Source organism: Nicotiana tabacum, chromosome 21, assembly GCF_000715075.1.
Source record: "Nicotiana tabacum cultivar K326 chromosome 21, ASM71507v2, whole genome shotgun sequence".
Lineage (NCBI taxonomy): Eukaryota > Viridiplantae > Streptophyta > Magnoliopsida > Solanales > Solanaceae > Nicotiana > Nicotiana tabacum.
In genome coordinates, this window is record NC_134100.1 from 1,991,767 (window position 1) to 2,063,855 (window position 72,089).

Consider the following 72,089-nt stretch of genomic DNA (forward strand, 5'->3'; position numbering starts at 1 on the left):
GTATATGACTTCGTCGATCGGTAACCATCCTAGCGCCCACTGTATTTGACTGGCGTTGAGGGTATGGAAATATGAGGTCCATGCTGTGACTCCTTCCGGTAGGTAGGTCTCATTAACTCTGGTATAGAACTCCTCTATGCAGGTCTTTTCAGCGGATCCATGGCTCAGAAACTGGGCTCGGTGACATAGGTGTTCGGTCATCCATATTTGCAACAACAAATTGCATCCCTCGAAAAAGCTTCCTCCGGGTTTGCAAGACGTGAGAGCCCGGAACATATCAGATACTATCATGGGCGCCAACGTACTATCTCTCTGTGTGAGCAACGTACCGACGACCCCTGCTATCTTTATGTCAATATTCCCGTCTTTTCTTGGGAATACTAGTAGTCCTAAGAAAGTTATCATGAAAGCAATCCGTCTATGTTCTTCCCACTTTTGACGATTACTTTTGCTGCACAACTGGTTTTCTGGCTTGTCGAATCCTCCTATGTGACCATATCTTTGATATATGAAACTCATGCTGCAAAAACCTTTTGCCAAGTAAGGGTTATGAATTGTTCTGACTATCTTTACGGAGTCCAGAAACCGGTGTATTGCTACAGCTCTTGGAGCAATCAGATATTTGTGCCTCAAAGGAGTCTCAGCGCTGCCGATATACCCTGCTATTTCATCTAAAGTTGGGGTAAGTTCAAAATCCGAGAAATGGAAGACATTGTGCGCAGGATCCCAGTGGGGGACTAGTGCCCTTATGATATCTCCTCGTGGCCTGATATCCAACAAACTCGTGAGGCCTTTCAGATACTTCTTGATTTCGTCATGCCCTTCTTTGCCTAAATCATTCCACCAGAGCCGCAATTGGAGGGGGATTTTACTCATGATTGAAAAGGGTTCATTTGGAGTCGTGCTCATTCTGCACATTTATTAATAAGATTTTAACAAACGACACTTATTCTGATAAAAAACAAAATATATGCGATTTTTCTCAAAAGGATTTCTGAACACGACCTCTCAGCACTTCATGAACGAAGATTTTTAAGGTTGTGTGAGGAAAAAAAAAACGAGGTGGCCGTCTGTACCAAGGCACCCTTCCGGAGTTCCTTTCGGGAACATTTGGCCATTTTTGACATAAACGGCATCACCCGGACTTGTTCATGACTCTTTTATCATTTTTCAAAAATAGAAAATTCAACATTGCAAACACGGCCTTTCAATGCCTCGGGGACGAAGATTTTTAAGGCTATGTGGGTCGACTGGACCAAGTCTTAAAAATGACCCAAAGGTGGCTGTTTATGCAAAGTCAGCCTTCCGGCGTCCCATTCGGGAACATTCGGCTATTTATGACAAAACAACATCACCAAAATTAAAATTTGACATATACTTTTTTGTTATTTATTTATTTTTGGCTTTTTTAGCAAAAAGGGGGGGTTGGACCCGATGAGGGTTGCCTGCGTATCTCACATCCGGTGAGAATCAAACCCGCGTAGTTCGGGCAATCAGGAATAAATAGATGAACTAACTTCTTTTTTTTTGAATGTGCGAAGGAACTACTTTAAAAGAAGAAAGGAAGTATTATTTTTTTTTGATTGATTTTCTTTTTTAAAGAAAAGACTTCTAAGATATATATTTTTTGAATTTTCGTTTTTTTTTATTCTAAAGAAAATATTTTTCGTAATTTTACCTTTAATATAAGAAATGCTTCTAAAATGTTTTTTTTTTTGAATTTTCTTTTCAATATTTAAAGAAGAGGGAAAATATTTTCGGATTTTTTCTTTTTTTTTAATAATTAAAAAAAAACATTCTAAAGAAGTCAATAACGGAAAATATTTTTGGATTTTTGTTTCGAAAACTGGGAGTCTAAAAGAACTTTTCTAGACTTTGCAAGACAAACATTTTCGCAACAAATAAAGATATATATACATTTTAGGAAATAATGAAAAACCTTTGGATTTATATATATATATTTGCAACTAATAACAAACTAATTTTTTTTTAAAAAACAAACTATTTTATTATTTTTTATTTTTATTTTGGCATTTTCATAAACAAATAAATAAATAAAAACTCATTTCAAAACAAGACTCTTTTTTTTATTTTCAATTTTATGGCAAGACAAACTATTTTTTTCTAATTTGTTTTTTTTTTTTGAAAAACAAGACAAAGCCACTACTCTTTTTTTTCTATTTTTCCCTTGCTTTTAATAAAACAAATTGATAAGACACTTTTTCATTTTCTCAAAATTTCGGCAGAGTTTTGACAGTATTTGTGTATTAGGTTTTTTTCAAAAATAAACAACCAATTCCCTAACCGCTATTTCTTCTTTTTTTTTCAATTTCACAATATTCATAATATTCAAACACCGGTCAGCGAGACAAAATAAATGCACGAAAAACAAATAGGATGCCTCAGGATGGTCTATTATTTTCAGGTTGCTTGTCCTAGACGGACCCAACCCCTGTGTTGAGTCCCCTAAGTCAAATGCACATGATGCAAACAAACGTTCCTACTAGGGATCCGGCATGAAGTCACGTTATTCTATGTTCAAAACCTGGGTCGGTGTTCTAGACAGTGTACCCGAGCGGACAACTCGAGCTGAGGAAGGAGCTCCTTTCCAGGAACCAAAAGGCCAGCCGGCTTAGAAACTTTCCGAGCCTCTTTTATTTAGGGTGTGACACTAACAGAATAGGGAGTCTCAGCCAGTAAGCACATCCCCGGAGGTAAGAAGAGAAAGGTTTCGGCACAGTTTATATACAGTTCAAATAATATTAAAGCGGTAAAAGCATCACTTAGCACATTGAGCCCAAACATATAATAAAATCAGATAATAAATAAAGCCAAATAATAACAATTATTCTAAGCTCGAATTCTTAACCCTGAACCAGTGGTTCTGGGTACGATATCCCCAGCAGAGTCGCCAGAGCTGTCACACCTCCTTTTTCCGCACCCGAGGGACGCAGGGAAGTTTTTTCCAATTAAAGGACAATCGAAACGGGATTTATTTATTTATTTCAGAGTCGCCACTTGGGAGATTTAGGGTGTCCCAAGTCACCAATTTTAATCCCGAATCGAGGAAAATAATGACTTTATATTATAGTCTGCGTACCAGAAATCCGGATAAGGAATTCTGTTAACCCGGGAGAAGGTGTTAGGCATTCCCGAGTTCCGTGGTTCTAGCACGGTCGCTCAATTGTTATATTCGGCTTGATTATTTGATTTTATACAAGTATGAACTTATGTGCAAATTTTAACTTTTAACCGCTTTTATTATTATTTTTACGAGAATTGCAACGTCGTGAAAATATATCTCGAACCACGTTACATCAATGCACTCGTGGTTATTGACATATCTCGACTCGGTTGAGATTTGGATTTGGGTCACATAAATGTGCACCCTAATTAAGAAAAATAAATTATTAAGACGCGCCTAAAGCAACTAACGTATTGTTATTTTGGGGAAGGCCGTAAAATTTGCTAAACGGCATGTCCCGGATTCTAAGTATTTTTAATATATATATACATTTAGAGGGCCCCGCAGCTTCTACATTTTGTTTGTCGAGGCTCGTCTCATTTATTATTAAAAGGAATTTACAACGTCATGGAAATGCACCTCAGACCACGTCACAGTCAATGTACCCGTGATTAGAGTCACATTTCGATTTCATTGAGATTTGGATTTGGGTCACATAAATGTGCACCCGAGTTTAGGGAGATAACATTATTAAAGGCGCTCCTAAAGCAACTAGCGCATTATTATTTTGGGCTAGGGCCGTGAAATTTGTTAAACGGCCCGTCCCGGAATCTAAGTATTTAATACATATATTTTTGTGAGGGCCCCTCAATTTGTCCCTTTTATTTGGCGAGGCTCGTCTCATTTTTATTGTTTTTATTTTTATTTTTATTTTTTATTTTTATTTTTCAAAAGGATGCCATTTTTACGTCTTTAACAATACTAAAACTTACAGCCTCTTTACAACTAAAATCCCATGACTTGTTAGAAGTTTAATAAAAGGAGTTTAGCGAATGAGTGTTTTGGGAGTAGTAACAACACGCACTAATACTATTTTTTCCGAATGACCTAACCAAAGGAAAGGACGAACAGATTAACGTCAAACTTGTGTCATAGAACGACTAGCCCAACTTAATTAAATGACATCAAATAAACAAGAATAACTTAACATGAAAATGAACCAAAATGCAGACAATGAAACATAGGCAGAAAATTTTCATACCAATTTTTATATTGCATCTCGAACATTCAACGTAAAGTTTATTTATCTAATATATCGAGGTTTACTGACCTTTGCACCTCGACAAACTCAGAACGACAAACAGTGCTTCCTACGGAACTCGAACCGGACCTCACTCGACGAGGAATAATGATGAAACCTCTGCCAAGCACCTCGACGTACCGGACCTCGACGACCCAAAGTCGACCTCGACGGAAAACAGAAAACTCGGCAAGGCAGGATCGCGGCAACCCACAACTGCTCGCGAAAGACGGAACGACGTCGACAGCAGTAAGGTCGACGCGGGGGGGGGGGGGCAACTGACTGACCTGTTTGGTGGTATACGCCGGTGGTTTTGGACGATGCTGGGTAGCAGGTGGTCGTGGGCTGCTGTTTGACGGACGTGCTGAAAACGAACAGCAACGACAATGGCTGCTGCTCGACCAACGTAGCAATGGGGTCTACGATGAAACTAGGAGGATGAGGGATGGTCGTGAGCTGGTGTTTGGACGGTGTCAAGGAGCTGGTTGTTGCTGTATTTTTTCGGCGCGACACCTGTGTACGTGAAGCTGCAGTTGGAGGGGTCGTTTGGGCAGTTGACGAAGGGGGGTGGTTGGACGACGCAGCAGCGATGGCTGCTGCTTGACGGGTGGTCGATGGGTGTTGCTGGGGGTGCGAGGGTGATGGTGTTTGGGCGACGGTTATGGGATCGTTAATGGTGGTTTTGGGGTGTTGATGGTGGTGGAACGTGGAGATGGGTAGGTTTCAGTTGACGACGGGAGAAAGGAGGTGGTTTTCGACAGTGGGGGTGCCGGCGTCGTTGGGTCGTGACTGGTGGTGGTCGCGAGGTGGGTTTGGACGTGGTGGTTCCGGCGTCGTTGGGTCGTGACTGGTGGTGGTCGCTGGGTTTTTCTCTTTCACTAGTCTTTCTTTCTTTCTTCTTTATGAAGAAGAAAGATGAACAGTAGTTTTTTTTCCAAATTTTTTCAAAAGTCCCCCCCTTCCCAAATGTTTCATCCGTGTATTTAGCATGGGTTTGCCCAGAAAAATGAGCCCACGCATGGTGGGGTTCAAGGCATATGTCCCCCACGCGTGGTGGGGTTCCCCACGTGTCCTGGACACGGTTTATTATGGGCTAGGTCCGAAAATTAGGCCTAAAACCGGGTAGTTTGAACCCGAATATTATTCTTTTGCCCAGACCCGAGAAATAGGAACACGTTGCTTAACTAGTCCTATGTAAGCAAAATAACTACCAAAAATAAGACTAGTATTTAACAAAACTATATCTTTTTAAATATTTTTAAGGATTTAAAATAGCTACAAAATATTAATAAAACTATTTTTGTAATTTTCGTAAATATTAAGATAAAATATGAAGTAATATTTTTGTATTTTTTCAAAGTTAAAATGACTACAAAATATTAATAAAACTATTTTTGTAATTTTCGTAAATATTAAGATAAAATATGAAGTAATATTTTTTGTATTTTTACAAAGTTAAAATGACTATAAAATATTAATAAAACTATTTTTGTAATTTTCGTAAATATTAAGGTAAAATATGAAGTAATATTTTTTGTATTTTTTCAAAGTAAAAATGACTATAAAATATTAATAAAATTATTTTTTGTAATTTTCGTTTTTAATAAAGACAAAATATAAAATAATATTTTTTGTATTAAAACGACTACAAAACATTAATAGAATTATATATATTTTTTTGTAATTTTCGAATTTATATAAAGTACCAAAATAAAGTACAATTTTTGTATTTTTCAAAATTATAATGACTGCAAACATTAATAGAACTATATATTTTAGTAATTTTTGAATTTATATAAAGTACCAAAATAAAGTACAAATTTTTTGTATTTTTTCCACGTTTATGAGAAATGCATAAACTAAAATTTATATATGTATTTTTTGTGATTTTTTTTCTTTTTGCAACGAAATAAAGTAAAAATAGTTAAAATGGCTATATTAGACCCAATTTCACATATTCACGCTAAAAATGTGAAAAATCTCGGGGAGGGTCAAAAATCACGTGCTTACAGGACGGAAGAAGCATAAATTCTAAAATTCCACTAACAAATTAGTACTTACTACACTTACGTGCTTCACTGCAAAAGCTCCGGAGCTTCTGACGTCATCACGGCCATTATCTAAGCTTAACCCCAACGGCTGCGGCGGCTGCTGGAGCTGAGCGGCACCAGATACTGAATCGGACGACGTCGTTTTCGATGACGCACAGGCACCAATATGTTGTGATTCTCGGATCAATATGAAGATTATTTGGGAGGAAAAACAACTCTATTTCACAAGAATAGAATTATAGAGAATTTACACCAAGAATTTCTCTCTACAAAAACCTCACCAAACTCTCTTTTTGTTCTCACAATCTCTTCCTGGATTGTATTTCAATCTCTTTGGATTGATCTTTCTGTGTAAAACATAAGGCTCTATTAATAGCCTTAAAGAAGGTGGTTGATGGTTGAATTCTTCATTCAACAATGGAGGCTTCAATAATGGTGGCTTCTAGAATGGGTTGGTGGCTTCAACAATGGTGGGCTTCTAGAATTGGTAGTTGGCAGCAGCTGAACTTATTAATTCTCCCCCTTCAGCTGCATTCCAACGCAGCTACTATTTGAAAGTTATTCCAACTATGTCTCTGCACAGCTCTAACTTTTCTTGAGTGACCACCTTTGTTAACATGTCTGCTGGATTCTCCTTCGTATGGATCTTCACTAGTTTCAACAGTTGTTGATTCATCACCTCGCGTATCCAGTGATAGCGAATGTCGATGTGCTTTGTCCGAGAATGATACATTGAGTTTTTGCTTAAATCAATTGCACTTTGACTATCACAATGTATCTTATACTCTGCTTGATTTATCCCTAGTTCTTGGAGAAACCGCTTTAGCCACAACATTTCTTTTCCAGCTTCCGCTACAGCAATATACTCTGCTTCAGTTGTGGATAGTGCAACACACTTCTGCAATCTTGACTGCCATGACACAGCTCCCCCTGCAAAAGTATAAACATATCCTGAGGTTGATTTTCTTCCATCAGGATCTCCGGCCATATCTGAATCTGTATAGCCTTCCAAGACTGGATCAGCTCCCCCAAAGCACAAACTTGATTTTGAAGTACCTTTAAGATACCTGAAAATCCACTTAACTGCCTCCCAATGTTTCTTTCTAGGGTTAGAAAGAAAACGACTTACCACACCTACCGCATATGCGATATCTGGCCTCGTGCAAACCATGGCATACATCAGGCTTCCAACTGCTGAAGAATATGGAATTGTAGACATCTCCTCTATCTCTTTCTTGGATGAGGGGCACAAACTCTTGCTCAACTTGAAGTGATTTGCCAAAGGGACACCTACCGGTTTGGCATTACTCATATTGAACCGTTTGATCACCCGTTCAATGTAATTTTCTTGAGATAGCCATAACTTTTTGTTTCTCCTATCTCGAGTTATCTGTAATCCAAAAATATGTTGAGCTGGACCTAAGTCTTTCATTTCAAAGGACTTAGAGAGTTCTTTCTTCAACTGTCTAATTTTTGTTGCATCTTGTCCGACGATCAACATGTCATCTACATAAAGTAGAAGTACAAAAAAATTGCCATCCGAAAATCTCTGAATGTAAACACACTGATCTGCAGCAGTCCTTTTATATCCTTGACTTACCATAAATGAGTCAAACCTTTTGTACCACTGCCTCGGTGCTTGCTTTAGGCCATATAAACTTTTCGTAAGCTTATAGACGAGGTTTTCTTTTCCTGAAACCTCAAAACCTTCCGGCTGCTCCATACAGATTTCTTCATTTAGATCACCATGAAGAAATGCTGTCTTGACATCCATTTGTTCAAGCTCCAAATTCAAACTGGCTACCAATCCAAGGATGATGCGGATTGAAGTCAATTTTACAACTGGTGAAAATATTTCATCAAAGTCAATTCCCTTTTTCTGTAGGAATCCTTTGACTACTAACCGGGCTTTGTGCTTCACCGCCTTTCCGCTGCCATCTTTCTTCAGCTTGAATACCTATTTACTCTTCAGTACCTTCTTTCCTTGTGGAAGTTTCACAATCTCATAAGTGTTGTTTTTCTGTAAAGAGTTCATCTCTTCGGTCATTGCTTGCAGCCATTTTTCTTTATCCGTATGAGATATAGCTTCATGGAAACTCTCTGGTTCTCCATCTTCAGAAAGTAGAATATACTCGGTTTCTGGGTATCGAGTTGATGGAATCTGACCTCGTTCAGATCGACGAGGTTGTTGATTATTAGCTTCAGGATGTGTACCATCATCGTTCCCCTGTGATGGTTCTGTAGTTTCCTGAGGGGTTTGTGCCTCCAACTGCCAAACATCCTCCTGTTCTGCTTCTGGTACTGCTTCATGCTCCCCCATGCTATTTCTGTCAAACTGCAATGGTAGTGGATCTGGACCAACTTTTTGGGCACTGGAACCTCTTTCATAAGACATTGTGGGCTTTTCAATGTCTTCAATTGTCTGGTTTTCGTGGAATACAACATCCCTACTTCTGATCACCGTCTTCTGTATTGGATCCCATAATCTATACCCAAATTCTTTATCTCCATAGCCTATGAAGATACATGGTATAGTTCTACCATCAAGCTTCTTCCTGAGCTCCTTGGATACATGTGCATGTGCTAAACAACCGAATACCCTTAAGTGAGAATATGAGGGATTCTTACCCGACCATATTTTCTCTGGAACCTCAAAATTCAACGGGGCTGATGGTGACCGGTTGATTAGGTAGCAAGCGGCGCCAACAGCTTCTCCCCAGAATGGCTTAGGCAGCTTTGCCATACTGATCATACTTCTGACTCTTTCCATAATTGTCTGGTTCATTCTCTCGGCTACTCCATTGTGTTGTGGGGTGCGTGGGACCGTCTTTTCATGTCGAATCCCTTGTCTCTTGCAATAGGAATCGAACTCCTTGGAAGTATACTCGCCTCCATTATCTGAGCGAAAGCATTTTAATTTCTTTCCCATTTCACGCTCTACCATGGCATGAAATATCTTGAAATAATCAAAAGTCTGGTCCTTTGTCTTTAAGAAGTACACCCACACCTTTCGAGAAGCATCATCAATGAAAGTCAGAAAATACCTATTGCCGCCAAGTGACTTCTCCTCCATGGGACCACAAATATCAGAGTGTACCAGACTGAGTAACTCTGATTTTCTGGTTGAAGAAAATGTAAAAGAGACTCTATGTTGCTTTCCGAATAAGCAATGATTACAAGGGTCTAAAGCAGCATTCTTGTCCATTCTGATAAGCTGCTTTTTCGTTAGAATTGATATCCCCTTTTCACTCATGTGACCGAGTCTCTGGTGCCACAGTTTTTGAGACGCCTCTTTTTCCATAACATTGAGGCTGTCTGAACATACCTTCACATGAGTTTTATATAAGTTCCCACAAATATGTCCTCGAGCGAGAATCATAACCCCTTTCAGCAATTTCCATGTGCCTTTTCCGAAATAACTTTCATAGCCCTGTTTGTCAAGAGCTATTCCTGATATTAGGTTTAGACGAAGATCTGGCACGTGACGGACATCCTTCAATATCATTGTACTCCCAATATTTGTTTGTATTTTGATATCACCAATTCCAACTATCTCACAGGAAGAAGTGTTCCCCATCTTCACTACTCCAAAGTCTCCTGCTTTGTATGTTGTGAAGAAATCTTTTCGGGATGTGGCATGGTATGATGCTGCAGTATCTACCACCCATTCATTTTCTTCTTGACTTGAGACGTGAAGGCATGTCTCTTCTTGGATGGAACAAATGGCTACCTCTCCGTGGGTAGTGACTAATGCATCTCCATCCTTTTGCTTCAACTGCTCCTTCTCCTTATGCAATTTTCTGCAGTTCTTCTTTAAATGGCCCTTTATTCCACAGTGGTAGCACGCATATGATGACTTCCTACCATCCGTGGATTTTCCCCTACTCTTGCTTCTGCCTCTCCTCTTATCTTGACTTTTTTCTTGTTGTCTCCCTCTTTCTGTAATAAGGGCATGCGACTCACCATGATCGATGTTCTTTCTTCTGGCTTCTTCATTAAATAAGGCATCTTTAACCATAGACATGGTCAGATTTCCACTAGGAGCTGAATTACTGAGAGAGACTACCAGCGTCTCCCAACTATCAGGAAGAGAACTAAGAATTAGTAGGGCTTGCATCTCATCCCCGAGCGGCATGTCAACAGACGATAATTGATTTATCAAGCTCTGAAACTCACTGGTATGCTCGGCAACTGAAGTTCCGTGCTTTAACTTCAAATTTACCAAACGCCTCATCAACAAGGCTTTGTTCCTAGCGGTCTTGGCTTGATACATCCCTTCTAACTTCACCCAGAGGGCATACGCATCTGTCTCTTGTGCAACATGATGAAAAACGCTATTGTCAATCCATTATCGAATTTGACCGATAGTTTTTCTGTTTAATTTCTTCCACTCTACTTCTTTGGTGGAATCGGGGTTCCTACCCTTTGCTTCTATGGGATCAAACAAATCTTTACAACTGAGGAGATCTTCCATCCGAGGTCTCCACAATGTGTAATTTGTGGCAGTAAGCTTTATCATAGCTCCAGATGATGATGACTCTTCCATTATGTCTTTAAAATGGCTTGGTCAAAATTGTGGAGCAGAATCTCACCAAACGGAACTCATCAACACGTCCGGAATGGTGAAAAATGGTAGGATTGACTCTTCTTGGGTCAAAATAGGGCCTCCAGAAAATTTTCAAAATTTACACCAAACTTTTGGGGTTAAATCGAAAATATACTGAACTTGTGGGGCAGATTTATAATTTCAGTAACTTCAGGGGTTATTTCATAAATTTCTAAAAATTTTATGATGACTGGATGCTGACGTGGCGCTGATAGGATGCTGACGTGGCACTGACTGGATGCTGACGTGGCGCTGACTAGATGATGATGTGGCGCTGATTGGGCAGAAAAAAAATTGCCATAACTTCTTCGTTTTAGCTTTGTTTGGCCTCCGAAAAATTGCGTTGAATTCGTATCGACGCAAGGAATCTAATGAAATGATCAAAACACACCGAAGATCACGTTTTCGAAAAAACGTAAATCCGGGTTGAAATTTTCAGTGTTCCGATATTTCTCGATGAACACAGAATCGAAGGCTCTGATACCACTTGTTGTGATTCTCGGATCAATATGAAGATTATTTGGGAGGAAAAACAACTCTATTTCACAAGAATAGAATTATAGAGAATTTACACCAAGAATTTCTCTCTACAAAAACCTCACCAAACTCTCTTTTTGTTCTCACAATCTCTTCCTGGATTGTATTTCAATCTCTCTGGATTGATCTTTCTGTGTAAAACATAAGGCTCTATTTATAGCCTTAAAGAAGGTGGTTGGTGGTTGAATTCTTCATTCAACAATGGAGGCTTCAACAATGGTGGCTTCTAGAATGGGTTGGTGGCTTCAACAATGGTGGGCTTCTAGAATTGGTAGTTGGCAGCAGCTGAACTTATCACAATATCAGTTACCGGGAGGCTAGAGTAAGAAGGAATAGCCAGAATTTGCTCGAGAAAATCGTTGCTGGCGGCGTAGCCCTCCGGTGGATTGCCAGCCATGCCGGAGATTTTCCGAGGAAACTACAAAATTGAATTTATGTCTGTTATTGCCTTTCTTGCTTTTTGGCTCTTTGCTTTTTAAAAAAAAAAGTAAATGCTTTTTAGATAAATTTGTTTTTCTTCTTTTGCCCCACTAAAGTTTATTTTAATGTTGTATTGTACTCCATAATTGTGTAATTGGTATATTTGCCCCCGTCCCAAACTTGTATTTCTTGCAAAATCTCGTTTCCTCGTTTTACAACAACAACAAACCCGACACTTTTCTCATTTTACAAAGGATACAATTTTAAATCACCGTCCTCTAGTAAAGACAAGTTATATTGAGATTAGTTGTTGTGACATTATTAGCATTATTTTTTATTGATTGTTTGATATGTTATATTAATTCTGAGATTGTCAATTTTATTGTTTTATCATGCGATTATTATTTCACCCTCTGGTACGTAAGTATCCTAGTACTATTCCACCCAAGTATAACTTATCTCAGGATTAATAACCAAACAAATGATAAAGTGGTACTAAATTTTTATCCCAATTTTTTTTATCCATCATAGAAAATAACCCTTAGGAGTATCTTCGACACATAAATGTATGTTCATAGTAGAGGTGTCAAACGGGTCGGGTTGACCTGAGACCGGCCCGACCCAGGCCGATTGAAACCCGGCCCGGCCCGGCACTTAGGGGGCGGGGTGGGGTGGGTTACCGGGGTTAGGGGGTTGGTCCATTCACTTTAATTTATTCGGTTATCGGTCACCAAAAATCCCTGTAGAACCGGTTAACCGGCCCGGCCCGGTTCAAAGGCTAGATTTCAATTTTTTTTAAGGTTTTAGAGTCTAAGGCATTGCAAAACCTTTGAATTTACTCTTTTTTCGTTAATTTACTTGTTAAATGTAAACATTTCAATTTGTAAGTTTGAATTTTATAATAAATGTAGCACTTGCAATTTATAAGTGCAAATTTTTTCCATCTTCATTGTATCCTTTATATTTTTACTTTATATTAATATAAATTACAATAGTTGTACAAAATATAAAAAAAAACTAACCCGGCCTCTTGGACCCGTAACCCTTACGGTTTATTTTTTACCCGGATGAACCCGAACCCGTTAAGCCCGGTAACCCCTATCCCATAACCGGCCCGGTTCGAAACCCGAACGGTTTTAACTTTTCCCTACCCAGCCCGGCCCGGCCCACCAATTAGACACCCTTAGTTCATACATACTTTCATTTCATATTTTTACTTAGAAAAACCTACTAATTGTGGTAGATTTGTTGGCAAACTACAGTTAGGAATATAAAGTCAAAAGTCAAAAGTCAAAGAGCGTTCTACACGTCACAACTGTCAGGAAAATATATCTGATTGGTCAACTTTAGGCTTATTATAGGTGTTCAATCCGAACAAGAGCTACTTAAGGTGTCTAAATGAAAATAGTGATGACTTTAGGTGTTTAATTATCTATTCAGCCAACATATATGTATCTTGAGTCTCATTAAAAGGGACCAATCTGAAAAAATTTAACTTAAAAAAAGGGAGCCAATCTCGAATTCGCCAATTATGAGTTGGACGCTTTAACCATTCAGCCATGGATGCAAAAAGACTCGGCGAAATAGGTTTTGGTATTCCTTCTCGAGATTGAATAGTAAAAATCATATTCTATGGCGAATAATATATTTCGTCCCTTAGCTGCAAAACTCACCTACTTTATCGGCTCAGTGCTACTACGCCCTTTCTCCCGTGTAAAACTCGCTTTTCCAAGCAGCCCAAGTCTCTTTCCTACAGACCCAATTGGCTAAACTCGTAAAATTCTCTTTCATTATCTGTCCTAATTTTGCAAATTTATGCTTATAACTAAATGGTAGTTGTTATATATTGATGTTGGTCTTTCGAAATCAAATACAACTATTCATTGACCTTAGCATATTGTAGGTGTTTGTTTTTAAGAATTTTTTCTTTTCAATATGCATGGGCAAGTATACTGAGTTTGTTATCATCGTCGTTGTTGTTGTTGTTGTTGTAATATGCATGGAGAGTATTTGCTAAATGTCCCATCCAAGAAAGAAATTACAGCAATGAAATTACAGCAATGTAAAAGTCGGCTCCCTGAAAGAATTTCCTCTTGGGTTAGATGCAAGTACTGAGGAAGAATACTCTTCTCAATCTAGTTTGCTCCAAGATTTCACTAGCATCCCCACCATTGATAAGGCAAGGACTTTCACATTTGATGGTGGTATGATTTCTTTAATTCTTCATTCGCTTTGTTTGGTAGATAAAAAATTGATGTAGTTCTAGTTAAATTATTGCATTCCCACTTAATATATTTCTTTATTCTTTAACTGCTGCTAGATCATAATTATTTTTTTGTTATTTTTTACTGCACAAGAAGGTTCCTAGGGTATGTTCTCGATAAGCCAACCGAATCTCCCAGCCAACAAGAAGAGAAGATACATATTATCTTGTCATATTTCAAAAGAAAGTACAAATGATGTGGACTTTCAATGGGCTGCATTTCCTATTGAGATGTCCAATGTTTCTGTGATGATCCCATCGCCTTCAGGTTCAAAGCTTCTTGTAGTTCGAAATCCTGAAAATGATTCTCCTACTAAGTTTGAAATTTGGGGTCAATCTATGGTGGAAAAGGAGTTTTTGGTTCCTGCCTTTGTCCATGGCTCCGTATATTCAGATGGGTGGTAAGTTATTAAATGAACACTTAACTTTACTTACTTCACTTCCAGATTCACATACTCAATGTGCATTAATATTTGATAATGCAGGTTTGAGGGAATATCGTGGAACAACGATGAAACTCTTATTGCTTATGTCGCTGAGGAACCGGCTCCCTCGAAGCCTACATTTACTACTTTTGGTTATAAGAAAGAGAATTCTATAGAAAAAAAATGTGGTAAGTGGAAAGGTCAAGGGGACTGGGAAGAGGAGTGGGGGGAAACCTATGCTGGAAAAAGACAACCTCCTCTTTTCATCATCAATGTCAATAGGTCTGTTTATTTATTATATTGCTCATATATAAGGGCAGCCGATGCACTAGCTCCCGCTATGTGATAAGTTCAGCTGGTGCCAACTACCAATTCTAGAAGCCCACCATTGTTGAAGACACCAACCCATTTTAGAAACCACCATTGTTGAAACCTCCATTGTTGAATGAAGAATTCAACCACCAACCACGTTCTTTAAGGCTATAAATAGAGCCTTATGTTTTACATAGAAACATAAATCCAGAGAGATTGAAATACAATCCAGGAAGAGATTGTGAGAACAAAAAGAGAGTTTGGTGAGGTTTTTTGTAGAGAGAAATTCTTGGTGTAAATTCTCTGTAATTCTATTCTTGTGAAATAGAGTTGTTTTTCCTCCCAAATAATCTTCATATTGATCTGAGAATCACAACAAGTGGTATCAGAGCCTTCAATTCTGTATTCATCGAGAAATATCGGAACACTGAAAATTTCAACCTGGATTTAACGTGATCTTCAGTGTGTTTTGCTCATTTCATTAGATTCCTTGCGTCGATACGAATTCAACGCAATTTTCCGGAGGCAAAACAAAGCTAAAATGAAGAAGTTATGGCAATTTAAATTTTACTATTTTTTTTCTTCTGTCCAAGGAAGAAGATGATGAATAGTAATTGCTCAGTCAGCGCCATATCATCATCCAGTCAGAAATAACCCCTGAAGTTACTAAAATTATAAATTTGCCCCACAAGTTTAGTATATTTTTTATTTAACCCCCAAAAGTTTGGTGTAAATTTTGAAAATTTTCTGGAGGCCCTATTTTGACCCAAGAAGAGTCAATCCTACCAATTTTCACCATTCCGGATGCGTTGGTGAGGTCCGTTTGGTGAGATTCTGCTCTAAAATTTTGACCAAGCCATTTTAAAGATATAATGGAAGAGTCATCATCATCTGGAGTTATGATAAAGCTTACTGCCACAAATTGCACATTGTGGAGACCTCGGATGGAAGATCTCCTCAGTTGTAAAGATTTGTTTGATCCCATAGAAGCAAATGGTACATAGAAGCAAAGGGTAAGAACCCCGATTCCACCAAAGAAGCAGAGTGGAAGAAATTAAACAGAAAAACTATCGGTCAAATTCGACAATGGATTGGCGATAGTGTTTTTCATCATGTTGCACAAGAGACAGACGCGTATGCCCTCTGGATGAATTTAGAAGGGATGTATCAAGCCAAGACCGCTAAGAACAAAGCCTTGTTGATGAGGCATTTGGTAAATTTGAAGTTAAAGCACGGAACTTCAGTTGTCGAGCATACCAGTGAGTTTTAGAGCTTGATAAATCAATTATCGTTTGTTGACATGCCGCTCGGGGATGAGATGCAAGCCCTACTACTTCTTAGTTCTCTTCTTGATAGTTGGGAGACGCTGGTAGTCTCTCTCAGTAATTCAACTCATAGTGAAAATCTGACCATGTCTATGGTTAAAGTTGCCTTATTTAATGAAGAAGCAAGAAGAAAGGACATCGATCATGGTGAGTCGCATGCCCTTATTACAGAAAGAGGGAGACAACAAGAAAGAAGTCAAGATAAGAGGAGAGGCAGAAGCAAGAGTAGGGGAAAATCCACAGATGGTAGGAAGTCATCATATGCGTGCTACTACTGTGGAATAAAGGGCCATTTAAAGAAGAACTGCAGAAAATTGCATAAGGAGAAGGAGCAGTTGAAGCAGAAGGATGGAGATGCATTAGTCACTACCCACGGAGAGGTAGCCATTTATTCCATCCAAGAAGAGACATGCCTTCACGTCTAAAGTCAAGAAGAAAACGAATAAGTGGTAGATACTGCAACATCATACCACACCACATCCCGAAAAGATTTCTTCACAACATACAAAGCATGAGACTTTGGAGTAGTGAAGATGGGGAACACTTCTTCATGTGAGATAGTTGGAATTGGTGATATCAAAATACAAACAAATATCGGGAGTACAATGATATTGAAGGATGTCCGTCATGTGCCAGATCTTTATCTAAACCTAATATCAGGCATAGCTCTTGACAAACAGGGCTATAAAAGTTATTTCGGAAAAAGGTGCATGGAAATTGCTGAAAGGGGTTATGATTCTCGCTCGAGGACATATTTATGGCAACTTATATAAAACTCAAGTGAAGGTATGTTCAGACAGCCTCAATGTTATGGAAAAAGAGGCGTCTCAAAACCTATGGCACCAGAGACTCGATCATATGAGTGAAAATAGGATATCAATTCTAACGAAAAAGCAGCTTATCAGAATGGACAAGAATGCTGCTTTAGACCCTTGTAATCATTGCTTATTTGGAAAGCAACATAAAGTCTCTTTTACATTTTCTTCAACCAGAAAATCAGAGTTACTCAGTCTGGTACACTCTGATATTTGTGGTCCCATGGAGGAGAAATCACTTGGCGGCAATAGGTATTTTCTGACTTTCATTAATAATGCTTCACGAAAGGTGTGGGTGTACTTCTTAAAGACAAAGGACTAGGCTTTTGATTATTTCAAGATATTTCATGCCATGGTAGAGTGTGAAACGGGAAAGAAATTAAAATGCCTTCGCTCAGATAATGGAGACGAGTATACTTCCAAGGATTTCGATTCCTATTGCAAGAGACAAGGGATTCGACATGAAAATACGGTCCCACGCACCCCACAACACAATGGAGTAGCCGAGAGAATGAACCGGACAATTATGGAAAGAGTCAGAAGTATGATCAGTATGGCAAAGCTACCTAAGCCATTATGGGGAGAAGTTGTTCGCGCCGCCTGCTACCTAATCAACCGGTCACCATCAGCCCCGTTGAATTTTGAGGTTCCAGAGAAAATATGGTCTGGTAAGAATCCCTCATATTCTCACTCAAGGGTATTCGGTTGTTTAGCACATGCACATGTATCCAAGGAGCTCAGGAAGAAGCTTGATGGTAGAACTATACCATGTATCTTCATAGGCTATGGAGATGAAGAATTTGGGTATAGATTATGGGATCCAATAAAGAAGACGATGATCAGAAGTAGGGATGTTGTATTCCACAAAAAACCAGACAATTGAAGACATTGAAAAGCCCACAATGTCTTATGAAAGAGGTTCCAGTGCCCAAAAAGTTGGTCCAGATCCACTACCATTGCAGTTTGACACAAATAGCATGGAGGAGCATGAAGCAGTACCAGAAGCAGAACAGGAGGATGTTTGGCAGGGGGAGGCACAAACCCCTCAAGAAACTACAGAACCATCACAGGGGAACGATGACGGTACACCTCCTGAAGCTAATAATCAACAACCTCATCGACCTGAACGAGGTGAGATTCCATCAACTCGATACCTAGAAACCGAGTATATTCTACTTTCTGAAGATGGAGAACCAGAGAGTTTCCATGAAGCTATATCTCATAAGGATAAAGAAAAATGGCTGCAAGCAATGACCGAAGTGATGAACTCTTTACAGAAAAACAACACTTATGAGATTGTGAAACTTCCACAAGGAAAGAAGGTACTGAAGAGTAAATAGGTATTCAAGCTCAAGAAAGATGGCAGCGGAAAGGTAGTGAAGCATAAAGCCCGATTAGTAGTCAAAGGATTCCTACAAAAAAGGGAATTAACTTTGATGAAATATTTTCACCAGTTGTAAAATTGACTTCAATCCACATCATCCTTGGATTGGTAGCCAGTTTGAATTTGGAGCTTGAACAAATGGATGTCAAGACAACATTTCTTCATGGTGATCTAAATGAAGAAATCTATATGGAGCAGCCGAAAGGTTTTGAGGTTTCAGGAAAAGAAAACCTCGTCTATAAGCTTACGAAATGTTTATATGGCCTAAAGCAAGCACCGAGGCAGTGGTATAAAAAGTTTGACTCATTTATGGTAAGTTAAGGATATAAAAGGACTATTGCAGATCAGTGTGTTTACATTCAGAGATTTTCGGATGGCAATTTTGTTGTACTTCTACTTTATGTAGACGACATGTTGATTGTCGGACAAGATGCAACAAAAATTAGACAGTTGAAGAAAGAACTCTCTAAGTCCTTTGAAATGAAAGACTTAGGTCCAGCTCAACATATTTTGGGATTGCGGATGACTCGAGATAGGAGAAATAAGAAGTTATGGCTATCTCAAGAAAATTATATTGAACGGGTGATCAAACGGTTCAATATGAGTAATGCCAAACTGGTAGGTGCCCCTTTGGCAAATCACTTCAAGTTGAGCAAGAGTTTGTGCCCCTCATCCAATAAAGAGATTGAGGAGATGTCTATAATTCCATATTCTTCAGCAGTTGGAAGTCTGATGTATGCCATGGTGTGCACGAGGCCAGATATCGCACATGCGGTAGGTGTGGTAAGTCGTTTTCTTTCTAACCCTAGAAAGAAACATTGGGAGGCAGTTAAGTGGATTCTCAGGTATCTTAAAGGTACTTCAAAATCAAGTCTGTGCTTTGGGGGAGCTGATCCAGTCTTGGAAGGCTATACAGATTCAGATATGGCCGGAGATCCTGATGGAAGAAAATCAACTTCAGGATATGTTTATACTTTTGCAGGGGGAGCTGTGTCATGACAGTCAAGATTGCAGAAGTGTGTTGCACTATCCACAACTGAAGCAGAGTATATTGCTGTAGCGGAAGCTGGAAAAGAAATGTTGTGGCTAAAGCGGTTTCTCCAAGAACTAGGGATAAATCAAACAGAGTATAAGATACATTGTGATAGTCAAAGTGCAATTGATTTAAGTAAAAACTCAATGTATCATTCTCGTACAAAGCACATCGACATTCGCTATCACTGGATACGCGAGGTGATGGATCAACAATTGTTGAAACTAGTGAAGATCCATACGAAGGAGAATCTAGAAGACATGTTAACAGAGGTGGTCACTCAAGAAAAATTAGAACTATGCAGAGACATAGTTGGAATAACTTTCAAATAGTAGCTGTGTTGGAATGCAGCTGAAGGGGGAGAATTGATAAGTTCAGCTGCTGCCAACTACCAATTCTAGAAGCCCACCATTGTTGAAGCCACCAACCCATTCTAGAAGCCACCATTGTTGAAGCCTCCATTGTTGAATGAAGAATTCAACCACCAACCACCTTCTTTAAGGCTATAAATAGAGCCTTATGTTTTACACAGAAACATAAATCCAGAGAGATTGAAATACAATCCAGGAAGAGATTGTGAGAACAAAAAAAGAGTTTGGTGAGGTTTTTTTGTAGAGAGAAATTCTTGGTGTAAATTCTCTGTAATTCTATTCTTGTGAAATAGAGTTGTTTTTCCTCCCAAATAATCTTCATATTGATCTGAGAATCACAACACTATGCGCAGGTTCAGGTGAAAGGTCGGACCACATTGGGTCTTATCGTACAGTCTTACCGTGTATTTCTGTAAGAGGCTATTTCCGTGTCACCAAGAGGTCACACGGCGACAACCTTTTCTGTTGCCCCAAAGCTCCCTTTCAATTTTGATGTTTTTAGATATCAATTCTAATTACGAATTTGTGCAGTGGAGAAGTACGTCCTGTTGAAGGAATCGGGTAGTCACTGAGTGTCAGACAAGTTCTATGGGCTCCATCCACTAAAGGATTGCAACAATGCCCGGTTGGCCTTTAGATACTAGAAAGTTGGCATAAAATTTTGCTATAACAGGCCTTGTGCCTTATATGCTGTTAGAGCTCCATTTTCAAAGTCAGACATCCATCAATCTGGGTAATTACTTGTTAGTTGCTAGAAAAGAAAATGTTGTGGATTAACATCTTCTTCTATATGAATGTATATAGGGGACTTAGCTAGTAGAGAATTCCTTTATATTTGATATATGCTATTTTACTAATTTCGATTGACATTTTCTCACTTTCAAAACTCATGCAGCTGACAATGTATCTTCAATTAAGCTGACACAAAGCATAAGTAGTGCTTACTTTCCTCGTTTTAGGTTTGCCCCCATCCTCCCTCCCCACACTCCCCAAAATAAAAAGGAGAAAAATAAGCACCCAAGGGCGTGGCCTAATGGTCAATGACGTGAGATGGGAACCATGAGGCCTTATGTTCAACTCCCAGCCGAGGCAAAAATACTAGGTAATTTCTTCCATTATGTCCAAGCATTGGTAGACAGAGTTACCCGATACCTATGCTGGTGGGAGGTAACACATGCCCTGTGGAATTAGTCGAAGTGTCCGCAAGTTGGTCCAAACACCATGGGTAAAAAAAAGATAATGTAGAAAAACAAGATGAGCAAATGTGTGGACGAATTTCTGAAATTGGTGGAGACATGTCCTTATTCCCTTGATTTTCTCTTTTAGATAACAATCGTTAAAACATCAGTAGGTTCCATGTAAGGAGTCTTGCAGCTTCCTCATGTTATTTAACAGTTGCAGGTATTTTGCTTGATAAAATGGAACTAATTAATCTTTTCAATAAATTTCCAGTCCAGATGGAAAATTGCTTCTGTTTTTGTCCGCTAGAAGTTTAGTAGATTCTTGGGCACATTCTGCAACTGGTTCACTTCATAGGATTGATTGGTCATTCAATGGAAACCCAACTCCAGATGCTAAAATTATTGATGTGGTACACTCACCTTTTGTGATTCTGATTACTTGCATCAGCACTTTGAAGCCGGTCATTGTTAGCCATTTTAAGTAGTATTATTATATTTGATTCCGAGCTTTATCCTACTGCAGGTTCCTATTGTGATGTGTCTTGAAGATGGCTGCTTCCCTGGCCTTTACTGCTATAGTGTTCCTAGTAGACCTTGGATTTCTGATGGATATACTATGATCTTATCTTCTATCTGGGGAAGCACACAAGCAATAATTTCAGTAAATGTGATAAGGTAACCGAATATTTTGTTATTCAATGTGAATGGCATCACGACATTCTTTGAATTCTTTTTCCGTATCTACAAGTTTATAGTAGTGAAATGCGTCTTTGTCAAAAATGATAGCGGAAAGGTATCACACATTAGCCTTGGAGACTCTAGCTTCTCTTGGAATGTGCTCGCACTAGATGGTGACAACATCATAGCTGGTAAGAGTCGGTGTATATTTCAATTTATACTGGTTCCTGTAATAGCAATCCCATTAATCAAAGAGTCTATCATATTTTTTTTTTGGTTAAAGTCTGTAGTAGTCCCGTTGATGTTCCTGCAATCAAGTATGGGTCCCTTGTCCGTAAGGCATCCGCAGAGGCCTCATGGAGTTGGTTAGGTGTTTCAAGCCCCATGTCTAGATGCTCTGAAAAGGTCAGTCTTTTCTTCGTTGTTTCTTTTTTCTTTTATTTATTGTTTCATCTAGTCTGTTATGTTTGGCATGTACTTGGTAGGAAGGCTTTTCTGAAATTGAATGTCCCAATAATTCTCACAAGTTACGTCTTTGCTGTTTTCACGCCAATTTAGTATTACGAGGATTCCTGTCAGGGATATCTCTGAGAACCTTACTAAAGGTAATATAACTCGTCGTAGTGTTCACTATAGACTTGCTTACACGTGGACATGTGATATTTTAAGTACTTAGGATAGGTTTGTGTATGATATAGAGACCAACTTCTTGCCATAACCTTATGCTGCGCTGTTTCTTTGAAATAGATTGAGTACTTTAAGTTTTATGCTCCTGGTGATGATTTGATATTCAGAAATTCAAAGTCCGATAGTGGAGAGTGTCTCACAAAATCAAGAATATATTAGTTTCCTGGCATAGTGTCTCAAAAAATAAAGATTTAGTATACCTTCTAGCTCACCTTTTGAGGAACTTGTTAGCGTAAAGCTTTGATTAATTTTTATTTATTCCTGCAACCGTTTTAGTTAATATTCCAGCGTCCATGTAACTGATAATTTGTTTTCTTTGATAACGATCTGAAAATAGGACATAGTTTTGACACTTTCTTAATGTGCTTTTCAAATTTGGTAATTTGATTGCATAATGTGCTATAGATCAGAAGCAGTTCTATTGTTCAAATACTTGTTTCCTGAATTAATAATGTTAAATATGACAGTATATGGACTACAACTCCCTTTTTGCTTTTCTTTAACACAATTACTTTTATTAATCAAAAAGAAGAAAAAAAATCTTGGACCTGATAACCATTTGAATCTATGTAATACCAGACTATTTGCAGATCAATAGTTGCTTGGGTCCTTCCAGATTACTAATCTCTGCTATATTTCTACTTTAATCTTTAATGTGTTTTATTAATGTTAGGTGCCAGCAAACCGTATGAGGCTATCTTTGTATCATCCAAGTCTTAGAGCCATAATGTGTGCGATCCGCTGATTGTAGTCCTTCACGGGGGTCCTCATTCTGCTTTATTGTCAATCTTCTCAAAGTCCTTAGCTTTCCTTTCCTCACTTGGTTATAGCTTGTTGATTGTAAATTACAGGTAAGAAACAGAACTGATTTCTTTCTTCATGCCTCTGTTACTTTAAATGGTTGCTGAAATTCATGGTAACTCCGACTAGGGGTGGACATAAAATCCGAAAAACCGAATTCCGAACCGGACGGAATTAATTCGGTATTTCGGTTTCGGTTTTTTCCGGTATTTCGGTCCAATTCGGTATTGCAATTTTGGTATTTCGGTATTTCGGTACGGTCTTCGGTATTAAAATTCTGAAATTTCGGTATACCGAAATACCGAAAATCCGATTTTTAAAAGACATTTTCTTAATTATTACTGCCCAGCCCATCGCCCATCGCCCCAGCCCCAAACACCCAGCCCATCGCCCCAGCCCCAAACAAGCAAACACCCAGCCCATTGCCCCAACCCCAAACGCCCAAGCCCATCTTAATTCTTATGCCCAAGCCCAAGCCTAAACTCTAAAGGTCATTTGTCCAATTTAGATACAAAAGAGAAACCCTCATCTGCTTCTTCTTTCAGATCAGATCTAATTCAAATGGACGCTCTCGATTCTGTGTTCGATCCTCTTAGAGATTTCGCCAAAGACAGCGTTAGGCTCGTCAAAAAATGTCACAAGCCTGATCGTAAATAATTTACCAAGGTTGCTACTCGTACAACAGTCGGTTTTGTTGTGATGGGATTTGTTGGATTTTTACCAAGGTTGCTAATCGTAAAGAATTTACCAAGGTTGCTAATCGTAAAGAATTTACCAAGGTTCCGAGCTCCGACTCCTCACTCCTCACAAATTTCGGGCAAACGAAGATGCTGCTGTTGCGAACTTGCGATAGTTTCAATTTTCAAAGGTATGTTTCTACTTTCTAGCGATTTCTACTTTCTAGCGATGGAAATGAATTTGATGAAGATTTCTAGCGATGTTCTTTAGCGAAGATTAATTTTATATTCGAAACTCATATCAAAGTCTGAGTCCAAATGCTCCACTGTTGGTATTCAAGGCATTGCTTGGGCTTTTGGGGGCATGATCTTTGCCCTTGTCTACTGTACTGCTGGCATTTCTGGAGGACACATAAATCCAGCAGTGACCTTTGGGTTGTTCTTGGCAAGGAAACTATCGTTGACAAGGGCAGTGTTCTACATGGTGATGCAGTGTCTTGGTGCTATCTGTGGTGCTGGTGTGGTCAAAGGGTTCGGCAAAACTCTTTATCAAACAAAGGTTGGTGGTGCCAATGTTGTAAATCTTGGTTACACAAAGGTATCAGGTCTTGGTGCTGAGATCGTTGGCACTTTCGTTCTTGTTTACACTGTTGTCTCTGCTACTGATGTTAAGCGTAGTGCTAGGGATTCACATGTCCCTCTTTTGGCACCACTGCCTATTGGATTTGCTCTGTTCCCGGTACACTTGGCCACAAATCCAATCACTGGTTTCTCTGCTGCTGCATCTTAGTTCATGCTTGCAGATGCTGTTCAGATGGTTTGGCTGTGTACTGTGTTAAGTGTTAAGTTGTGTAATGTATTGTGTAGTTGTGTACAGATTCAATTGTGTACTGTGTTAAGTGTTAAGTTGTGTAATGTGCAGTTGATTGCAGTATTGAACTGTCAACTGTGTTTAAGTTGTTTGATATAGTTGTGTAATATGCATTGTGCAGTTGGCCAGCTTTTGCTTTTCACTTGTATACTAATACTGGCTTGCAGAATGCAGATTGTAATATTGTATAATATGATATACAGTATACTGGCGTGCAACTGCAGATTGTAAAGAAGTTGTTGTCTTGTTCAGCTTTTGCTTTTCACTTATTCAATTGTGCATGTGCCATCAGATTCAGATCAGCCATGTGCAGTTGTGCACTGTTACATATCGGAAAACAGATTCTTTTAGAGTGAAAATTTCAATTGTGCATGTGCACTGTTAGCATTGATTATTCATTGATTGTTAAACCGAAACTGTACCAAAACCGTACCGAACCAAAATAAGAAATACCGAACCGTACCGAAATATTTTGGTATGGTATTTGGTATACACAATTGATAAACCGAATACAGAAATACCGAACCGAAATTCTTAAATACCGAACCGAAATACCGAACGCCCACCCCTAACTCCGACTGTGAAATACTAGTAACGTATATGATATGCTAGACGGATATTATAGGTCGTGAGATCCCTTTCTTTTGTAATTTTTTATTTGGACATCCATGTATTTATTATTTTAGATGTAAGGTGACGTGCAAAATGACTACAAAATGTAACGTATATGAGATGCTTGTTGAGTGTCAAAATTGTCCCATCGGTTGGGGAGTGAATTGGGTGAGAATTTCACCCTATAAAAGAAGGCCTAATGTTTAGGATTTAAACACACCTCTCATTTGCCTTCTTATCTTCTTAAGGCATTTGTATCTTCTCTTTAGTATTATTTCACTTGTATTTTGGTGTGCAATAAAATATTGGTTGTGTCTGAGGAAGTAGGCTAAATTGACCGAACCTCATAAATTTTGGTGTTCCTTTTATTGTTGCTTTATTGTCTTATTTATTATTTGGTGGCTATCATAATTTTAGGTATAGTAGTTCTGAGTCATTCACACTATATATATTTGGCTTCCGCAGTAATTGGTATCAGAGCCAAGGTACTATCTAAGTATGCTCTGTGGTTGCAGCATAGTCTGTTCTTCCACATCATAAAAGATTTATCTTGGTAACTGAGTCAAGGTTATGTCTGAGTATGCTCTGTGGTTGCAGCTTAATCTGATCTTCCACACCAGAGGAAATAATCTTGATTTGTGTCATCAGCTATTAAATAATATTTGTGTCAAAGATGGGAGATAATAAACAAGAAGAATCTACATCAAGTGTCAATAATACGTCATCATTGGCATCTTCGCTTATGACAAGAATTATGTCAAATGCGAAATTTGCAGTAGAATTTTTTGACGGGTCAGGACATTTTGGGATGTGGCAAGGCGAGGTTCTAGATGTCATTTTTCAACAAGGGCTAGATCTTGCTATTGAAAAAAAAAGACCAGATGTTATTGGAGAAGAAGATTAGAGAATTATCAACCATGTTGCTTGTCACACCTCCTTTTTGCGCGCCCGCCCTGAAGGATAAAAGCGCGAGGGGAGTTTTTCCAATTTAAGTGACAATATTCGAAATGGGATTATTTATTTTAATTCAGAGTCGCCACTTGGGAAAGGTTTGGCTTTTGGTGTCCCAAGTCACCGGTTTATCTTGAATCCCAAATCGAGGAAATTTTCGACTTTTCCAAATGAAGTCTGCGAACCAGAAATTCTAAGTAAGGAATTCTGTTGACCCGAGGGGAGGTGTTAGGCACCCTCGAATCCCGTGGTTCTAGCACGGTCGCTTAAATTGTTATAATGGCTAAATATCTGATTTAAATACATGTTATTACTTACATGCTTTTATTAAGTTTAAACCGCTTTTATTATTATCATTTATTTTTGTAGAATTGCAACGTCGTGAAAATGCATCTCAAACCACGTCACAATCGATGCACCCGTAGTCGTCGACACATTTTGACTCCGTTGAGACTTGAATTTGGGTCACATCAATGTGCACCCATGTTTAAGAAGGCTAAATTATTAAAGGTGCTCCTAAAGCAACTAGTGTATTGTTACTTTTGGGAAAGGCCATGAAGTTTACTAAAGGGGCCTGCCCTGAATTCTAAATATTTATTATGTTTAGTTACTGAGGGCCCCGCAATTTGCATTTTTATTTGGCGAGACTCGTCTCATTATTTTTTTAAAAAAAAGATATCCTGAAGCGTCTACATTTCTATTACATTTGTCTCTAATAAAAAAAGAGGATTACGTGCTAATTACATGCTTGACTCACTTCGGATCCTTACTTGATTATTTGATCTTATGAGGCGTGAATTATTTTGTGCCTTATTTCATGGAGGAGCATGTTGTTAAATTGTCAAGGGAAATTAATATACAAGATTAATAGAACTGTTAAAAGCTTATAATAAATGTTCCTCAGATCTAAGTTTGAAACTCGTTTATTTAAACCAAATCAGTGGAATTAACTTATCGGAAACTATTACTAATAGAGTTTGAATAAGATCGTGTGAACTATCTACAAAGATTCAATAAAACTAAACATCATATCTGGCAAGCTTGAGGTAATCTTTTCTATACATGCAGAATATTAGTTGAAAAGTTACCTAATTATTTGTGTGTTAAAACACTCATGCATTCCTTATTAGACAACCCATTAAGCAAACGAAATCACAATTTAGGACGGACTAAGCTGCGAATAAGTACAAGGCTACCTAACGTGTTTCTTTATTGAATTACAAACTAAACAAATTACACAGATCTTAATAACATTTGTAAAGTTGTACTGCAGCAGACGAATGATTAAACTCCTGCATATCTTTGATTTCATGCTTTCATTGTTACATCAAATGCAAAGTCTTAGTATGTACCTGGATGTTGGATACAACAGAAGAAGCAAGGGGTCAGTAGGACAATAGAAGTAGCACCAAACAGCAGCAGTAACAGCAGGTACAAATAGGACAGCTCCCAGTGCAAGATACAGTTAGAACCGATAAGAAATGGCAGAAAGGTGGCAGCAGACAATGCAGTAGGAACAATACTCCAAGACAGACCAAATCCGGGAGAAACAAACAATGTGAATCAACCAATGAACTCAGCTGATACTTGAAAGAAAACAGAGTTGATTGAAAAGTTTGAACAAACTGAGATTCACACAAACAAGGCAGAAATAGATGTTGATTTTCTGTTTATCCCTCTCCCTCTCTCCTTTCTTTTCAAAATACAGTATCAGTCTTCAGTTTTGAACTTATGCTTGAGTTATCAAAAGAAACCTTTTCCAGTTTTCTGTTTTTTCAGAACTCAAAACTCTCAACATTCAATCTCAGTGTTTCATGTGTATCTCCTTTCTGTATGTGTGTATCTTTTTGAATTTCCACCCTCCTCTTCTCTCCAGGTTCTTTTTTATCTCTATATGTCCTCCCCTTTATAAGCCTTAACATTACCCCTTTTACAGCCTGATAGATTAAAAGAAACCCCTCTCATGTGCCATCTTCTTTTCAGTTCCACTTTAGCTATTTAAGTATTAACCCCCATCAACATTCCCTGGCAGACTTATTCTTTTAAAAAGGTTTAATACTTCTTTAAACTAAAGCAAAGTATGGGCAGCATAATATATCTGACAACATATGCTGTCAAACCATTTTTAAATCCAAAGCCCTTTATGCAGGAACCAGGCTGTGCACAAGTGCACCTGTGGTGCATAAATGCACATGTTGTGCCAAGTGCACATGCCCTCCAATTCAGAACTTTAAACAAAACATTCCTCTTACATTACTGATTCAAATTAACAACTATAAGTAAACAACTCAGTTCTTAATTGATTCAAACAAATGCTTAGCAGAAGTAAGTCGATTTGTTATTGCTCGGATAACTGAAACTCATTGACGACATATGTCGACTCGACTATACTAGTTATAACACATACAATCATAACCAAAAATCAGACATTTAACAGTATCGACACATGATTTGAATTATACTGACTAAGCAAAGTGGTACTCGAGGAATCAATTAGTCAGTCCAATTTTGAAAATCAGCTAATTGCACAACACTTACATACACATTATCAGAACAAATAGAAAGACTCAATCAAACAACAGAGGTTCAGGCAAAGTGGTCAAGGCACAGTTGATAAAAGTCAAGGACACAAACAAAACATGAACAGACCCTTACAATAATCAGATGAACCAAAACAAATAAGAAAAGAAAGAACTCACCTTAAACCTCTAAAGATCAAAACCTTAACTCGGACTCGGACAGACCTTTCTTAAGGCTGAACGGACTTTAATCGAAGTGTTTCTCAGATGAGAAACACTTCGATTAAGGTCCATTAGACCTTAATTTCTTTGGCTCGAACAAGACACGGACCAGTGACGAGGAACCCTAAGGTTCGAAAACTAGATCCAGGATTCATGCTTCCCTGGTCAGATTCGGACCAAACCAAGTATGGTTTGGTCACGAGGGGGGTCTGGGGAGTGTCTGGTATGAATTTAGGGCAGATCGGTGTAGATCGAGTTTGACTCGAATCTTCAAATGAAGATTCGAGAAGATGGGAAGGGATTCGAACTAAGTAGTTAACAGATCCATGTTTAGGATGGCAAGGGGATTCTATGGTGTTAAGGGCGGGGTCACCGGCGTCCGTGCCGCCAGTTTTCATGGTGAAGGTACAGGGGCGGCTCTAGGGTTTGGGGTTCTGGTGAAGACGACGAAGGCTGGGGTTTGGATGGGGGGGGGGGCAGGGTAAGGTAAGAAGGGTTTATATACGGGGTGGATGGCTTGATCTCAACCGTTAGATCAATCCAGATCTACGGTCTGGATCTGAGGACTTAAGTGGAACGGCGTCGTTTGGCTTAGTAGGGGTCAAGGTTGGTTCGGGTCGGGTTCATTAGTGGGTTATGGGGGAGGTGATCTTGGCCGTTGATCATTCGGAGATCAACGGCTCAGATCAGACACAACCATTACGACGTCGTTTGGACGTCCTTGGTGTCAGCTTGGACTGGACCGGGCAGGCCTGGTTTTGGGTATTGTTTGTTTGGGCCAATTTGTTAACAAATTGGCCCAAGTCCGGAAAGGGAAGGGCTTCTCTTTTTTTTATTATTATTTCCTTTTCTTCTTTTTTTTTTGAGTAAAATCAATTAAGATAAACACTTAATACAATTATTTGCACACGCATAAAAATAATTCAAAACAGGTAAAAATCAAACAAAACAAAATCACGGACAAAGATGCCTGTTTATGCTTTTCTATTTAACAACCGTGTTACGGTTCAGATTATGCCTGACACGTACATTTTTTGTATTTTGTTTTAATAAAGTAAAAATGGGCCAAAGTCATAAATAATTAACAAAGTGCCATGTAAAAATCCAAAAGTTGTACAACAGGATCAATTGTTATTATTTTTTATTTCTTTTGGAGCGATTGTCTCGTGAAGCAAAAATCACGTGCTCACAGCTGCCCCTCTTTGTTCGGAAACACGAAGAGTTTTCGTGCAAAGATAAAGTGAGCGTGTATGAGCGATTTTTTTGCCTATGGACTACTCCGTATGAAGCATGTTTTTGAAAGGTCTGACCGAATCTTGCTTCAAAGATTTCCTACATATCCTGGGCTAAACAGGAATCAGGTCAATGTAGTTCGGGAAAACATTGGCAGCTGGGACTACCATGGGATTGCAATGTTTGCTGTTACTGCTATTGCTGTTGTCACTGATGCGTCACTGACCGCCTTATTACAACCAAACGAAAATTGGAAACTGAACTAACTACTTATATGCGTTCAAACTGCTAGTTACAAGATTCCTATCTATGATTCTTTTATGACTTGATCTTGGGTCTTAGCAGATTCTGCTTGTAGACTCCGATCTGAATCTTGATGCTTGCGAGTTGCGGCGACTTGTTTAATCTCTGGGATACTGAGTGAGACGCGATTGGCAGGGTTCAGGACCTTAAACAGATGTTGGAGTCAATCTGCCTTCCATTTATTCTGATATCTCGAGACATCTTCTTTTTTTCTTTTTCTTTTTTGATTCCGGGCTGGGACTCATCTCGTGGGTCATTTCGATCCATGTGGCTCGAGGTTAGACCTGCGGGAGAAAACAAACAAACGAAATTTTCTGCCCCAGTTTCACTAGGAAAATTTCGTTAATTATTCGCCAGGAAATTCACAAAATTGATGAAGGAAGATAAAAATGCTTAGTTCAGGACTGGAGCCCTAATACCGACTAGCTGGGGAAAGGTTCAGTTTAGGGTTTAAAACCCTAATGCTGACTGAAAAATGGAAAAAGTTCAGTTTAGGGTTTAAAACCCTAATGCTGACTAAAGGAAAAATTCAGTTTAGGGTTTAAAACCCTAATGCTGATTGCATGGAAAAGCTCAGTTTAGGGTTTAAAACCCTAATGCTGGCTGAATGGAAAAAGTTCAGTTTAGGGTTTAAAACCCTAATGCTGACTAAATGAAAAATTCAGTTTAGGGTTTAAAACCCTAATGCTGATTGCATGAAAAAGCTCAGTTTAGGGTTTAAAACCCTAATGCTGGCTGAATGGGAAAAAGTTCAGTTTAGGGTTTAAAACCCTAATGCTGACTGAAAAATGGAAAAAGTTCAGTTTAGGGTTTAAAACCCTAATGCTGACTAAAGGAAAAATTCAGTTTAGGGTTTAAAACCCTAATGCTGATTGCATGGAAAAGCTCAGTTTAGGGTTTAAAACCCTAATGCTGGCTGAATGGAAAAAAGTTCAGTTTAGGGTTTAAAACCCTAATGCTGACTAAAGGAAAAATTCAGTTTAGGGTTTAAAACCCTAATGCTGATTTTATGGAAAAATTCAGTTTAGGGTTTAAAACCCTAATGCTAATTGAAGGAAAAAAGTTCTCGGGTTATGCCGAAAAGATTCATCGAGTTATGTCGGGAGGATTCATCGGGTTATGCCGGGAAGATTCATCGGGTTATGCCGGGAGGATTCATCGGGTTATGCCGGGAAGGTTTATCGGGTTATACCGAAAAAATTCATCGGGTTATGCCGAAAAGATTCATCGGGTTATGCCTGGAAGATTTATCGGAAAAGATTCGTCGGGTTATGCCGAGAGGATTCATTGGGTTATGCCGGGAAGATTCAACGGGTTATGCCGAGGGGATTCATCGGGTTATGCCGGGAGGCTTCATCGGGTTATACCGGGAAGGTTTATCGGGTTATACCGAAAAATTCATCGGGTTATGCCGAAAAGATTCATCGGGTTATGCCGGGAAGATTCATCGGGTTATGCCGGAAAATTCATCGGATCATGTCGGGAAGGTTTATCGGGTTATGCCGAGAGATTCATCGGGTTATGCCGGGATGTTCATCGGGTTATGCCGAAAAGATTCATCGGGTTATGCCGGGAAGATTTATCGGATTATGCCGAAAAGATTCATCGGGCTATGCCGAGGGGATTCATCGGGTTATGCCGGGAGGATTCGGGTTATGCCGAAAAGATTCGTCGGGTTATGCCGGGAAGATTTATCGGGTTATGCCGGCAAAGGTAAGAGTCATTGAGTTATGTCGGGGAAGTCATCGGGTTATGCCGAAAAGGAAACGAGTTCTCGGGTTATGCCGGAAAAGGGTAAGAGTCCTTGAGTTATGTCGGGGAAGTCATCGGGTTATGCCGAAAAGGAAAAGAGTCCTCGGGTTATGCCGGGAATTTGGATAGAAAAAGTTCCTTGGGTTATGCCAGGGAGATCCGGGGTTTATACCGGGATAGTTGAGGAACGAGGTCCTATGCTACCATGATTTGTTTTTCTTTTGAGATGTTCATTTTTTATTCCTTGTCTTCTTTCCTTCCTTTGGTTCTCCCTTTCTCTCTTTTTTTTTTCTTTTTTTTTTATCAGAAATGCACGAAAGAATTATGGGGAAACTTACCATTGGTCGTTTTCCCACTGCAAGGCCATTTCAATGCTTGTGTGCTCCATTTCTTTTGGGCTACACCAGCTTCATGCATGGCTGCTTCGGGTCGCACCTGTCTCAATTTCCTGGACAAAGAAAACATTGTCAGTTTGAAAGTGGCGGTTGGTTTCGGGGGCCTTGACCATTCCAATTGCTTTGTCTTAGCCTAATTCTTGTTGACAAACTCTGCCATTGATTAGATTTACATGCGAAACCCTTTGGACTAATCAGACTTGCGTTTCCAGATTTTGTGGTGATTTGCCTTATAAGGCTTTGGTTTTTCCGTCCCGTTCTGCTTGGGGATTTTATCAGGGAGACTCTGTGGGGATTTGTACAAGAGAAACTCCGTGTGGAATTGTCCAATGCGAACTCTGTGAGGATTTTTTTTTTTTTGTAACAAACTTGATGGGGATGTGCTGGGGTGGACTTCTTTGGGGAATTGTACAAGGGGAAACTACATGGGGATTTGTAACAAGGGATACCCTGTGGGGATTTGTCGGTTTTGGAAGCAAATCAACTACCATGGCCAGTCGGGATGGGACTGACGCGCTACTGAGGTCGTACATTTTATTTAACTCTTGCCAAACGGAGCCCTGTAAAACCGGTCCTGCCACCTTTCTTTGCGATTATTACGGAATTAAGAGTTAGATCAAAAAAGAACTCAAAGAAAACTATGTAAAGGAGAACATATGAGTTTAAAGAGAAACGCCCCTTTCGGGGAGAAAAGAAGGACTTATCTGGAGTGTATGCCAGTTTCAAACTGACATGACATGCCTTTTGGACTGGATGCCCGACCTCCGAGAACTTGCATTTCTTCATGAATCAAAACAGATCTATATTTTTTCAAAACCCGGGAACCTTGCCAGGACTTTCTGAGGTGGAATCATCTTTTTGGCCGACAGCGCCCTTTGCGGGTTTTCGCTAGTCAACCTCTCTCATTTCTCTTCTTACGGTCGCCCGCTAGTACTCTTTGCGAGTTTTTACTAAACAAGCTCTCTCATTTTCAATTTCTCTTCTCGCATCGCCTCACGGTGCCCAAAGGTTTTCACCGACAAGACTCTCTTATCTTTATTCTCCTCATTTGTTGTATCGGACCCAAATAATTCCGTCTTCCTATTTTGGAATGCTTTGTTGATTGATCAGAAGGACTTGAAAAAGGTTTGGGGTGAAAAGAATTTGGATTGAACTACAACTTTGGAACCTTTTGGGTGGGATTATTGCTGAATCGTTATAACTTCTGCCCCAGTTTTACTTTCGGGGGGAATTCTTGGATTTTATTTTGATGTGACTGAACCCCAAGGAGAGGTTGCCTACGTATCCTTTTGGAATCAAGTCAGACGTAGTTCATAATGTTCTTTTTTTTATATATATATATATATATATTTCCTCATTCTTCCAATTCTTTCTTCTTCTTTTTTTTTCATTTATTTTTTTTCAATAATATTTTCAGGTTCCAAAGAGGGTAATCAAAGAAGAGTAACCAGCTCAAATGGGTTTGCAAAGGGTTGATAGTGTTTGGGTAGCGAGAATGAAAGCCTTCGTCATCTCAAACTATGCAAAGATATCGCCAGAATGATTTAGACATATCACTGCACCTGCTTTCCAAGCAAGGCTGACGCCGTTTCTTTCAACGTCGCCCAAATACAAATGCTCCATTTGGTAACGTTTTTCGATGACGTATGGACCCTTCTTTCTTGGTACAATTGCTCGTGACAAACCGCAGTTATTAAGGTTATCACTCTGTATGGGTCTAAACCCATTTACTGCTCTCAGACTCTGGTTTAGTGACGGACATTTTCCAGACCATGAACCAATTTTCTTTAGTTGTTCCTACTTTTCAAATTCTTTATATCTCAAATTTTGACTCATTATTTGAAATCTGATCGGAGTTCTCGTGATCCGGGCATGAAGTCCGCAAACATGTCATGTTATTTAAAGCTGCATTTATCAGAATTGAAGAGAACACAAAAGAAAACATAGAAGAAGAAAGTGAGTAATGAAACATGATTTCATTTCTTGGCATTTTGGGGAAGATAAGGAAAAAGGTTGACATTCAGGAAGAAAAACATTTGAGTCACCCTCTGGGGTTACTCGTGATGTAGAGAAAGTGGCAAGACAGGTTCATTAGGACTTCCGTTTGATCAAGAATGGCGTAGCCTTCTAGTTTTGAACTAGGTGCTTGGTCCCATGTACGATACTTCAACGGTGCTAGTGCCCTCTCCTGGCTGGTCCATGTTTATTTCGCATAGCTTTTCCCTTGTCGCCTCACATATTTCCTTGCTCTCGTCGAGCGGGGACACCTTATCATCTCCCTCTTTGTTGTATTTTGGTTCCTGTGGTATGCGTCCGACAAACACTGGCTCGTTCGGCCGAGGTTGTTTGATCGTCCCCCATACCATGGAGGCCTGCTTGAATACATCACTTATTCCTTTTTCTTGCTCCGGAGTTACCCTGGGTCCTTTTTCTGTATCAGCAATAGCAATTATGGCTTTAATTGCCGGATCAACTTCCTCGTCTTCACAAATCATCCCAACTATCGGCCCGTTGTTGTGGGCGGGCAACAGATTATTGGTCACATTTGGGATATCCTCGTCTCTCAACAAAATCTTCCCTTGGTCTAACAGATTCTCCACAGCTTGTTTTAATGTCCAACAGTCGTTGGTGTCGTGCCCTTCTACCCCTGAATGGTATGCACATCTAACAACCTGCTGATATGATGGTGATCCCGGGTTCTGCCCGTTCGGTGGTATGGGCTGCAACAAATTCATTTGGACAAGCTTAGGGAATAGGGTGGAATAGGGTTCACCGATTGGTGTGTAGTTGGGTCTCCTGGGTGGTTCCCGAGGACGGAAATTATTTTGAGGAGGTCGAGGATTGTAGTGGTTTCGGTGAGGAGGCTGATTCCTCGGATGTGGGGCCTGCCCCCGATTGACTGGTTGTGTCCGCTGGATATAAGGCTGGGTGCTCATGACCATGTAGGGCTGAGGAGCGTAGGTCGCATTTTGGTGGGGGAAATAATGTTGCGAGGTTCTTTCCGAAGAACAAAGCCCGGGATTATGATATTCTCCCACCTCTGATACTGCCATGGATGTTTCCTCTTTTTTCTTCCCTCTTGCCATTCCTCCAGACCCGCTTTGGACGGCTTGGGAGGTTGCCCTTATGGCTGCCTGACTCAAAATTCTTCCCGTTTTCAAACCGTTCTCCACCATCTCTCCAATCTTAATCGCTTCTGCGAAAGGCTTTCCCATGGCCGACATCATGTTTTGGAAATAGTCGGACTCTTGAGCCTGGAGAAAAGTAGTGACCATCTCTATCTCGTCCATGGAAGGTTTTACCCTTGACGCTTGCTCACGCCATTTGATGGCGTTTTCTCTGAAACTTTCCGAGGGTTTCTTCTTTAAGTTTGACAAGGCATTTCTGTCTGGTGCGATGTCAATATTATATTGAAACTGCCCTACGAAGTCTCTGGCAAGATCATCCCATATATGCCAGCGAGATATGTCCTGGTCCATATACCATTCCGAAGCGACTCCCACCAAACTTTCTCCAAAATATGTCATTAGCAGTTCTTCTTTTCCGCCGGCTCCCCGCAATTGATTGCAGTATTTTTTAAGATGTGCAATGGGGTCACCGTGCCCATCGTATTTCTCAAACTTTGGGGTCTTGAAACCTGCTGGCAGGTGCACGTGAGGGAACATGCATAGGTCGGCGTAAGAGACGCTCTTCTGTCCGCTCAATCCTTGCATATTTTTCAAACTTTGTTCAAGGCTTCTCATTCTCTTGGCAATCTCATTTTGTTCTGCAATTCTGGGGCTCTGATCCTGCCCGGGTGCAAGCTCGCACTGAGGCGGTAGAGGATTAGTGCTGGTAGCGAATCTAGTTGGTTCCATCGAGAACGATGGTGCTTGGAATGTAAAAGAGGGTGAGTCAAAGCTTGGCTTGTATGTGGCAGGCTGTGCCGTAATCGGGCAAGGCGATGCAATAAAGATGTTCATGCTTGCATCGGTGGCTGACATTCGGGGATGAGGCTCAGAAGGCGATCCAGCAGAGAAGGCTGAGGTGGCTGGGTACCCGAATGGGGTAGCAGGATAATTTATGGGGACATTAGACGTCCCACTTGACCTGGAGAATAATTCAGGGAATCCGGGGACGACACTTGGCGGTTCTTTCCCATTATTCCAATCGTCCAGCATTTCCAACATGCGGAGCCGTAGGATTCTATTTTCCTCCACAGTTGCGGATTCAGGTGTGAGGACGGCTGAGATCGAGCTCTCCTCGGCAACAGGGGATTGTTTGCAATGGAGTTTCTGAAGACATTTCCACACTTCCTTTTGACCTGGTGAAGTAAGTGTGAGTACTGCTTCTGGTCCTAACAACAGGTAGTTGAACACTTCTCCTTGACCTCGTGAAGTATGAGTGCGAGGCCAGACTTTCACCAAACCAACCATCTTTTCAAAAACCCTGGAATACTCATCGACAAACGCACGGTTAATTTGCAGCAAATAACAGGTAGTTAATCTCACGTTGGGCCTGATGCACCTATACAGTTAAGTGGATTACTATATGTTTGCTACGAGGGCATGCGTCATTCCGGCATTTTTCCTCTTATTAGTTTTTCCCCTTTTTTATTATATTTTTTTTATTTTGCAGTAAAAGAAATGCGACCGGATCCGATGAGGATTGCCTACGTATCACGATGCCTACGTGAATCAGATCATTACGTAGTTCGAGACTAACAAAAATAAAGAAGCAAGTGTTCATTTAGCATAGGGCTCAAAATATTTGACTATTCTTTGTTTATTTACTTATTCAATTTTTTTTTATTTTTTTTTGGAATTTTTGAAAGAAATACTTTAAAAGAAGAAAGAAAATTTTGTTTATTTTGATTTTTGTTTTATTTTTTAAAGAAAGACTTCTAAAAATTTATTTGCTTTCGCCTTGAACTTTGGAAATGTTTTTTTTTTCTTTATTATTTTTTTTTTTAAAACAAAAAGAAAATGTGTTTGGTTGATTTTTTTTTGTTTGTTTTACCTTTTCTACGGAAGAAAGAATGTATATGATGTTGCCTCTTATATTTTGAAAGAGGGACTTTTAAGAAAATGATGTGGAATTCTGAGTTTTATTTATTTACAAAAGCATTTCTAAAGAAAAATCCTAATACTTTGAAATTCAATTTCTCAATTTTTTTTTTTTGGACATTTTACAAAAAGGAGACTAAAAGCAAAGAGTATATTTTTTTTGGATTTTTGTTGTTACTTTTTAATTCTTATTTCATTATTTCACATGAAAGACTTCAGAAAGAAAGAGACCATTTTATTTGAGTTTAAGAAAACTTCTATATTATTTTTTGTTTCTTTTTTTTCTATATTTTCTAAGGAAAATTTTATAAAGAAACAACTAAATAGAATTTGAAAATTGGGGCCGGAACCGATGAGGTTTGCCTACGTATCTCACATCCGGTGAGAATCAGACCCGCGTAATTCGGTCAAATTAACCGAATTAATTTAGAACAAAATTCCTTCCTTTTATTTTTCAACAAACAACTTCCCAAAAATAAAAGACTATTTTTCTATCTTTTTGTTTTTCTTTTTCTTAGTAAATAAAACATTTTCCCCTTTTATTATCGCAAAATTTCGGCAGAGTTTTGACAGTAATTGGGCATTGCTATTTTTCAAAGTAGAAAATTAGCCTTATACACTGTTATTTTATTTTTTTGTTTATATTTTCAAATACTCCAAAGTCAGGCAGCATGCATGTCCGAGACAAATAAATGTACGGAAACAAATAGGATGCAACAGGATGGTCTTTTCATTTCAGGTTGCTAGTCCTAGACGGACCCAACCCCTGTGTTGAGTCCCCTAAGTCAAATGCAACATGATGCAAATAAGCGTTCCTACTAGGGATCCGGCATGAAGTCAAGTTATTCTAGGTTCGTAACCTGGGTATTTGTTCTAGACTGTGTACCCGAGCGGACAACTCGAGTCGAGGAGGGGGCTACGTATCGGGGACCCGCGAGATCGTCTGGCTTTGTAACTTGTCCGACCTCTTTCTTATTTCAGGTATTGACACTAACAGAATAGGGAGTCTCGACCAGCGAGCTTCTCCCCGGAGGTAAGAAAAGAAGGGTTTCGGCATGGTTTATATACAGTTCAGATAATATCAAAGCGGTAAAAGACAACATTTAGCACGTTATGCAAAAACATGTAATAAAGATCAGATAATAAAGCCAAATATAACAATTATTCTAAGCTCGAATTCTTGAACCCTGAACCAGTGGTTCTGGGTTATATTCCCCAGCAGAGTCGCCAGAGCTGTCACACCTCCTTTTTGCTCGCCCGCCCCGAAGGATAAAAGCGCAAGGGGAGTTTTTCCAATTTAAGTGACAATATTCGAAATGGGATTATTTATTTTAATTCAGAGTCGCCACTTGGGAAAGGTTTGGCTTTTGGTGTCCCAAGTCACCGGTTTATCTTGAATCCCAAATCGAGGAAATTTTCGACTTTTCCAAATGAAGTCTGCAAACCAGAAATTCTAAGTAAGGAATTCTGTTGACCCGAGGGAAGGTGTTAGGCACCCTCGAATCCCGTGGTTCTAGCACGGTCGCTTAAATTGTTATAATGGCTAAATATCTGATTTAAATACATGTTATGACTTACATGCTTTTATTAAGTTTAAACCGCTTTTATTATTATCATTTATTTTTGTAGAATTGCAACGTCGTGAAAATGCATCTCAAACCACGTCACAATCGATGCACCCGTAGTCGTCGACACATTTTGACTCCGTTGAGACTTGAATTTAGGTCACATCAATGTGCACCCATGTTTAAGAAGGCTAAATTATTAAAGGTGCTCCTAAAGCAACTAGTGTATTGTTACTTTTGGGAAAGGCCATGAAGTTTACTAAAGGGGCCTGCCCTGAATTCTAAATATTTATTATGTTTAGTTACTGAGGGCCCCGCAATTTGCATTTTTGTTTGGCGAGGCTCGTCTCATTATTTTAAAAAAAAAAGATATCCTGAAGCGTCTACATTTCTATTACATTTGTCTCTAATAAAAAAAGAGGATTACGTGCTAATTACATGCTTGACTCGCTTCGGATCCTTACTTGATTATTTGATCTTATGAGGCGTGAATTATTTTGTGCCTTATTTCATGGAGGAGCATGTTGTTAAATTGTCAAGGGAAATTAATATACAAGATTAATAGAACTGTTAAAAGCTTATAATAAATGTTCCTCAGATCTAAGTTTGAAACTCGTTTATTTAAACCAAATCAGTGGAATTAACTTATCGGAAACTATTACTAATAGAGTTTGAATAAGATCGTGTGAACTATCTACAAAGATTCAATAAAACTAAACATCATATCTGGCAAGCTTGAGGCAATCTTTTCTATACATGCAGAATATTAGTTGAAAAGTTACCTAATTATTTGTGTGTTAAAACACTCATGCATTCCTTATTAGACAACCCATTAAGCAAACGAAATCACAATTTAGGACGGACTAAGCTGCGATTAAGTACAAGGCTACCTAACGTGTTTCTTTATTGAATTACAAACTAAACAAATTACACAGATCTTAATAACATTTGTAAAGTTGTACTGCAGCAGACGAATGATTAAACTCCTGCATATCTTTGATTTCATGCTTTCATTGTTACATCAAATGCAAAGTCTTAGTATGTACCTGGATGTTGGATACAACAGAAGAAGCAAGGGGTAAGTAGGACAATAGAAGTAGCACCAAACAGCAGCAGTAACAGCAGGTACAAATAGGACAGCTCCCAGTGCAAGATACAGTTAGAACCGATAAGAAATGGCAGAAAGGTGGCAGCAGACAATGCAGTAGGAACAAAACTCCAAGACAGACCAAATCCGGGAGAAACAAACAATGTGAATCAACCAATGAACTCAGCTGATACTTGAAAGAAAACAGAGTTGATTGAAAAGTTTGAACAAACTGAGATTCACACAAACAAGGCAGAAATAGATGTTGATTTTCTGTTTATCCCTCTCCCTCTCTCCTTTCTTTTCAAAATACAGTATCAGTCTTCAGTTTTGAACTTATGCTTGAGTTATCAAAAGAAACCTTTTCCAGTTTTCTGTTTTTTCAGAACTCAAAACTCTCAACATTCAATCTCAGTGTTTCATGTGTATCTCCTTTCTGTATGTGTGTATCTTTTTGTATTTCCACCCTCCTCTTCTCTCCAGGTCCTTTTTTATCTCTGTATGTCCTCCCCTTTATAAGCCTTAACATTACCCCTTTTACAACTTGATAGATTAAAAGAAACCCCTCTCATGTGCCATCTTCTTTTCAGTTCCACTTTAGCTATTTAAGTATTAACCCCCATCAACATTCCCTGGCAGACTTATTCTTTTAAAAAGGTTTAATACTTCTTTAAACTAAAGCAAAGTATGGGCAGCAGAATATATCTGACAGCATATGTTGTCAAACCATTTTTAAATCCAAAGCCCTTTATGCAGGAACCAGGCTGTGCACAAGTGCACCTGTGGTGCATAAATGCACATGCTGTGCCAAGTGCACATGCCCTCCAATTCAGAACTTTAAACAAAACATTCCTCTTACATTACTGATTCAAATTAACAACTATAAGTAAACAACTCAGTTCTTAATTGATTCAAACAAATGCTTAGCAGAAGTAAGTCGATTTGTTATTGCTCGGATAACTGAAACTCATTGACGACATATGTCGACTCGACTATACTAGTTATAACACATACAATCATAACCAAAAATCAGACATTTAACAGTATCAACACATGATTTGAATTATACTGACTAAGCAAAGTGGTACTCGAGGAATCAATTAGTCAGTCCAATTTTGAAAATCAGCTAATTGCACAACACTTACATACACATTATCAGAACAAATAGAAAGACTCAATCAAACAACAGAGGTTCAGGCAAAGTGGTCAAGGCACAGTTGATAAAAGTCAAGGACACAAACAAAACATGAACAGACCCTTACAACAATCAGATGAACCAAAACAAATAAGAAAAGAAAGAACTCACCTTAAACCTCTAAAGATCAAAACCTTAACTCGGACTCGGACAGACCTTTCTTAAGGCTGAACGGACTTTAATCGAAGTGTTTCTCAGATGAGAAACACTTCGATTAAGGTCCATTAGACCTTAATTTCTTTGGCTCGAACAAGACACGGACCAGTGACGAGGAACCCTAAGGTTCGAAAACTAGATCCAGGATTCATGCTTCCCTGGTCAGATTCGGACCAAACCAAGTATGGTTTGGTCACGAGGGGGGTCTGGGGAGTGTCTGGTATGAATTTAGGGCAGATCGGTGTAGATCGAGTTTGACTCGAATCTTCAAATGAAGATTCGAGAATATGGGAAGGGATTCGAACTAAGTAGTTAACAGATCCATGTTTAGGATGGCAAGGGGATTCTATGGTGTTAAGGGCGGGGTCACCGGCGTCCGTGCCGCCGGTTTTCATGGTGAAGGGTACAGGGGCGGCTCTAGGGTTTGGGGTTCTGGTGAAGACGACGAAGGCTGGGGTTTGGATGGGGGGGGGGCAGGGTAAGGTAAGAAGGGTTTATATACGGGGTGGATGGCTTGATCTCAACCGTTAGATCAATCCAGATCTACGGTCTGGATCTGAGGACTTAAGTGGAACGGCATCGTTTGGCTTAGTAGGGGTCAAGGTTGGTTCGGGTCGGGTTCATTAGTGGGTTATGAGGCAGGTGATCTTGGCCGTTGATCATTCGGAGATCAACGGCTCAGATCAGACACAACCATTATGACGTCGTTTGGACGTCCTTGGTGTCAGCTTGGACTGGACCGGGCAGGCCTGGTTTTGGGTATTGTTTGTTTGGGCCAATTTGTTAACAAATTGGCCCAAGTCCAGAAAGGGAGGGCTTCTTTTTTTTTTATTATTATTTCCTTTTCTTCTTTATTTTTTTTTTTGATTAAAATCAATTAAGATAAACACTTAATACAATTATTTGCACATGCATAAAAATAATTCAAAACAGGTAAAAATCAAACAAAACAAAATCACAGACAAAGATGCCTGTTTATGCTTTTCTATTTAACAACCGTGTTACGGTTCAGATTATGCCTGACACGTACATTTTTTGTATTTTATTTTAATAAAGTAAAAATGGGCCAAAGTCATAAATAATTAACAAAGTGCCATGTAAAAATCCAAAAGTTGTACAACAGGATCAATTGTTATTATTTTTTATTTCTTTTGGAGCGATTGTCTCGTGAAACAAAAATCACGTGCTCACATTGCTTGCGGTACCATTCGATCCTACCTTGCTAGAGAGCAGAAATATCCATACATAAAGGAAATTCTGCAAGTAAATTATGGAAAGCAATGGAGGATAAATATTTGAAGAAAAACTGTCAAAATAAATTGTACATGAAGAAGAGACTGTTTCACTTCACCTATATTCCTGGTACCACGATGAATGAACATATCACCAGTTTCAATAAGTTGGTCACAGATTTGCAAAATATGGATGCAACCTTTGATGATGGTGACTTGGCCTTGATGTTATTGGGGTCACTTCCTGATGAGTACGAGCACCTTGAAACTACTCTACTCCATGAAAATGACGAAATTTCTCTCAGAGAAGTTTGTTCGGCTTTGTACAGCTATGAACAAAGAAAGTGAGAAAAACAAAAGGGCGGAAAAGGAGAAACACTGGTTGTGAAGGGTCCTCCTCAAAATCAAATGAGGACAAAGAAAGGAAGATCCAAGTCAAGAGCTAGACCCAACAAAGATGAATGTGCCTTTTGTCGAGAAAATGGGCACTAGAAGAAAGACTGTTCGAAGTTGAAGACACTAGAAGAAAGACTGTCTGAAGTTGAAGAATAATGCCAAACATAATAATGGAAAGGCCATTATGGATTCAAATGTAGCTGATGGTGATGATTCAGACTTCTCATTAGTTACAACAGAGCCATCAACATCATCAGACATATGGTTGATGGACTCGGCTTGTAGCTATCATATGTGTCCCAACAGGGACTGGTTTGTGGATTTTCAAGAAGGAGAATATGGAGTCGTCCACACAGTGGATAACAACCCTTTTACCTCATATGGCATTGGTCCATTATGATTAAGGAACCATGATAGAATGATCAGAACATTAATAGATGTTCGATATGTACCGGGTTTGAAGAAAAATTTCATCTCTATAGGAGCCCTAGAATCAAAAGGGTTCAAAATCATTGCAGAAAATGGAGTGATGAGAGTATGCTCCAGTGCACAAGTGGTAATGAAGGCCAATCGGAAGAACAATAACATGTACTGTTATCGCGATAGTACAGTTATTAGGATAGCGACAGTAACATCCAGTGACGAAAAAGAGGCAGAAGCAGCCAGGCTATGACACATGCGCTTGGGACATGCTGGAGGAAAATCCTTGAAAACTCTATTAGATCAAGGATTGTTAAAAGGAGTAAAGGCTTGCAACTTGGAGTTTTGCGAGCATTGTGTCAAAGGGAAACAGACAAGGGTTAAATTTGGTACAACGATCCATAATACTAAAGGCATATTGAATTATGTACACTCTGATGTTTGGGGCCTTTCCAAAACATCTTCATTGGGTGGGAAGCACTATTTTGTAACCTTTGTTGATGATTTTTCTCGAAGAGTGTGGGTGTATACAATGAAGAGCAAAGATGAAGTGTTGGGAATTTTTATCAAATGGAAAATGACGGTGGAGAATCAAACAGGCAGGAGGATCAAGTGTATTCGCACAAACAATGGAGGTGAATACAAAATGATCATTTTAATAAGGTCTGTGAAAATGATGGCATCGTCCAACACTTCACTGTCAGACATACATCACAACAGAATGGAGTGGCAGAACGTATGAACCGGACCTTGCTGGAGAAGGTACGGTGTATGTTGTCCAATGCTAGCTTGGGCAAATTTTTTTGGGCAGAGGCAGTTACATATGCATGCCACCTCATTAATCGCTTACCATCTACTACTATTGATGGCAAGACACCATTTGAAAAATGGTATGGAAAGCCTGCTGTAGATTATGACTCTTTGCACGTGTTTGGCTCAACTGCATATTATCATGTAACATAGTCAAATTTGGATCCAAGGGAAAAGAAGGTTATTTTTATGGGAATTACTTCTAGAGTCAAAGGATATTGCTTATGGTGTCCTATGACAAAGAAAGTAATATTCAGCAGGGATGTTACCTTTGATAAATCTGCTATGGTAAATAAGGTAACAGAAGATACCAAACAAAATGAAGATGCTTCTAAACAGGTGGAGTTTGAGGGAAAATTTATTTTTCCTACACAAGAAGCAGAAGAGGAAACAAATGAAGATTATCTTCTGGAAGGAGAGCCAGTAGAGAGGGAGATTCCAACTCAGGAACCTCAACAACAACTTGAATCAATTGCAACTAGCAAGCCAAAAAGGACAATAACAAAACCTGTTCGTCTTATAGAGACAGTTGCTTGTGTCGCTTCAATTGTAGCTGATGATGTTCCTACCACTTATAAAGACGCAGTCCAAAGTTTAGAAGAAGATAATTGGAGGATTGCCATGAATGATGAATTATAGTCCCTTCATCAGAATCATACATGGAGATTGGTCAATCTCCCGAAGGGAAAGAAAGCAATTGGGTGCAAATGGGTATTTGCAAAGAAAGAAGGATTTCCTAACCAAGAAGATGTTCGCTACAAAGCAAGATTGGTGGCCAAAGGATATGCTCAAAAGGAGGTAATTGACTACAATGAAGTATTTTCTCAAGTTGTAAAACATTCCTCCATTAGAATTATGTTGGTTTTGCTAGCACAGTTGGATTTGGAATAGTTCAGGTGGATGTAAAAACTGCGTTTTTACATGAAAACTTGGAGGAGGAAATCTACATGACTCAGCCAGAAGGATTCAAAGTGTTGGAAAGGAAAATATGATGTGCAAACTTGAAAAATCGTTGTACGGATTGAAACAATCTTCTAGACAATGGTACAAACGATTTGACAAGTTTTTGTTGCGGCAAGGGTACAAGAGAAGCAAGTACGATCATTGTGTGTATTTTCGCAAGCTTAAAGATGATTCCTTTATATATCCTCTCCTATATGTTGATGATATGTTGATATCTTCCAAGAACTCGGAAGAAATTGATAAGTTAAAGATTCAACTGAAGAAGGAGTTCGAGATGAAAGATCTGGGTGAGGCAAAGAAAATTCTTGGCATGTAGATAATAAGAGATAAACGTTCAAAGAAACTCTGTTTATCTCAGAAAGAATATCTGAAAAGAGTACTACAACATTTTGGCATATGTGAAAAGACTAAGCCAGTTAGTACTCTACTTGCTCCCCATTTTAAGCTAAGTACTACTATGTCGCCAAAAGATGAAGCTAAACAAGAGTATATGTCAAAGGTATTATATGCAAATGATGTTGGTAGCTTGATGTATGCAATGGTCTATACGAGACCTGGCATTTCACAAGCTGTTGGAGTTATTAGCAAATATATGCATAATCCAGGAAAGGAACATTGGCAAGCTGTGAAGTGGATTCTACGGTATATTCATAATACTGTAGATGTTGGGTTAGTTTTTGAGCAGGAAGGCAATCAGTTTGTAGTTGGATATTATGACTCAGATTTTACAGGTGATCTGGACAAACGAAGATCAACTACTGGTTATGTGTTTACTTTTGCAAAAGGCACCAGTTAGTTGGAATTCTACTTTGCAGTCAACAGTTGCTTTGTCTACAACAGAGGTAGAGTATATGGCTATTACAGAGGCGGTGAATAAGGCAATTTGGCTTCAGGGGTTGCTAAAGGAGCTTGGTATTGGACAAAAAAGTATCACAATTTTTTGTGATACTCAAGATGTTATTCAATTAGCGAAGAACCAAGTTTATCATGCAAGGACAAAACACATTGATGTTCGATATCATTTCGTACGAGAAATCATAGAAGAAGGTGGAGTCACGGTGAAGAAAATTCATACTATAGAGAATCCTGCTGATATGCTGACAAAAGTGGTGACTGCGGTCAAGTTTCAACATTGTTTGGATTTGATCAACATTGTTGAACACTTAAGATTGAAGATGAAGACACAACCAAAATTTGTTACTAAGAGAAAATTGAAGATGTGAAATTTTGCCAAAGTGGAGATTTGTTGAGTGTCAAAATTGGCCCACATCGGTTGGGGAGTGAATTGGGTGGGAATTTCACCCTATAAAAGGAGGCCTAATGTTTAGGATTTAAACACACCTCTCATTTGCCTTCTTATCTTCTTAAGACATTTGTATCTTTTCTCTTTAGCAGTATTTCACTTGTATTTTGAAGTGGAATAAAATATTGGTTGTGTCCGAGGAAGTAGGCTAAATTGGCCGAACCTCGTAAATTCTGGTGTTACTTTTATTGTTCCTTTATTATATTATTTATCATTTGGTGACTGTCATAATTTTTGGTATAGTAGTAGTGACTCATTCACACTATATACATTTGACTTCCACAACAATGTTAGACTAACAGTATAGGTCGTGAAACTTTTCATCATATCCCTTTGCAACTTTTTATTTTGACATCTACGTATTTTATTTCTTTTAGATTTAAGCTTTAAGGTGACATGCAAATAAAATACATAACCAAACATCTTACTCACACCCCTTTCCGCATAGAAAAGTTGTGCAAATGTCAAAATTTCCTGCAGATGAGAGAAAATAGCTGATCAAAGGAAAATTTGGCTGGTAGAATGAAATTATAAAATTATTAAATAATCAAGTGGAATGATGAAAATGGCAATCTCCAAATTTGTTTGGTTAAGATTAACGCGATATAATATAAAAGAGATCTAAACTTGAGGCCACATTTTATATTGGTGATTTTGGTCTAAACAAATTTTAGTCTTAAAAATATTGTAAAATGAAGAAGAAAGTTTAATGGATGATTTTTTAATTGTAAATAAGGGATGTATAATCTATGGAGATACGAAGTGATTAGGAAATGTTATCCCAAAAAACTATTTCTCTTTTACATAATTGTTTGAAAAGCTCACAGATTAGCCAGAAAATGATGAACTTACAACGACCTTACAGAATCCTCTCATTTGCTTCTGTTTCTGCTTTCTGGGGACAAAACACTACTAGAAGAATATATTTACAATTGTAAATAGAACTCATGGAATTCTTTTAAATGGAGATTGTTTTTCAATACACTAGGTATCGGCAAATTATCTTTGTTCGTAGTAGACTGATGCTAAGCCAGATTCTTAGATTAATCAGAATCGAGATGAATAAAGTGAACCCAACATCTAGGTTGAGTTGGCTCCTAAATCATCACTTGACATTAGGGACAGTTGCTCTCCTTTTGCAGTTTTGGGGGGCATGTAAACATTTAAAGAAAATTTTGAGGGGGCATTGTTAAGGCAAAATAACACTTCAATTGCTTTGTAGAGTGGCCTTTCCGTCGTTAATTTCTGGTTTAAGCATAGTATATTTCAATTGCTCATCATAGTCAAACTATCTAGAATTATTAGTAAAGCTCATTTTTCTTGTGGATTGCTTCTCTCTCTCTATTCCCCTCTTCTCACTTCTTTTCACCCTCATCATTTAACTTCCGAGGGTAGCAATGGAGCAGTAAATGCTGGTCTCTTGCTTAAGGCATTTCAAGCAGAGAAGTTCATATTTTTTGTTCTCTCGATATCTCATTTGCCTTTTTTAAATATGGGTAAGCGGAAATAAATGCCTTAATTAAGCATATTTTTCGTTGGATTCCGAGATGTGGACCCCACGAGCAATTTCGAGTTAAATTTCGGATTTTTAATTTGGAAAATGTGTAAATTCAATGGAATTAATTCGTACGATTTATATTGAGTATATTGAATTATTATGACTAGATTTGAAACTTCGAATGAATTCGCGAGGCAAAGGCTTGTTGGAATTTTGAATTGGTTGCAAAGCGAGGTAAGTGTTTGGTCTAACCTTAGCTTGAGGGATTAAGAGTTGTGTCCTATTTGCTATGTGTTGTTTGTTGAGTACGACGTATAGGCATGGTGACGAGTATCTATACGGTGGTGTCAAACATGCCCGTGAGTCTTATACTTTGATTAATGTGACTCTGTTTTGTATTGTTCATGCTCTATATGATAATTTCTATTGAGGAATATGACTTGTGGAAGTATTATTGAATGGTTGAACATTGCAGAGCATTGGTTTTAGTTAAGAATAGAATCGTTGAACATTATAGAGCATTGACTCAAGTTGAGAATTGAATTGTTGAACATTCTAGAGCATTGGCTCAAGTTGAAAATTGAATTGTTGAACATTGTAGAGCATTGAATCTAGTTAAGAATAGAATTGTTGAACATTATAGAGCATTGACTCGAGTTGAAAATTGAATTGTTGAACATTGTAGAGCATTGGCTCGAGTTGAGAATTGAATTGTTGAACATTGTAGAGCATTGGCTCAAGTTGAGAATTGAATTGTTGAACATTGTAGAGCACTGACTCTAGTTAAGAATAAAATTGTTGAATATTATAGAGCATTGGCTCAAGTTGAAAATTGAATTGTTGAACATTATAGAGCATTGACTCAAATTGTAAATCGAGTTGTGAAGTAAATGTGAAAAAGAGAAGAAGTTGATGATATTATCTCCTTTGCGGGATGTTGTTGCTTTGATATTCTCTCCCTTGCCGGGACGTTATTATTTATGATATTGTTTCCCTTGCCGGGGTTTTATTGTGATATTTTTGATTTTTCCTTTCCCATATTGCTTTGTAATTGTTGCTTGGGTGAGGAAGAGTGATAAAACACGAAAAGTGATGTCGTGCACATTTACATTATTCATATGGTGATGAAAGAGTGATAAAGCACGAAGGGTGATGTCGTGCCGCACGATGTACAATTCCGTGCCGATTATATTTATTTTATGGTGAGGATGAGGGTAAAAGCACGAAGGGTGATGCCCTGCAATTTATATTGATTCTTATGGTAAGGACAAGAGTAAAAACACGAAGGGTGATGCCGTGCATTTGTCCTTGATTTTCCTGATTCTTGTTGATAATTGAATTATGATTTTCCTTATATTCCTTTATTGGTTTCCTGTTAATACCTGATACTATTGACTTCCTTGCCTGGATTGCTTTGTGAATGTTGTTTGGGTGAGGAAGAGTGTAAAACACGAAGGGTGATGCCGTGCATGGTAAGAAGAGTATAAAGTACGAAGGGTGATGTCATGCATGGTGAGAACGAGAGTAAAAGCATGAAGGGTGATGCCGTGCACTTTCTGTTTGTTGTGTTTATTTGTTATTAACATTTCAAGTGTATTAACTGTTTAGATCCCTTTACTGTGTTGTGATCCCTTGTGTTGTAAGCCATATTATTTTCAATACCTTGTTGCATTTATATAAAGCTTTCAATACTTAAATTTTCAACAATTGTACTTTAATTAAAAAGTTTTTTATTCAAATGATTTCTAAAAATAACTTCATCATTTCTTGTTGATTTCCTAATTGGGTTGGAAGTTGTACTCTACTTTATATTAAGTAAATGAGGGTCCTTGAACATTTTTTTTATTGTATTGGGTTATGGACCATATGAACTGAGTAACATGAGTATATTGTTGTGCAATGTGAGACAGAAATATGTGGGCACAAGGTACCGGGGAAAATATTATGGTTTTATTTAATGGTACGTAAGTTATCCGTGCGGTTGTGTTATAAATATGAGCACGAGGTGCCGTGAAATTTTGAAAGTGGGTTGAGACCTATATTATGTATAATTATGAAATGAGGCGTCACAAGGTGACCTTTACTCGAAAGAATTATATTCAGAAGGTGCTTATTTGAAAGCTATTTATTTGAAGGAAATATATATTTATTGAAAAGAATATTATCTTAGAGATTATTATTACTTGAAGGATTTATAGGCGAAAGATTTATATTTGAAGGACTTGATTAATTGATTACACTTGTATTTATTATGTGTTGAGAAACATTTGTGTTGTTCTTGTTGCCTGCTATTTATATCACCGGTTGATCATTGTTGCCATCATTGTTATCTGCTTCCTATTATTTTGTACGCTATCTTGCACAGGTTTATTTGATAGTCTGGTCCTAGCCTCGTCACTAATTCGCGGAGGTTAGGCTAGACACTTACCAGCACACGGGGTCGGTTGTGCTAATACTACACTTCTGTACATTTTTGTGTACAGATCCAGGTATTTGATTGATTGTAGCTATTCGTTGCGGTGGAGACTCAATGTAAACCTGTTGCAACGTTCGCAGTCCTCAGAGTCACCTTCAATTGTACTTATTTCCATTTGTTCCCTTTGTTTCAGAGCAGTGATGTATTTATTTTGTATAACTACTCCTATAAAGGCTTGTGACTTGTACTACCGGTTTTGAGAATTGTATTTTGTTCAAAGTAGTTTAATTTGAAGTTAGTAAATACCCATATTATTTCAGTAAATGTTAGACTTACCTAGTTTAGAGACTAGGTGTCATCACGACTTCTTTAGAGGGATTTTTGGGTCGTGACATTCTCAAAGTCCTTAGCTTTCCTTTCCTCACTTGGTTATAGCTTGTTGATTGTAAATTACTGGTAAGAAACAGAACTTACTTCCTTCTTCATGCCTCTGTTACTTTAAATGGTTGCTGGGATTCATGGTAACTCCGGCTGTGAAATACTAGTAACGTATATGAGATGCTAGACGGATATTATAGGTCGTGAGATATCCCTTCCTTTTGTAATTTTTTATTTGGACATCTGTGTATTTATTCTTTTAGATGTAAGGTGACGTGCAAAATGACTACAAAATGTAACGTATATGAGACGCTAGACTAACAGTACCTTTGCAACTTTTTATTTGGACATCTATGTATTTTATTTCTTTCAGATTTAAGCTTTAAGGTGACATGCAAATAAAATAAATAACCAAACAGCTTACTCACACCCCTTTCCGCATAGAAAAGTTGTGCAAATGTCAAAATTTCCTGCAGATGGGAGATATATAATCTATGGAGATACCAAGTGATTAGGAAATGTTTTCCCAAAAAACTATTTCTCTTTTACATAATTTAAATTGTTTGAAAAGCTCACAGATTAGCCAGAAAATGATGAACTTACAACGACCTTACAGCATCCTTTCATTTGCTTCTGTTTCTGCTTTCTGGGAACAAAACATTACTAGAAGAATATATTTGCAATTGTAAATAGAACTCATGGAATTCTTTTAAATGGAGATTGTTTTTCAATACACTAGGTATTAGCAAATTATCTTTGTTCGTAGTAGACTGATGCCAAGCCAGATTCTTAGATTAATCAGAATCGAGATGAATGAAGTGAACCCAACATCTGGGTTGAGTTGGCTCCTAAATCATCACTTGACATTAGGGACAGTTGCTCTCCTTTTGCAGTTTTGGGGGGCATGTAAACATTTAAAGAAAATTTTGAGGGGGCATTGTTAAGGCAAAATAACACTTCAATTGCTTTGTAACCTTTCCGTCGTTAATTTCTGGTTTAAGCATAGTATATTTCAATTTCTCATCGTACTGAAACTATATAGAACTATTAGTAAAGCACTTTTTTCTTGTGGATTGCTTCTCTCTCTCTATTCCCCTCTTCTCTCTTCTTTTCACCCTCATCATTTAACTTCCGAGGGTAGCAATGGAGCAGTAATTGCTGGTCTCTTGCTTAAGGCATTTCAAGCAGAGAAGTTCATATTTTTTGTCACTCCTCTCAGAGGCTCCTTGGGGTTTGGTGAGGAAGCAGTACAATCTCTTCCCGATAAAATTGGATCACAGGTACTTTTTTACCGTCTTTTCATTCTCTTAACTTAAAGGTTTCATGAAATAGAATTGCTCCTCTTTTCATAATAATTCTATTAAGGATTTGGAACCTAAGACTTTCTTCCTCTTTTTTCCCTAATCTTCAGGATGTTAGTGATGTGCTTGCTGCTATAGATCATGTCATTGAAAAGGGACTTGCAGATCCATCTAAAATAGCTGTGCTCGGCGGTTCCCACGGTGGATTTTTGACAACTCACTTGATTGGCCAGGTCTATCAATTTCCTAAGATATCACTGTCATTATTGTTTCTAAATGTATCCATTTTTCTTAACTTATGGCCCTTGTCAAATTTGTCCAACAAAAACTTGTCGCTCTTCCTAAAGGGAAGCTGGACAAGCTTATCTTTTTAAAAGAAGAATTAACCTAATTAGCTCGTCCACCCAACCGCTTAAACTAAAACTAGCCGGCAGATATATTGTATATGTGTATAACCGTGTGTACAATCTACGTATACCCGCCAGGAGAAGTAAACTGTGAATCCGGCTGGCTATTTGTGTAAAGATCCCAAAATGTGTATTTCTTGACATTTCTGCAGGCACCAGATAAGTTTGCAGCAGCAGTTGCGAGGAACCCTGTTTGCAACCTTGCTTTGATGGTTGGTACATCTGATATACCCGATTGGTGCTATGCCGAGACATTTGGAGATGAGGGAAAATCAATTTTTACAGAGGCTACTTCAGTTGAACACCTTGATGCTTTTTACAGAAAATCACCAATTTCACACGTCTCCAAGGTATGCTCTGTTAAATCGGGACTAGGCGATCTTCCATGTTAAACAATTTGTGTTTCTATCAGTTCTCTAGAAAGGTTTTGTTCTGAATGCATTTCCAACATCTATGTGTTTACCAATTTTGTAGGTCAAAACTCCTACACTTGTCTTGTTAGGTGCTAAGGGCCTCCGTGTACTTATGTCTACTGGGTTGCAAGTAAGATTTCTTACCATCTTTGTGGTTGCTTGTTTTATCCGTTGAACATAAGGTTTCATTCTTAAATGCAATCAATGGTATGGGCAAGTTTGCAGTTATGGAAGTCCATCAAGATTCTATATCATCTTTCTTAATTCCATCTTTTATTGGTTGCATATCACGTTTCGTTTTTAACATGACAAGTGTGTGGGCAAGTTTGTAATTACGAACATCTGTCAATATATGATCTATTTCATAATATGATCATATCTTTGTGGATCGAGTTGCTGGCTCTATTTATATGGCAAGGCAACCTACATGTTTAACCAAAAATAGTAATTTCAGTCAAAGTTTTATTTTAGAAGAGCTCGAGTTACTGATAATCAATATATAAAACGAATAAAAGAAATTGGCTTTGATAATAATAAGATGAACAGAAGATAGGTATACTGGGTTGTTGTTGTTGTCGTTGTTGTTGTTGTTGTTGTTGTCGTTGTTGTTGTTGTTGTTGTTGTTGTTGTTGTTGTTGTTGTTTCGTGTCCTTACAAATGATCAATTTATAGTTATTTCTAGGATATACGTTTTGCCTTTGTCATAATAACAATTAAAGACATTTAATGCTACGTTACAATGGTAATCATTGTAATTCAATACAGATTTTCTAACGTTTTCAGTATTTAATGCTTATTAAATACTGTATCTGTACTCTCTTATGTGGTCAGATTCATTCTCCTTAATTTTTGGATTTAAATAGGTACGAACGTCGAGTCTTTTGAATATCTGCTCGTGCCTCTGCTCGTATCTGTTGCGACTCATGTCTCTTTGCTAATCATCATTCTTTGACCAGACTTCGTGTCATGACACGTCATCTTTCAATCACTTCAATATATATATACTCAATTTTTCCCAATACACTACAAGCTTTGTATTTTTTATAAACTTTTGTAAAAAAGATCTCTGTTAAAGTAGGCAATCATCTGTGAACCAAAAATTTCATATCCGCCGATACCCAATCTGCAAAATGAATCAGCAAACCATGTATATCTATGAAATGAAAGCGGGTTACTTTGTTGTTTATAAGGCAGTTAAGCTGATGTGGTCTAATGGAACCATTACAGTACTGTTAGTTGCGGCACAGTAACTGATGGCTTTTTAAGTTTTGGTTACTTATTTCCATACAATTTATGGCTTAAGAAAGTGTATGCTTTCACTCTTATTACGCGCAGTATGCACGGTCGTTGAAGGAGAAAGGAGTGGAGGTTAAAGTCATTGTGTTCCCTGAGGACACTCATGCAATTGATAGGTAAAGTGGTCCTATGTCCATGAATTTGCCGTATAGCTAGTACTTGAGTTTCATTTCTCTCTTTAACTTTCATATTTTGAATTTACATGTGCATCTCTTTTGCATACCACAATCTGACTTTTAAAGCTTATTAAATATTGGAGTGTGGTTTAAGTACTGCAAATAGATGGATTCTATTCATATCTTATCCAAGAGTTCCACATTCCTTCCTGCTGATATTGCAAGTAGAGCAGAAGAGCAGAGGGACAATGTATTTAAGTGGTGAGGAGCAGAAGGGGCGAGCCCCTTATTCATCAAGTTTTGAACCATGCCTTCGAATTTCTCGGTTTTTAAGAAAAAAATATGAGAAATTTTCAGCAACCACTATCTTTTAGTGATTATTAGCTTGCTATAGCTACCATTTACTAAATTACTTCCTATAGCTATGTTTAAACTTGTTATAGAGTGTATTCGATGTATTTAAGTTAATGTATTCATGAATACAATAGGAAAAGTAGGTGGAAAAAAGAGATATTACAGCTAACATATAGACTATATTCATATGTATTTGCGAGCTGTATTCGTGAATACAGTAACGGAATTTGCGAAAAAAGTCTTCAGCTGTTTAAAAACGGTAAGTGAATCAATTAACGTGATAGACTCCTAATATAACTCAACAAACTCAATTATAACACACAAAATTTGTATTTTTCTAATTATAGAAAAGATTCTCAACCGAAAAACACCCCAAATACAAAGCAATCTTCATAGATTCAATCTATCCTTTCTTTTTTTACTGGTATCTTTACTAAAATAGTTTTTAGTGGTATCTTTTGTAATGACCCGACCGATCGTTTTGAGCTCTAGCGCGTCGTTTAGCAGTTTGAGGCCATGAGCAGCTTCACTTCAGGTATTATGACTTGTATGCATGGTCGGAATTGAATTCCGGGAAGTTCGGAGTTGATTTGGAAAGAGAATTCTCATTTCAGAAGCTTTAAGTTGAAAGAATTGATTAAGGTTGAACTTTTGAGTAAACGACCTCAGAATCGGGATTCGAAGGTTCCAGCAGGTTCGTGTGATGATTTCAGACTTGGGCGTATGTCCAGACTGGGTTTTGGAAGACTCAGGAACATTTCGGCACCTATTGTGGAAGTTAGCATTTTGGAAAAATTTCATAAGTTTGGGTTGAAGTGCATTACAGTGTTATCGATGTCCGTTTGGGATTCCAAGTCTGGGAATAGCTCCGTATGGTGATTCTAGAGTTGGGAGCATGATCGGAAGTGAATTCGGAGGTCCGTGGGTCGTTTTGGAGTCATTTGGCTAAAGATAGAAATTTGAAGGTTTTTGGGAAGTTTGACCGGAAGCGGACCTTTTGATATCGGGGTCAGAATTCGATTCCAAACGTTGGAGTAGGTCCGTGATGTCGAATATGACTTGTGTGCAAAATTTGAGGACAATCATACATGATTTTCTAGGTTTAAACATCGAAAGTAGAAGTTTGAAGTTCTAAAGTTCATAAAACGTGGATTGGAGGTCGATTCGTGATTTTAGAGTTGTTTGATACGATTTGAGGCCTTGAGCAAGTCCGTAATGTGTTTTGAGACTGGTTGGTATGATTGGTTGCGGTCCTGGGGGCCTCGGGTGGATTCCGGGTGGTTAACAGATCGAAAATAGAATTTTGGAGGAGGATGAAGTTGCTGGTGTAACCGCACCTGCGAGGCTAGGGCAGCAGAAGCGGTCGTCGTGCCGTAGAAGCAGTTAGAAGTGAAGGGCTCAGAGGCCGCAGGTGCGAAGGAAATCCCGCACCTGCGGCCAGTGTACCGCAGAAGTAGGCTGGGGCAGCAGGAGGAAGACCGTAGAAGTGGTATTGTAACCGCACCTGCGGAACCGCAGAAGCGGCCAAGTGACCTCAGGTGCGAAAAAGGGCTGGAGGCAGTGAGTGTTTTAAAAATCAGGACTTGGCCATTTTCTCTCATATTTTCTTGGCTTGGGTGATTCTTGGAGGGTTTCAAGAGGGGATTTTTATCATCAACGATAAGGTAAGCTATCCCACCTATCTTAAGTTAAATACATTGATTATGTACGAATTTGAGCATGAAATTGGTAGAAACTTGAGGTTTGAGGGAAAACCTAGAAAATTGATATTATTGGAATTTGACCACGATTTTGGGTATGAAATTTAGAGTAAATTATATATTTGAGTTCGTGAGGTTATGGGTAAACTTATCCTTCGAAAAAATTGGAATCCGGGCACGTGGGCCCGAAGGCGTTTTTGTCAACTTTTCGATCAGGGTTAAGAATTGTTATAAATTGGATTGTAATGAGTAATTGAGCATATATTAATGGATTTGCATAATTGTTGGCTAGCTTTGGAGCATTTAGCATCGATTCGGGTTTTCGGAAGAGCGTGAAAATGCTGGTTATGGATCTTCCGAGCAAGGTGAGTTTCCTTTCTAACCTTGTAAGAGGGAATTATCCCCATAGGTGAGTTAATTGGTTATGTGCTCCTATTTGTGGGGGCTACGTATGCACGAGGTGACGATAGTCCGTACTAGCTACTATTATGCTATTGTCCGGGTAGTCTAGGACCCAAAAACATGTTGTACTTGGAAATCGGATTAGTAAGTGAATTTCTAAAAGATTGAACTTCATTTTATTGAATTGTAAAAAGAGAATTGGATTTTCCTTGGATAATTGCTCTCCGATGAAGTCTTGATTAACTGTTTGAATATATGATTCTATGTGTACCTGCGTTGCATGTATGATTCGCGAGCAGGGTGTTTGTTTATTTTATGTTGACCGCGTCACATGGATGATTCACGAGCGGGGTAATATATGCATCTATGATTCGTGCCGTTCGACTTTCGGCAGTGCACATTTTACATTTATGTTGGATCTGGCCGTACGACCCTGTCATGATTTGCACATGCTTTTATTGCTTGCCTGGAGATTTATTGATATTGATATTTGCTTTTCCAGACTTGAGATAAATGTTAATTAATAGATTATGAAACCGGAAACTTTTAATACAAAAAGGAACTTTTATCTATTCGTGACTTATTTGAAATTACTGCCGCTCTTAATAAATCCATGACTACTCGCAATTAAAATATATTACTATTAGACCACCAGTAAATGTCGTAGTCGACCTCTCGTCTCTACTTCTTCGAGATTAGACGGGATACTCATTGGGTACACGTTATTTTCGTACTCATACTACACTTGCTGTGCATTTTTGTTGCACAGGTTTATGTATGGCTACTGGTATAGCAGCATGGTTGATACGGAGACTCAGGTGAGTTACATTTATTGAGACGACCATAGCCAGCAGAGTCTCCTTCAAAGTATTGTACCGTATTTTCATTTCTGTCCACTTGTATTTTGGACAGTTACTGTATTTTATTTCATTCCTAGTAAATGCTCATGCATTTGTGACACCGAGTTCTGGGATGATTATGTGATATCTTTTTTTTTCTTGTATTAACTTCTTAACATTTACATTTGATTTGAAACGATTATCTTTTACTGGTAAAATTGAAGGAAAATCATAGTTTTCAAAATTATTAAAAAGAGAATCTAATTAAGTATCTTCGTTGGCTTGGCTGACAGTGGTGTTCGGCGCCATCAAGACCCTTAGTGGATTTTGGGTCGTGATAACATGGTATTAGAGCACTAGGTTCCCTTAGGTCTCACGAGTCATGAGCAAGTCTAGTAGAGTCTCGCTGATTGGTACAGAGACGTCTGTACATATCTTCGAGAGGCTACAGGACTATTAGGAGCACCTCCCTTCTTGATTCCTCATCGTGCGATTTGATCCCTTGGGGCTTATTCCTTTGTTTCCTTCCTGCTCAATCTTACTCGACGGGAACCGCTGGTTATAAATTGAGAATTGAAGGATTGTAATGGCACTACAGATGTGGTGCGAGATGTTTCTCCCGGTATTGTTGATTGGGCTATTGTCGTTGCCTTGCGGGAGGATATCTTGTCATTTTAGCTCAATAACAGTATTCCTGAGAGGTTTGAGACTATGCACAGATTGCTATGATTACTCATGATTGGTTTATCGCACAGTATTGACTTGATGGTAGGATACTTGCCTATGTGTTGGGGCGGTGAATAATTTGAAAGAAAGTCTACTCAGTGCACGATTCAGAGATCTAATATTTCATTTTCAGCGGAGGAAAAGCAATTGGCCTATGAATGTCCAGATTTGGGGTGATGGAGTAATGAGATTTGGTATTTTCGAACATGGTGGAATTTTCATCTGCGAGGTAGTGTCGTCGTCCTCGATTGTATGTGTTAAGTTCGTCGGTGTTATGGTCTTCTGCAATTTGCCTTTGGGGTAAGATATTATGAAATAATATGGAAGAAACGACTGTCAGAGATCGCAGGGTATGGTGATTCAGGATTGAATTGGTGTTTCTAATGTTGACGGATCGAGAAAGATTTTCTTCGGAAAAGTTTAAGGTTAGTAGCGATTTGAGGGTTCAAGTGCTGCGAAGATAGATTTTATTTAAGGTAACAACTGAGCAGTGAAGGATAAGAAAGGACATGTGGGGAGTGTCATGTGGTGGTTAAAATTTCTAGAAGGTCAATTATAAGAAGCAAAGGTCGAGTAGTCGATTAAAGGGGTGAGTTTCGCCAAAGTAGGAGAATGGCAGAGTTGCGTGTGGGCTTTGTGGTAAGATGACTATGCACCTTAAGGAGAGTTTGGAATGATTTGGAGATTTTAGTGATTGGTGATTCGGGTCTATGGATTTAAGTTGAAGTATGGGCTATTATGCGGCATGAGATTTGATATAACGGGAATGAGCTGCTTGAAATGAAGAAGGATACCACATAACTTTGAATTGGAAGGATGTTGCCATACATTTAATTGATGTCCACGAGGGGTGAATGGACTTGTGCAGCTAGAGAGTGAGCTCAGACTCAGGATGAGTTATTGATGTCGTAGTGATTGTACCCCGTGCAACAACGTTGGAAGATGTGGGGAGGTGATTCCACAGGTGGGTTATTCCCTGTGAGCAAGTTAGCGGTTGCGTGGTTGGCAAGGCTTCTGCGAAGAATGCTATTGGTTGTACAACAAAGAGATCGGTCGTGCGAATGTGGTTGATGATTCAGAGTATAAAAGGGGTTTTACATGAAGATTTCGAGAATTTTGGCGGTTGATTGCGCAAGGTTATGTCAATAAGAGATAAAGAATCCTGGTGAATTCTAGAGTTGTGTAATAGTGGCTTCGAGCTAAGTGGGAGAGTCCCACCGCCTATGATTAGGTTGCATGGTTAACTACTTGCAAGGTTTCTGGTTATTAGCATATTGATGGGCTATTTCAGCTACGAGAAAAGAACATAAGTGGCAATTTGAGCGAAAGAATTGTTAAAGGAGTGCTATGGTTGGCCTTATTGGTTCATGTTCAGACTTGAGAAAGGATTCAAGATTTATGCCTTGTATAGATGCGGGTTTCAAGGGAAGTGATTTTGTCGGGTGCTTCGTCGAGAAGGTATTCATGTGCTAAGAGATTCATGAAGTTGATTTTGTTCGGGGCCAAGTCAGAGCGGGTAGCTCTCAACAATGGTTCTAGTGGATTCATATGGGTAAAAGTGTGGTGCCTAATGATTTAGAGCCTATAGGTACAGTTAAGAAGCACGCTTTGTAGCAACATATGAGAAGAGGAACAGACTGACCTATGATGTTTTGACTTGCAATGTAGCATTTGGGGGGGGTATGAAATGGTTTGTGGGATCTGAGACAACATGGTCTCGTGATTCAAGGTCACTCGGGATGAGTGCGGATGGAGTGTGTTAGGTGTTGAATGGAGTTACTATTATTTCTAAGGCAATCAAGGATAAATTGGAAGAAAATAGATTGGTTAGCCATAGTTGAGTTGGCATATTGGTGGTAGTGATCAGTTCCTTCAGCATGATCAAGTTATGCAAGTGATTGTGATGGAACGTGTGAGGCTTGTCGGTCGCCGTAATTGATGTTATTCAGAAGCACTGTACTGTTATGGCCTGTTATGTGGAGGCGGATCCCAGAAAGGGTATGGTGTCTTAGACTACTACTTAGATATTTGCATATTCTACGGTTATGAGAATTTACCTGTGTGTTACTATGGTTCTCCTGAAGTGAGTTAGGTGAAAAGTTTTTATATGATGAAGCGTTAACATATTAATAGTTCCGGAGTTATGATGAAAATCGTGTTCTATCGCATATTGGCATGATGGGTGCAGTAAGTGGTATAGAGATTGAAGTAAGGATCAAGGTTGCAGTTTGGTGTTGACAAGGATGTCACGGGCTCAGATGAGCAGGAAGAGAGTTTTGATGTTTAACGTAAGTTGGTATTGTCCTCAGCATCACCTGAGATTGGTGCTTTGTGAAAAAAGCTTTGCATCCTGGTTAAGGATTCTTGATCGCTTTTTAGCATTAGTATGGCCGGTGGTTTGGATGTACAGATCTGTTATCCGTTACGAAAGGTTGTGGGAGCGTGCCCCATGGGAAGGTTGTATAAGTGTGGCAGGTAGTCACTTGATTGATTGAAGAGTAAAACCAAGTATGAAGATTGTAGTGATGTCGTTAAAGTGAGAATTGATGCCTAGAGGGCACTCGACTTATTGGGTTGTGGACTGTGGAGGATTACTCCGGTCATGATGGTAGTTCTGGGATGTTATGAGAAAAAAGGGAGTTATTAAGGACCTTTGAAAGGTTATTAGACTAGTTTAGTGTGATCAGAATCAACTTAAGGTCTGTGGATGGATCTAAATGTGAATATAGGCTCTATGTCGGGCCAAATGTGTTCATTTCAGCAATGCGCTCCTTGTAGAAGAGTAGTCGGGGTACTATTTCATCATCAGCTATTTCATATAATGATATATTGCGCTGTATGAGTTGCGAGATGGCTTGGTGAATTTCTTATGCGTTGAGGTTCTGCACAGAGATGATGTTATATGAGCAAGATGGCTCTCGAGATTCAGATCGTATATCGTACCTCAGTTGTGCTTGAGTTTTGTAGCCTATGGCGCTATATGTCTCCCCAGGGATGGTATTATCCACTTAGTATGCTTGTGACCGATATTCGATATTTTATTGTAATGAGCAATCTGGCTCGGTGTGTAACTCCTTTGGGAATTTTATGTGTGGATCGGGTGGCACGCCGCCATTGGTATGTTGTTTAGATTGGGTTGTGCGCCGCAACATTGTGATGTTGAGTACAGATTCATATATCTATTTTTATGTGTTTTGTTTCATATCTTTCTGAGGAAAACTCGTATTAGCTTTGTGCCTGCGTCACATGTATGATTCGTGAGCGGGGTGTTTGTTTAATTATGTTGACCACGTCGCATGTATGATTCTCGAGCTGGGCAACTGGATTTCCTTTTTAGAGTTCGTTTTCCTTTGTATCACGTTCTAATTGGTAGCCTATTGGCACATTGTGTCATCATATGAGACTTTGGATCATGTCCGGGATGACTCATTGCCTGAGCAATTCGTACTGGGTGAGACAAGATCATTAGATTTAGGATCAGTGCAATCTGATTATATGAAGTATATTAAGGAGCTAAGACCATTATTTGGTTTAGAATGAGGTGATGGTTCTTGTCAGGAGTATAAACCCAATGATTTATTGATTCAACAGTTGGTTATGAATTTCTACACATCTCTTCCATCATGGCGGTATTGTAAGAGTTAGAGCAAGACTTATATATATCTTGAGGTGCATTGGGAGCATCAGATTCGTGGAATTTCGACTATTATGCTCAGAGAATGTTATTGTGGCTCTATGAATAAAGCACTGCAAGGTGTGAATTCAGCAAAGATGTGCAGTCATGTTCTGGTACATCATGTAGTGATTTATACGGTGTTCGTATGTTGGAAACAGGCCTGACAGAGAATTTCAGATGTTAGAATTGGGCTCTAAGCCTTATTTGCCTAAGTGAAAAAGGGTATCTTCAGATTGATCGAGCTAGGGTGCCTAGCTGAGTTGTGTAGCACGAGTAGGTGCTCGAGGTGTTAAACAGTGATTTCAGGTAACCCCAGCATAGTTCTTAGCACGTTCGAGGACGAATGTATGTTTAAGTAGGAGAGAATGTAACGACTCAACCGGTCGTTTTGTGCTCTAGCACGTCGTTCAGCAGTTTGAGGCCATGAGCAACTTCACTTCAGGTATTATGACTTGTACACATGGTCGGAATTGAATTCCGGGAAGTTCGGAGTTGATTTGGAAAGAGAATTCTCATTTCGGAAGCTTTAAGTTGAAAGAATTGACTAAGGTTGGATTTTTGAGTAAACAACCTCGCAATCGGGATTCGAAGGTTCCAGCAGGTTCGTATGATGATTTCAGACTTGGACATATGTCCGGACTGGGTTTTGGATCGGGAACGTTTCGGCACCTATTGTGGAAGTTAGCATTTTGGAAGAAATTTCATAAGTTTGGGTTGAAGTGCATTACAGTGTTATCGATGTCCGTTTGGGATTTCAAGTCTGGGAATAGCTCCGTATGGTGATTCTAGAGTTGGGAACACGATCGTAAGTGAATTCGGAGGTCCGTGGGTCGTTTTGGAGTCATTTGGCTAAAGATAGAAATTTGAAGGTTTTTGGGAAGTTTGACTGGAAGTGGACTTTTTGATATCGGGGTCGGAATTCAATTCCGAATGTTGGAGTAGGTCCGTGATGTCGAATATGACTTGTGTGCAAAATTTGAGAGCAATCGGACGTGATTTTCAAGGTTTAAACATCGAAAGTAGAAGTTTGAAGTTCTAAAGTTCATAAAGCTTGGATTGGAGGTCGATTCATGATTTTAGAGTTGTTTGATACGATTTGAGGCCTCGAGCAAGTCCGTAATGTGTTTTGGGACTGGTTGGTATGATTGGTTGGGGTCCTGGGGGCCTCGAGTGGATTCCGGGTGGTTATCAGATCGAAAATAGAATTTTGGAGGAGGTTAAAGTTGTTGGTGTAACCGCACCTGCGAGGCTAGGGCCACAGGTGCGGAACCGCAGGAGCGGTCGTCGTGCCGCAGAAGCGGTTAGAAGTGAAGGGCTCAAAGGCCGCAGGTGCGAAGGAAATCCCCCACCTGCGAGATCGCAGATGTGGCCAGTGGACCGCAGAAGCGGGCTGGGGCAGCAGAAGGAGGACCGCAGAAGTGGTATTGTAACCGCACCTGCGGAACCGCAGAAGCGGCCAAATGATCGCAGGTGCGGAAAGCGCTGGAGGCAGTGAGTGTTTTAAAAATCGGGACTTGGCCATTTTCTCTCATAGTTTCTTGGCTTGGACGATTCTTGGAGGGTTTCAAGAGGGGATTTTCATCATCAACGATAAGATAGGATATCCCCACCTATCTTGAGTTAAATACATTGATTATGTACGGATTTGAGCATGAAATTGGTAGAAACTTGGGGTTTTAGGGAAAACCTAGAAAATTGATATTCTTGGAATTTGACCACGATTTTGGGTATGAAATTTAAAGTAAATTATATATTTGAGTTCGTGAGGTTATGGGTAAACTTATCCTTCAAATTTTTTTGGAATCCGGGCTCATAGGCCCTAGGGCGTTTTTGTCAACTTTTCGGTCGGAGTTAGGAATTGTTATAAATTGGATTGTAATGAGTAATTGAGCATATATTAATGGATTTGCATAATTATTGGCTAGTTTTGGAGCATTTAGCATCGATTCGGGTCTTCGAAAAGGCGTGGAAATGCCGGTTAGGGATCTTCCAAGCGAGGTGAGTCTCCCTTTTAACCTTGTAAGAGGGAATTGTCCCCATAGGTGAGTTAATTGGTTATGTGCTCCTATTTGTGGGGGCTACGTACGCACGAGGTGACGAGAGTCCATGCGAAACTACTATTATGCTATTGTCCGGGTAGTCTAGGACCCAAAAGCATCCTGTACATGGAAATCAGATTAGTAAGTGAATTTCTAAAAGATTGAGCTTCATTTTCTTGAATTGTAAAAAGAGAATTGGATTTTCCTTGGATAATTGTTCCCCGATGAAGCCTTGATTAACTGTTTGAATATGTGATTCTATGTGTACCTGCGTCGCATGTATGATTCGCGAGCATGATGTTTGTTTATTTTATGTTGACCGCGTCACATGGATGATTCACGAGCGGGGTAATAGATGCATCTATGGTTCGCGCCGTTCGATCCTCGGCAGTGCATATTATACATTTATGTTGGATCGGGTCGTACGACCTCGGCATGATTTGCGCATGCTTGTATTGCTTGCCTGGAGATTTACTGATATTGATATTTTCTCTCCCCGACTTGAGATAAATGTTAATTAATAGATTATGAAACCGGAGACTTTTAATATAAAAAGGAACTTTTACCTATTCGTGACTTATTTGAAATTACTGTCGTTCTTAATAAATCCATGACTACTCGCATTAAAAATATATTACTATTGGACCAATAGTAAATGTCGAAGTCGACCTCTCGTCTCTACTTCTTCGAGATTAGACGGGATACTCATTGTGTACATGTCATTTTCATACTCATACTACACTTGCTGTGCATTTTTGTTGCACAAGTTTATGTGTGGCTAGTGGCATAGCAGCATGGTTGATACAGAGACTCAGGTGAGTTGCATTTATCGAGACGATCATAGCCAGCAGAGTCTCCTTCAGAGTATTGTACCGTATTTTCATTTCTGTCCCCTTGTATTTCAGACAGTTACTATATTTTATTTCATTCATAGTAAAAGCTCATGCACTTGTGACACCGGGTTCTGGGATGATTATGGGGTATCTTGTATTAACTTCTTAACATTTATATTTGATTTGAAATGATTATCTTTTACTGGTAAATTGAAGGGAAATCATAGTTTTCAAAATTATTAAAACGAGAATTTAATTAAGTATCTTGGTTGGCTTGCCTGACAGTGGTGTCTGGCGCCATCACGACCCTTAGTGGATTTTGGGTCGTGATAGACAAATAGACCTATATATTGAAATTATATAATTACATTGAATACAGTTAAATGCATAAAAATAAATTGAAACATGAAGTATAACATGTCATCTATAGTGCAAAAACATATGAATACATATTGCAGATACACATATATACATCTGAATACATAAATTATATTAATTAAAAAAATATATGAATACATTCTACAATACATTGAGTACATACTGCTGAATATATACTACTGGACAAAACAGTGAAACAAAGTGAAGCTTTGAAATTATATAATTACATTTTAGTCTATGCACATCTCTCCAAGTCATTTCAAATACTCTCAATCTCCTTAAGAGTGTGTTTCTTAGGAGCACTTAGGGTGCCTTTTACCTTCCGCAAGCGTTGGCCAAATATCTCGATGGCGTCCATCCCTACGTTCACCTTCATCATTCAATCTTCACCGAGAGAGACGTCCTCTGGCAGGACCTCCACTTCATCCTCGCTCGTCTTAGTGGCAAATAGTTCTTAGGATGTAAGCCCTTCGTTTGGCACAACACGTTGTAACATCCTTAGTCGTTAACTAAGTCCACATGGGGCACTTGGCAACTCGCTCACGATCTTACACAACTTGCTCACGTTCTTGCTATGTCAAGATAGCCTATCTACACTCAAAATCTCTAAGGGAACGTTAGAAATAACATAAGAAAATTGCTAAAAGAAGATTTGTATTAGAGAGAACTTGAATTATTTTGCTTGATGGATTACAAATGAATAGACACCTTTATATACTAGTCTCCTAAGGGCTAGTGACTAAATAATAATTATTATACAAGACCCTTATTATTTACAAGTAAATCCCTTCTCTAGAATTTTCTAAATAGCTAGAATCTTCTAAAGACTTTCCTAGCAATTCCATAGGATTCTAAGGTCTTTCATAAGAAATCTCCATATTTCTGTAGAACCTTCCCACATGTGTTAGTCTATTTCATATGTAACCTTTCCATATGGAAATATATATGCCAAGTGGCATGATGCTATGGCGGGCCATGGCAATAAGCTACAAAACTCGTGATGCTTCGTGCAACATTTCTCGGATCCTGCTTGAACGCGAGATATTTTGTATGTAAGATTATTAATTATCAACCATAGTAAAGAATAAAACACCATCCATAATCAATCTCAAGTTAGAGTCTAAGAAAGCGTACCGTTCAACTCCATTGACACATGTACAACCCGAAGAACTTGATTGATTGGACGTCTATCGCTACCATGTATTCAAGAGGAAAAGATGTTCTAATATGAGTAATACCCCACCTTGAGGAAGTTACGAAGTATTATTTACGTTGCACGGGGTGATCCTTTAGGCTAAAAACATATGATCCCCCATCTTTGTTGAAAATCAATCCTTTATTTGTCATTCCACTTAGACTAATTCATATAATTCAAGTTCGGCCGGGACCCATCATTATGGACCTCGAAGAGTGCCTAACACCTTCTCCTCAAGGTAATTTGAGCCCTTAGCCGATCTCTGATGATGCAACTAGTTAATCCGAAGTTATCTGCAAATTGGTGCCCTAATACACCTTAATCCGTTAGGTGGCGACTCTCTCTTTTAAAACCCTTCCTTAAAATGGTTGTCAATGTCGAAACTTGATTTTGCAAGAAAAAGGGGCGTGACATCGGATACTCTTAATCTCCTTAAGAGTGTGTCCCTTAGGAGCACTTAGGGTGCCTTCTACATTTCCCGAGCATTGGCCAAAGATCTCGACGGTGTCCATCCTTGCGTTCACCTTCATTATCCATTCTTTACCGAGTGAGACGTCCTCCGGCAGGACCTCCACTTCATCCTCGCTCGCCTCAGTGACAGATGGTTCTTGGGAAGTAAGCCTTTTGTTTGGCATAACCTCAGGAGGTACCTCTTGGCTCTTGTTAGTGGCATTCCTTTTATTGTTATGTCCGTTCTTGCCAACAACATCCAAGATGATATTTCCTTGGGTGTTAGCAGCATTAATTTCTCCATCGTTTGTCATTCCCTTAGTTGCAACCTTTGCTCTGATACCACATTGTCACGTCCTTAGTTGTTAACTAAGTACATGTATGGCTCTTGGAAACTCGTTCACGATCTTGTACAACTAGCTTACGTTCTTGCTATGCCAATTCACCGTTACTACACTCAAGATCGCTAAGGGAATGTTAGAAAGAACACACGAGAATTATTAAAAGAAGCTTTGTATTAGAGAGAACTTGAATCGTTTTGCTTGATGAGTTACAAATAAATAGCCCCCATTATATACTAGTCTCCTAGGGAATGGTGAGTAAATGTTTATTACTCCCTCTGTTTCAATTTATGTGAACCTATTTCATTTTTAGTCCATGCCAAAATGAATGACTTATTTCCCTATTTGGAAATAATTTACCTTTATGCAATGATTTATAGCCACATAAATATATGTACCTTATTTTACACCACAAGTTCAAAAGTCTTTTGTTTTCTTAGCTGCGTGCCCAATCAAATGGGTTCTCATAAATTAAAACGAAAGGAGTATTATACAAGAACTTATTATTTACAAGTAAGTCCATTCTCTAGAATTTTCTACATAGCTAGAATCTTCTAGGTACTTTCTGTCAAGACCCGGATTTCCCACCCTCGGGAATCGTGATGGCGCCTACTCGTAGAAGCTAGGCAAGCCGTGAAATATAGAATTTCTGAGTATTTCATTTTAATCCTTTCTAGCAGTTTGAATTAACAGGTGATCAACATTTAAAAAAAAAGAAATTTAACGATAAACAGAATAAGTGGAAGACTTAAATAGTTAAAATAACCAAGCCAGTACTACCATGCCAATATACTCCTCTACCTGGAATCTGGTGTCACAATATTCATGGACGGACTAAGAGTTACTATAACAAATGTCTGAAAGAGATACAATCTGTCTCGAAATCTAATGAAAACAAAGTACATAGTGAAATAAAAGAGAACGCCGGGCTTCTGGATGCCTACAAGACTACCTCGAGATCTCTGACTGGACTGAAGGTTGGCTCCCCAAGTGCTACTGCCCAAATGCTGCTCCGGTATCTGCACATAGTGCATAGTGTAGTATCAGCACAATCGACCCCATGTGCTGGCAAGTGCCTGGCCTAACCCCGACGAGGTAGTGACTAGGCTAGGACCAGACTCCAGATAAACCTATGCAGATTTATAATATATAGTGGAAAATAAACAGGAATAAACAATTTAAATGGGAGGGGATACATGCTACGGGGAAAATATCTAATCTAGCAGAAACTTAAGAAAATAGGGGAGAACAATTCAAAATCTACTACAAAATAGTAATAACACTGTACGATGTGCAACCCGATCCCTGATCATTTAACACTATTGCGGCGTGCAACCCGATCCATTTATATCACTATTTTGTTGTGCAACCCGATCCAATATAACATTGTTGTGGCGTGCAACCCGATCCATATATAACATTATTGCGGCGTGCAACCCGATCCATATATAACATTGTTGCGGCGTGCAACCCGATCCATATATAACATTATTGCAGCGTGCAACCCGATCCATATATAACATTGTTGCGGCGTGCAACCCGATCCATATATTTATATACCTTTAATAACAACCATACCACGAGTCCTGGCAAGGGATCAACAATAAACTACTCTATCCCGGCAAAGGATTCAACAATAAAAGCAATTACGTCCCGGCAAGGGAGAAACAACTATAACCAATCCTAACCCAACATCTACTCATCTCAGCTAACACCAATACTCGGTCATAAGTAACTTCCACGAAACGAAACTCAATCCTTGATCAATATCGAGAATCATCAATTAAAGTATCTATAGTATCATTTAAGAACATAACAAATTTCAATTTAAGACTCACTGTAATGCGCGACACCAACGTATAGATACTCGTCACTATGCCTATACGTCGTACTCAACAAGAAGCAAATAGCAAATAAGACACAACTCCTAATCCCTCAAGTTAAGGTTAGACCGAACATTTACCTCGAACTTCCACAACCAACTCAAGCCTCAAACACCACCTTTCCTTTCGAATTATGCTCCAAATCAATTGTATCTAGACATAACCGACTTAATAATATCAATAAATGCTAAACAATCCAATTTCAATGCTTAATTATAGCTTTCCCATCATTCTTTCCAAAAAGTCAAAAATCGACACTGGGCTCGTTTGGTCAAAACACGAGGTTCAAACCAAAATCTGATTACCCATTCACCCACGAGCCCGAATATATAATTTGTTTTGAAATCTGACCACAAAACGAGGTCGAATTCCCAAATAATCAAAAAGCCCTAACTCTACCCAAATTCCTAATTTTCTACCCTTAATCCCATGTTTTAGGCCTAGAAATCTAGTGGGTGTTGATAAAATGGGAGAAAACAAGTCAAAGATTACTTACCCAAGAGGTTATGGTGAAGAAGTTCTTCATAAATCACCCAAGAGGTGTGGAGAAGAAGAAGTTTGTTAAAAATGGGTTAAATCCCATTATGCATTCTGTTTCTGGACTTTTAAAATAACTAGGCGGATTTGGTCATTGCGTTCGCAATAAGCTCATTGCGTTTGCGATGAGTTAAGTCTGACAGACCTTCGCGTTCACAGAGAATTAACTCCTCGAGCCTTTGCGTTCGCGTCCAGGTGGTCGCGTTCGCGTAGGTATAAGTTTCCCCCCTGACCAGGCCATAAGACTTCGCATTCGCGATACAGGCCCACATTCGCGAAGGGAAACCCCCCTAAGCTTCGCGTTCGCGACCTGGGTCTCGCGTTCGCGTAGAAGGAATTTTCCTTTAGCACAATTAACTCATCGCGGTCGCGAGGGTCCTCCCGCGAACGTGAAGAAGAAAATACAAGAATACCAGCAACTGAAAACCTGCAACTTTTTAAGAGTTTAAAACCTTCCGAAACACATCCGAAACTCACCCAAGCCCTCGGGGCTCCAAACCAAACATACGCAATAACTCAAAAACATCATATGAACTTATACGTGCAATCAAATTGCCAAAATAACCCCTTAAACAACGAATTAAACCTCAAAATCAATGAAATATTTCCAAACTTCTTAAAACATCAAATTTTGCATTTAAGGTCTGAATCCTGTCGAACGGATTCCATTTCTTACCAAACTTCGCAGAATTATATTAAATTATATATTAGACCTGTACCGAGCGCCGGAACCAAAATACAGGCCCGATACCAACATGTGCTAATCAAAATTCATTTCCAACCCTTATAAACAATTTCAAAAAACAATTTTCTTCAAAATACATTTCTCGGGCTTGGGACCTCGGAATTCAATTTCGGGCATATGCCCAAGTCCCATTTTCCTACGGACCCTCCTAGACCGTCAAATCACGAGTCCGAGTCCATTTACCTGAAACGTTGACCGAAGTCAAATTAATTCATTTTATAGTTAAAACTTATCATTTTTCATAGATATTCACATATAAGCTTTCCGGCTACACGTTCGGACCATGCACGCAAATCAAGGTGATGCTAAAAGAGGTTTTTAAGGCCTCAGAACACAGAATGCAATTTAAAAGCAAGTGATGACCTTTTGGGTCATCATATTCTCCACCTCTAAAACAACCGTTCGTCCTCGAATGGACATAAGTAGGAAGTACCTGAGTCGGGGACAAGATGGGGATAACGGCTCCGCATATCAAACTCGAACTCCCAGGTCGATGCCTCAGCAGGCTGACCTCTCCACCAAACACGAATAGAAGGAAAACTCTTCGATCTCAACTGACGAACCTGCCAGTCTAGAATAGCTATCGGCTTCTCCTTATAAGACAAGTCCTTGTCCAACTGGACAGTGCTGAAATCTAACACGTGGGATGGATCGCCGTGATATTTCTGAAGCACAGACACATGAAACACTGGATGCACAACTGATAAGCTCAGCGGCAATGCAAGTCTATAAGCCACCTCTCCCACTCGATCATGAATCTCAAACGGACGATTGAACCTAGGGCTAAGCATGCCCTTCTTCCCAAATCTCACCACGCCCTTCATAGGCGACACTCGTAGCAAAACTCGCTCACCGACCATAAATGCTAAATCACGAACCTTGTGGTTGGCATAACTCTTTTGGCTGGATTGCACTGTATGAAGCCTATCCTAAATGATCCTGACCTTGTCCAAGGCATCCTGAACCAAATCCATACCCAACAATCGAGTCTCTCCCGGCTCAAACCATCCAATCGGAGACCGACACTGCCTACCATATAAAGCCTCATAAGGAGCCATCTGGGTACTCGACTGGTAGCTGTTGTTGTAGGCAAACTCTGCTAAAGGCAAAAACTGATCCCACAAGCCTCCAAAGTCAATGACACAAGCTCGGAGTATATCCTCGAAAATCTGAATAGTCCGCTCGGACTGCCCGTCTGTCTAAGGATGACATGTTGTGCTCAACTCAACCCGTGTGCCCAACTCTCGCTGAACTACTCTCCAGAAATGTGAGGTAAACTGCGTACCTCAGTCCGAAATGATAGAC

The 72,089-nt window shown here is 39.0% G+C and overlaps 1 pseudogene; it reads left to right on the forward strand.

The window, feature by feature from the left end:
• Nucleotides 1–14,233: 14,233 nt before the first annotated feature.
• Nucleotides 14,234–58,027, forward strand: LOC142175500 (acylamino-acid-releasing enzyme-like; annotated as a pseudogene).
• Nucleotides 58,028–72,089: the final 14,062 nt, after the last annotated feature.